The 72,089-nt window shown below is 48.6% G+C and overlaps 1 protein-coding gene across 1 annotated transcript; it reads left to right on the plus strand.

Moving 5' to 3' along the window:
• The first annotated feature begins 36,919 nt into the window (after positions 1-36,919).
• Positions 36,920-49,427, plus strand: LOC142914005 (protein Dr1-like). The gene is made up of 4 exons (XM_076061122.1): positions 36,920-37,085; positions 39,162-39,417; positions 40,877-41,043; positions 43,847-49,427. The coding sequence occupies exons 2-4, from the start codon at positions 39,180-39,182 to the stop codon at positions 44,006-44,008; spliced, it is 567 nt and encodes a 188-aa protein (XP_075917237.1). The 5' UTR covers positions 36,920-37,085; positions 39,162-39,179; the 3' UTR covers positions 44,009-49,427.
• Positions 49,428-72,089: the final 22,662 nt, after the last annotated feature.

Raw genomic sequence — 72,089 nt, forward strand, 5'->3', positions numbered from 1 at the left:
ACAACAACGAGCAGTTTCTTGAAGAAATTAGTTTTCAATCTCTTAAGATCTAGAGAGACACAGAGACACGTTTACAAACACTTTGAGAGACACGAAGGATACAGACAGCTATAGACACGGACAGTGTCAGACACGTACAAAGATACACGCGGAAAGATGCAGGCAGAAATTGACCCGGAGAAAAACCCACACATGCACAAATAGATAACTACAGATACTTACATGCATGTGCATTTAGTGGCTCACACTAACCCGTTTACTCCCTTGTCCCCTTTTATGTTCAGTAATGTGCTTCACGCGAAATAAAAAATCAACATCTGCCCCCGACATGGAAAAGGGATTGGACGCTGCGGAAGAGCAGAAACGACAGAAGCCCGATGTGAAGATGCCTGGGCATCCAACGAAGCCTGCCCGGGAAAATCAAACCAAAAAAGCCGGCGCACACAAATCATCCCGCAATGGACCAAAGAAAGAAAGGCCACGCAAATGAAAGAGCGGGCAGTCCCCCGACTTACGAACGGGTTCCTTATTCCTGAGGCCTGTTCAAAAGTCAAACTGTTTGGGTTCACAAAGAAAGACAGATACACACATGCACGCACACGCACTTTCACACACACACACATATGCTGGAGTTTGCAGGGATTGTGTGGTGCCACGGCCTCGAAGCCACTCTGCAAACTCCGCGACCACACACTGAATACACACACACACAGCGCACACACGTAGTGTCCTGGCGTGGGATTGCTTGGCACAACGGGTTTTAATCCGAAGGGTTCCTATGAGGAAAGTCCCACGGTTTCCCGGTGCCAGGGGATTGGCTGACCCTCGCAGGACAAGTTACATCGCGGTGCCCCTGAGTTGGCTTAATAGTGTATGGGCGCAAAAAGATTACCGGGCCAGCCGCGATGAGTCATTCACGACATCTGGGAAGCCGGGGTGGAAAAAGCGAGAAAGGCAGTGTGTATTCACTACTCATTCGCCACTACGAGGCCGTGTTAGGCAAGTCTTTCTCGTCGTCTTCCCTCCGCCTCTCACAGCGTCCGTGTGACGCCGCGAGTACGGCTACGAGGTACATGGTAGGACGCTTGGGTGAGCAGGAGCGCAGACGGCAGTAGGCCTAGGCTTTTCTCGCAATATACTCCCCCCGGTAGTGCCGACTGGGCAGCTTTAAGGGATTGTGGTTTGCACCAAGAATAAAAAGTTAGCACAGACCGTCGATGGTGTGGTGTCCGCAATTTCTGTGTGGAGCGACTGCGTGTGCAAGCCGAGTCCTCGGTGGCGGTGGGGGAACATGCGGCGAGAGTGAACGCGGGGTGGTGACCGCGGGATCGTCACCATGTCTTGCGCGAGTGAGGTAATTGCTCAGGTGTGAGCGCGCTCGCAGGTAATAGCGCGCTCCACGGCCCCTCTAATAGTGGCAGCTGTGGTGTGCACGGGCGTGTATTTTAGCCCCGTGTGGCTCCGAGGCCAGCAGCACGAGCATCGGGGGCCCCCGTCACTCGCTCAGCGGGGGCCTGGCGGGAGTTGACCGACAAGGTGGAGGAAGGAGCGCAACGGGTGGACGTCGCGCCCCACCTGCCCGGCGAGGGTGGCAGGGTGGACGTCAGGGTGGACGTCGTGCCCCACCTGCCCAGCGAGGGTGGCAGGGTGGACGTCAGGGTGGACGTCGCGCCCCACAATCGCTACCTGTGACCCTGCTTGCCCGCTGTCTTGATTTATGTGTTTAGATGGTAGGGTGCCATTTTTGTTCACGTAGCGAAGCACTCTGTATAGGCATCTGATAGTAAATTATTGGCATTGTTTATTTTTGTGATTTTGCTATGTTAACTCATAACATTTTTACATTGCTCTTTTTGACATTTTTTCCCCCAGTCTTAGTTTGAATTTGACATTGAATTTGTGATGTGACTACTAGCTAATTAAGTGCTAAATTACTGCACGGGACCGTTATCCACTTATGTACTGGTTCCGTTCCTCAGACCCGTACGCATCCGGAACTGTTCGTAAGTTGTAATCATGTACCTACAATATTTAAAGTACATATAGGACAGTTTTACAAAATATGTTAAAGTTCACCAAAAGGTAAGCAATGTGAAACTCAATAATAATACTGAAAAGTAAATTAAACATTAAGTCCTGACGTTGACTTGCTTGTCGGAAGGGGGACCACCTCCCAATTGCACACAGACACAGACACGCACACAAACACAGACGCACACAGACACGCACACAACGACGATCCCACGTATCCCCAAAACAGGCTGTTGTGGCAAGTGCTGCTCGCAAGCACCGCCGATGAAGGCCGGCAAAGCACACGAAGGGAGTGGGTGGTCAGCACCACGCCCGGCCGCCTTTGTCTCCCCCTAGTGGCGGTGTTTACGCAGCCCACCAGGTACAGGAACACCTTGCACTTTCGTCTGGTGAGGGACCAGAACATGGACGAATGTAAAAACAGAGAGCTTTATATTTAGCTTGCACATTTATTTTGGCCGGCGAGAAACGCACATGCATATAACGATGGTAAAACTATAACATGTACGTGCGATACCTAACTAAACAAATAAAAGAAACAAAAATAAACGTAAGAATAAGTAAACAAAACTTAAATAAATAAACACTATCACCACGCTTGGGGCCCATTATGAATATGTTGTGTGGTGAATGACGACTCGGAGGCAGGTTTCCAGGTCAGGGCTTCCGCTGGTTTATTAACACAAGGGAGCAATTACAGCACAAGAGGAAAGTGCCCCTTACACTGGGTCCTTCATAGGGACCCCGGGCTCTATCTGCTGCTAGCCCGGCTATCTCTGGCTATTTAAATTAAAGTGATCAGTCTAACTCTGTACTACAACAAATAAATATGGCGAAACCAAAAAGTATTCGAAATCACCAACATAAAGTTATAAAAACAATGTAGCAGTGATCTTAGGGGCCGTCCATGAATGACGTCACACGATTTTGGGTGATTTTTGACCCCCCCCCCCCAAGTCACACGGTGTTACAAAAAGTCAGACCCCCCCCCTCAAATATGACGTCACAAAGCTCTGCCCCCCCCCCCCCAAACAACTAAAACATATTCTTGGTTCTTTCGGTAAAGTCACGTTGAAGGGAAACAATACAATAATAAAATATATATAAATCAATAAAATTCTCACGACGTTTTGACTGTAACACAATCAGTCATCATCAGGTGTGAAAACCAACGGCAAGAAACATTTGAAAGAAGTGGCGGTTTGTATTTATTTATTTTTAAACGTTAGCACCACGGAGAGCGATTTGACAGTTTGTTTAGAAGGACGAGTCCATCTATGTTCGGAAAAGAGGAGGAGGGAGACGAAAAATTAATGTATGCTGTCTGAAAGCCACCGTAAGCGTGAACAATCAATTAAGACCCGAAATGGTTTATCAAATCCTTCCAATGATTGCTAAGCCAAAATCCATCTTCTCGGTTGAAATTGTCTCTGTGTTTGCATATGTGGATAGCCTCATGAACGAATCTCTCATGGTAGCCCGATGGCTTGCAAAGAACCTCTGTCTTGGAGAAGTCAATGTCATGTGAGCCTACTGAATTATAACAGTGATCTGCCACGGCCGAGGTGTTGGTCCTACCGTGTTTAAGGTCTGCTTTGTGTTCACGAATGCGGTCCGAGACATGTCGTTTGGTTTCTCCAATGTAACTACTACCACAGAGGCAACTTAGTTTGTAGACACCAGGGTACTATGTCCGGAATCACATCTTTCACAGACGGAACTAGATCACGGATTTTATGTAATGTGTTGAAACAGACCTGGATCTTGTGTTTGTTCAAGATTTTGGAGATCCTTTTTGTGATCCCCGCAATGTAGGGTAAAGTGATGGTTTTGAAAGGCTCCTCAAGAGGGTCCTTCTTCATGGTTTGAGTGATAGCTGAGCGGATTGTATAGTCGGAGTAACCATTAGCCTTAAGAGCTCTGGTGTACGTGCTTGAGTTCACTGCCTATGTGTTGCTGGTCGGATATGCATTGGGCTCTATGGTGCAGAGTCTTGATGAGATAATTCTTCTGTGATGGATGGTGGTGGGAATCCGGTTTCAGATAAGCATTCGTATGGGTAGCTTTCCTGTAGACAGAGTGGCTCATTGAACCATCAGGTCTCTTTTTTATTAGGACATCCAAAAAAAAGGTAGCTTGCCATCTATTTCGACTTCCATGGTAAATCTGATGGCTGGGTGTATAGAATTGATGTGGTCGAAGAATTGGTCTAGAGCAGGCCGGCCATGTGGCCAGATGACAAAAGTGTCATCCACGTACCTCTTCCATAAGGTTGGGCGCAGAGTGGCAGTCTGGATGGCGTCAATCTCAAATTTCTCCATGAAAATGTTGACTATAACCGGAGATAGGGGGGAGCCCATTGGGGTGCCCTCAGTTTGTTTGTAGAAACTTCACTTGGAATGGAACTATGTATTGGTTAAGCAGTGTCTCACCAGGGGGGGTACCTCAGTGTTTAGTCCTTGATGAACCAAGTCTTCAATGATTGCAATGGTGTCAGGTACAGGAACCTTGGTGAATAAGGAAACTACGTTAAAACTGACAAGCAGGTCGTCTGGGGACAGGGAAATACCCTTGATTGTCGATACCAGGTGAGTAGAATTTTGTACCGCAGAGGTGGTTTTTCCAGTGAAAGGCCGCAAGATTTCAGACAGAAAACGAGCCAGTTTGTAGGTAGTGGAGTTGATAGTAGAGACGATGGGACGAGGGGTGTATCTACTTTATGCATTTTTGGTAAGCCGTATAATCTTAGTGGCCGGGCAGCAGAAGGTTTCAACGAAAACTGTTTAGTTTGATCAATTAATGCGGTTGAATCAGACATTATTTTGTTGGTTTGTGTGACGAGGCTGTTGGTGGGATCTCTTTTTATTTTTGTATAGCTGCCATCGTCGAGTAATTCTTAAATTTTGTTGTTATATTCTATGTTATCCATGATGACAGTAGCATTGCCCTTGTCGGCTGAGAGGATTACAATGCCATCCCTCTTTTTTCATTATTCACCAAAGTTCCTGTACCTGACACCATGGCAATCATTGAAGACTTGGTTCATCAAGGACTAAACACTGAGGTACCCCCCCCTGGTGAGACACTGCTTAACCAATACATACTTCACTTGGAATGGAACTTTCTACAAACAAACTGAGGGTACCCCAATGGGCTCCCCCCTATCTCCGGTTATAGCCAACATTTTCATGGAGAAATTTGAGACTGACGCCATCCAGACTGCCACTCTGCGCCCAACCTTATGGAAGAGGTACGTGGATGACACTTTTGTCATCTGGCCACATGGCCGGCCTGTTCTAGACCAATTCTTCGACCACATCAATTCCATACACCCAGCCATCAGATTTACCATGGAAGTCGAAAAAGATGGCAAGCTACCTTTTATGGATGTCCTAATAAAAAAGAGACCTGATGGTTCAATGAGCCACTCTGTCTACAGGAAAGCTACCCATACGGATGCTTATCTGAAACCGGATTCCCACCACCATCCATCACAGAAGAATTCTCTCATCAAGATTCTGCACCATAGAGCCCAATGCATATCCGACCAAGAACACATAGGCAGTGAACTCAAGCACATACACCATGAAGAAGAACCCTCTTGAGGAGCCTTTCAAAACCATCACTTTACCCTACATTGCTGGGATCACAAAAAAGATCTCCAAAATTTTGAATAAACACAAGATCCAGGTCCGTTTCAACACATTACATAAAATCCGTGGTCTGGTTCCGTCTGTAAAAGATGTGATTCCGGACATACAATACCCTGGTGTCTACAAACTAAGTTGCCTCTGTGGTAGTAGTTACATTGGAGAAACCAAACGCCATGTCTCGGACCGCATTCGTGAACACAGTGCAGACCTTAAACACGGTAGGACCAACACCTCGGCCGTAGCAGATCATTGTTCTAATTCAGTAGGCTCACATGCCATTGACTTTTCCAAGACAGAGGTTCTTTGTAAGCCATCTGGCTTCCATGAGAGATTCGTTCATGAGGCTATCCACATATACAAGCACAGAGACAATTTCAACCGAGAAGATGGATTCTATCTTAGCAATCATTGGAAAGATTTGATAAACCATTTCAGTTCTTAATTGATTGTTCACGCTTACAGTGGCTTTCAGACAGCATACATTATAAAAAATTTCGTCTCCCCCCTCCTCTTTTCAGAATATAGATGGACTAGTCCTGGGTAAACTGCCAAATCGCTGCGCGTGGCGCTAACGTTTTTTTATAAATAAATAAATGCGCCATTTAAAAATAAATTTATGCAAACCAACACACCTGAAGATGACCGTTTGAGTTATGGTCGAAACGTCGTGAGAATTTTTTATTGTTTTATATATATTTTATTATTTTGTTGTTTCTCTTCAACGTGACTTTACCGAAAAAACTAAGAATATGAATTACTGCAGTCACGAAAGCTTTAAATCAAAATTTAATCGCCTCTACGGGGAGGGTTTTCACATAACTTTAAGATCCTTCAACAAACTCCGGGATAAGAAAGCTCAGCTGATCGAGTCTCTCACCTTCCTGAAGAGATGCCGCGACTCTGGGGTAATACCAATCGCATTTACACTGACCTCTGCTGCTGTAACTTCTTCAAATGCGAAACGAATTCTTTTCAAAACTAGCTTAGCTCTTATCTCAGAAAAAATCAGACTTATACGCACAGAACTAGATCAGTTAGACAAGACACTCTACAAATCACACTTATCATTGACGGCAATAATGTCCACATCGGATTGGGAACATGTAGACAATATGACTGCCTCTTCAGCTGCTACTATGTCGACCAAATGTAAGGAAAGCCTGATTTCCAAATTTAACCTCCTCTTCAACAAAAGACCGGACCCACACACCAAAAAGTTAGACTTTAATAAAGTCGTAATTAATCGCAGTAACAGTTCTATTTCCGATGGTCTGAAATCCGTGTTAGCTAAAGGTCTAAACTTTGCAGTCACACCTAAACACATACCAGTTAATGATATAATTGCCCAAGTAGACGTTGCTCTCAGGGGCCTGGGTCACATCGCTGCAGACGTAGCAAGATCTGAAATCGCTGCAACCCTCAAAAACGCTAAGATGCCAGCTAGCAACCTCAGCAAAGATGAGCGTTTTGAATTATATAAATTAAAAAAGAGGAATTATATTGTAGTCCTCTCAGCTGACAAAGGCAATGCTACTGTCATCATGGATAAAATAGAATACAACAACAAAATTAAAGAATTACTCGACGATGGTAGTTATACAAAAATAAAGAGATCCCACCAACAGCCTCGTCACACAAACCAACAAAATAATGTCTGATTCAACCGCATTAATTGATCAATCTAAACAGTTTTCGTTGAAACCTTCTGCTGCCAGGCCACCAAGATTATACGGCTTACCAAAAATACATAAAGTAGATACACCTCTTCGTCCCATAGTCTCTACTATCAGCTCCCCCACCTACAAACTAGCTCGTTTTTTGTCTGAAATCCTGCGTCCTTTCACTGGAAAGACCACCTCTGCGGTACAAAATTCTACTCACCTGGTATCGACAATCAAGGGTATTTCCCTGTCCCCAGACGACCTGCTTGTCAGTTTTGATGTAGTTTCCTTATTCACCAAGGTTCCTGTACCTGACACCATTGCAATCATTGAAGACTTGGTTCATCAAGGACTAAACACTGAGGTACCCCCCTGGTGAGACACTGTTTAACCAATACATACTTCACTTGGAATGGAACTTTCTACAAACAAACTGAGGGCACCTCAATGGGCTCCCCCCTTTCTCCAGTTATAGCTAACATTTTCATGGAGAAATTTGAGACTGACGCCATCCAGACTGCCACTCTGCGCCCAACCTTATGGAAGAGGTACGTGGATGACACTTTTGTCATCTGGCCACATGGCCGGCCTGCTCTAGACCAATTCTTCGACCACATCAATTCCATACACCCAGCCATCAGATTTACCATGGAAGTCGAAATAGATGGCAAGATACCTTTTTTGGATGTCCTAATTAAAAAGAGACCTGATGGTTCAATGAGCCACTCTGTCTACAGGAAAGCTACCCATACGGATACTTATCTGAAACCGGATTCCCACCACCATCCATCACAGAAGAATTCTCTCATCAAGACTCTGTATCATAGAGCCCAATGCATATCCGACCAGGAACACATACGCAGTGAACTCAAGCACGTACACCAAGCTCTTAGGGCTAATGGTTACTCCGACTATACAATCCGCAAAGCTATCACTCAAACCATGAAGAAGAACCCTCTTGAGGAGCCTTTCAAAACCATCACTTTACCCTACATTGCGGGGATCACAAAAAAGATCTCCAAAATCTTGAATAAACACAAGATCCAGGTCCGTTTCAACACATTACATAAAATCCGTGATCTGGTTCCGTCTGTAAAAGATGTGATTCCGGACATACAGTACCCTGGTGTCTACAAACTAAGTTGCCTCTGTGGTAGTAGTTACATTGGAGAAACCAAACGACATGTCTCGGACCACATTCGTGACACAAAGCAGACCTTAAACACGGTAGGAGCAACACCTCGGCCGTGACAGATCAATGTTATAATGCAGTAGGCTCACATGACATTGACTTCTCCAAGACAGAGGTTCTTTGCAAGCCATCTGGCTACCATGAGAGATTCGTTCATGAGGCTATCCACATATACAAACACAGAGACAATTTCAACCGAGAAGATGGATTCTGGTTTAGCAATCATTGGAAGAATTTGATAAACCATTTCGACTCTTAATTGATTGTTCACGCTTACGGTGGCTTTCAGACAGCATACATTAATTTTTCGTCTCCCCCCTCCTCTTTTCCGAACATAGATGGACTCGTCCTTCTAAACAAACTGTCAAATCGCTCTCCGTGGTGCTAACGTTTAAAAAAATACAAACTGCCACTTCTTTCAAATGTTCTTGCCATTGGTTTTCACACCTGATGATGACTGTTTCTGTTACAGTCGAAACGTCGTGAGAATTTTATTGTTTTATATATATTTTATTGTTTCCCTTCAACGTGACTTTACCGAAAGAACCAAGAATATGAATCACTGCAGTCACGAAAGCTGTAATTCAAAACTAAAACATGCTTAAAATCGCTTAAAACTATTGTCATTGTAATAAAGTATTAAAGCTTTCGTGACTGCATAAAATTACTCATTGGTTTTTTCGGTAAAGTCACGTATGAAGAAATACAATAAAATGTCGTGATTTTTTTAAAATAAAATTTTATTGTATTTCTACATACGTGACTTTACCGAAAAAAACAATGAGTTATTGTCATTGTAGTGCGTATTTAATGTGGCGCTGCACTCTGTTGTTGTAGGAGAAAACATTTATTAAACAGTCTATTTAATTAAGTAGAACGTTTTGTCTATATTTATTTAAAGTTGCGCATTTTTATATGACGCCACATTTCTCACCCCCCCCCCCGTCACACATCGTCACAAATAGTCTTTGGTTTTATTCGGTTAAGTCACGTAGGTAAAAAACAAATTAAAATTAAATAAAAGAAAAAATTAAAACACGACGTTTCGGAGGCAACACAAGCTTCTGTCTTCAGGTGGAAACAGTCACAGCAAAAAATCGCTGAACCTGAAGACGGAAGTTTGTGTTGTGTTTTAATTGTTTCTTTTATTTAATTTGTTTGTTTACCTACGTGACTTAACCGATAAAACCAAAGAGTATGAATTATTGCAGTCACGAAAGCTTCAAATCGAGAATCGTCACAAATGTCTGACCCCCACCCTTCCCCCCCAGAGGTGCGTGACGTCATTTATGGACGGCCCCATTCCAGGCGAGGTAGTTAACATCTCCTAGCCACCCCAGCGCCCACACACCACGGATCTTCCTACGTAAAATAGTCGGGCGATAGGCTAAACGAGACCATCCGTGTAACAATGTAAATAGAAACTTAAACTATAACGAACGAGATGGGAGAGACTGCACGTACCCCCACGACGTCACGCCTGTTTAACTGTCGGCAAATGACGTCATGTTATGCTGCAACGATGACGTAATCGCGCAGATGTTCCCTATCAAGTGGGGCCGGCGCGGGGTGAGTGAAACGCGGGCGACTCACCCCTCACTCACCTCGCGAGCGACTCACCACTCACTCACCTCGCGGGCGACTCACCCCTCACTCACCTCGCGAGCGACTCACCCCTCACCCTCACCTCGCGGGTGACTCACCCCTCACTCACCTCGCGAGCGACTCACCCCTCACCTCGCGGGCAACTCACCCCTCACTCACCTCGCGGGCGACTCACCCCTCACTCACCTCGCGGACGACTCACCCCTCACTCACCTCGCGGGCAACTCACCCCTCACTCACCTCGCGGGCAACTCACCCCTCACTCACCTCGCGGGCGACTCACCCCTCACTCACCTCGCGGGCGACTCACCCCTCACTCACCTCGCGGGCGACTCACCCCTCACCCTCACCTCGCGGGCGACTCACCCCTCACTCACCTCGCGAGCGACTCACCCCTCACTCACCTCGCGAGCGACTCACCACTCACCTCGCGGGCGACTCGTTGGTGAGTAAACCCACAACATTTGCCATTGCAGTACGACGTTTCGCCAGTAATTACCACCAGCCTCATCAGGCGACAGCCAGATACGTGGAGAAATCCTCCTGTTTCGTTCCTAAATATGTGGATAATATTGGTCACGAAAGCCTTCGTGTTAAACGTAACTATAGTGCTATCATGGCACGGATAATTTGGTTGTGTTCCTCATTAGCAAATGTTCAAGCGTGGCAAAGGTCAGAAAGCCCAGAACACAGAGTGCAGGTTTGTGTCTTCAAGTATAAAGCCTGTCACGCTTCTTACTTGAAGCAACTCGTATCAGTTTAAAGTTGTGCAAAGTCAAATGGGCCCTCAGAATTTGTCGTGACAGCAGTGAGTGCCGAAGGAAATGGGTTGGACTGTTCGCATGGTTTGGTGTATGCAGTTTGTGACTATCAAACGCTGTGCTTGAGAACACGGGTTTTTTTGGTCTCCAGCTGGGAACTGTGATTTTAATTCGGGACCTCACCATCGCTCGCTTATCTCTCATACACAGGGCATTGCTTTAGACCCGAAGCCACCTCTCACCCTCCTTTGTGCCGTTTCAAGGAGCCGTGTCACCAGTTTCAAGTGTTATTTTCTTTCACCAGGTTTAGAACTCAAACAAGATACCAGGATGAATCTTAACTTACAAAAGCGACCTATTTGTTTTGGTAATATCCCGTCTCTTCAGTTGAAGTCTACCGTTGCCGTGCGTGTGAGTTTAATTTGGTTTTATTTTTGTCTTCGCAGACCGTGTCGTTTGCCTTCCTTTGGGGGTGGAGGCGACGCAGAGGAACAATATTTTCTTCTGCAGCCCCTGGCCCTCAAGTGACTGGCGCATGAGACTCCTGGCTGTGGTGATGTCACGGGTGAGGTGCTGTGGCCGCCCAATAGGTATTGAGCATGCAGCCAAAGCGGTGGAGCCAGCAGAAAAGGTGACATCATTTAAAATATAACATTTGGTGTTGTTTCAATGTGTGAAAAAAAACGTTCTAAATCTCTCTGCAACCGGCACCAAGTCATGAGACATTTCCTTTTGGGTACTCTGTTAGAAAAACTTGGGGTCCCCTCATCTCCCGCATCTCACTGATGAAGTCCAGTCATCATACGGCTGTGTGCGTAATGTCATAGGTGAAATGCAATACAGTAAAAACCTTGGATTGCGAGTAAATTGGTCTGTGAGCGTTTTGCAAGACGAGCAAAAATTTTAAATAAATATTCATTTGATAAACGAGCGAGTCTTGCAATACGAGTAGTGCACGTGTACGCTTTGTACTGCCGAGCGTCACGTGATCACAACTGATATACGAGTGCTTTGATATACGAGTGCTTTGGATTACAAACACGTTTCCGGAACGAATTATGCTCGCAATCCAAGGTTTTACTGTATTTTAAAATAATTAGAAAAATAAACCCATAAACCTTTTACAAACAGTCAATGCCGTTGCTACCACCACATCTCACAAACCCACTGTCACGGTCAATGCTGTTTATTCTGTATCTCACCATTCTTCCTTCTGCCAGATCCTGCAGCACAGTCAATGCCTGACCCTCCAAGTCTTATTTACAATATTATGCCACCAACTGGGCGTGGGTCTCCCCCTTCATCGCTCACCTCTGGGTGACAACTTCAGTGTCTGTTACAGTAACCTGCCTTCCTCCTCGATCCAGCTCAAGCTGCTCAACGTCACTCGGATTTATTACTTGGTGCACTCTGACCAAAGAGTAGAGAGACTTGTGATCATTTCGTAACATTTTCTGGCCATGCTGCAGGATGTCTTCGGCAATTGCTGAATGCTGTCACTCAGCTGCATTATATCTGAGTCTGTTTAATAAAAAATGAAAATATTCATTTATAATGTAGAAATCCGATGAGCTATGAAGCTCTTTTTTACAGATGTCCAGTAGGGGCGGGTAAAGACGTTACAGCAACAAACAGTTCAAAGACACGTGATAGTAGTTAATAGTACAAGAAAGGCAAATAAATAAACCAAACACAAACAAATAAAACTAAACCATCCCCATCCTACCAGGCAAAGCCCACTGAGGTATTCACTTCTTTTTCATATATCTGTGACAGGATTTGTTGCCACTGTTTTTGATTTGTACGTAAGCACTGTTTATTGTTTGACCTGTTTGCAGAAAGTTCTGTTGCGGCCACTGCTGAGGGTCTTCAGCTGTGGTTGTCCTTGTAAAGTGAGCTGCTCTGCTCAGTCGGCCTTCACAGCTAAAATAATGAGGCCCCAGTCGGATTTCAGTCGGAAAAAAATTGCACAATGAATGGGGCGTGAGCCTGGCGCTCGTGCAGAATTTTTTTTTCCCAGATGTTGCGACGAGATGAAACGTACTGCCATCAAAGGTGGTGGCACCCTTGTGCAACTGCACATTAGAAGAGCAGGTAAACTGCTCCTAGTTTTTGTTTGTTATATTTTGGGGGAGGAAAAACAAGTTAGGTTTGAATTTTTGCGACGTTTACAATTGGGTGGAAACGGCTACATCGAAACAACAATGCATTGCCCTGATATGGGAATGTGGCTGATGAGACATGACATACACACAGCCTGTTTGATGTATGGCATCTCGTTATTATTTTTGGCATTCAATGTGGGATATGGTTTTCGGAAATTCATATTTCAACTGTCCACATTGCTGCTGATTTGTGCTTGATTCCTCCTTGCCGGTCGCTCACAATCAACCGCTCGTCGTGAGCAGCATTCATTGGAGGGGAAGCATAAATGGCCTTACCACTTTTGTCGTCATGACAAACATGCTTATGACCTTGTAAAATGCATTGTGAATCTCCGCAGGCTCTCACCCGAATTATTTCCAATTGCATTCGAACGAAAGTTGCGTGCGTGCGTGTGCGCGCGTGTGTGTGGAGTGTGCAGGTGACGGAAGTGAAATCCAAAGATAAAAACATTGCGGCTGAAATGGAAGGCAACAATCTGACAGTGGAGGAGAAGAAAATTCTGAGAAACCACACAGAGGCCTGTCTGGTGCGTCTCCGTTGTGCTCGCGTGTGATTCTGTTTATGTGCAGGAACAGAGTGGAATCTCTGTCGGTTTGACAGCTACAGGCTTAGTGCGGCCTGGAAGCGTATTATTAAATAAAGAAAAATATTCATGTAATACAATCACAATTATTTTTAAGGGAAACAAATACCAATGAATAACAATTGAATGATTACCAATCGATTATATAATTGCAATACCCCTCTCCGCCTCAAATCACTGCACCTGAATTAATTAAATGATGACGTCACCCTGCTGCTGCTCTATTTAAGACCGGGAGCAAGTGGAAGGCCTTACCATTCTGGCAAATTGCCCGATGATGCTGGATGTCATTACCAGCGAAACGTCGTACTCAAATTTTAAATGATGTTGATTCACTCTTCAACACACCGGTGGGCTAAAATAGTGAATTATTTGTCCTTTGTAAACGTGACACTTTTTTACTGATTGGCCGTGTCGGGTGGTGGAGGGTTACGACACATTTAGAAATAACGCGATCTAACCCAAAAACCTTTATTATGGAATCCCTGTGTATGTGTCTCATCCTGTGTGCGTGCGTCTCCTCCGCATGGGGAATGGTAGTGTAGTAGTTTGCGTGCTGCACTACGAATCCGGCGACCCGAGTTCGATCCGCGCTCACGGCCAACACCAGTGATGATTATCTGAATTGGTCCTGGGCCTCCCCTCGGTCGACTCAGCCTCAAATGAGGACCTGATGGGATGTGTGTAAACACCGCCACTGGGGGAGACAAAGGTGGCCGGGCGTGGTGCTGACCACCCACGCCCTCGTGTACCGCTCCGGGCCTTCATAGGTTCTCGCTAACAGCACTTGCCCCAACAGTGTGTTCAGGCTATACGGGGCATCTTTGTCTTTGGCGTAGGTATGTAGGCACTGCTGCACTACAATATCCTAATGTCTTGTTACATATTCTCCTTACACACATTACCACTTCTGATCATTTGGCATCTGGACCTGGCTTGGGCCTCTCCCAGTCCCAGTTGGTTAAGCACAATGCATCGCGTCAACTCGTACGACCAAACCACCGAGGAATTCGCCCCAATATTGCGAGGCGCTGAGCTGGGCTGGGCATGGATATTGCTTGGATGGGTGACCACCGTGCATACAATAGGTGCTACAGGCTGCTGAGGACTGCATATTTTTTTAAAATATATTTCTTTACCTTTCCTATACACTAATTTTCACTCTCATCGTGTTTTCGTATTTTTTTTTGTAACGTTCTGACCCACCCCGACTGGACATCTGTGAAAAATAGCTTCCATAGCTCATCAGATTCCTCCAGTATGAATACATTCATTGATTCCGACATTTTTGGCAAAGGGCAGTGCAACAAAGTTCATTGTACCGTGCTACACTCCGCTGCCTGCGCTCCCCAACGTCACCGACCCGCACTGTGCAGCGTGGTGAAGCACGGTGAAACAACTCCACTGAACCACACAGGGGTGGACACGGGCCCTCGTCCAGCAGTGTGTTGACAAAAGGACTGTACGTGTACAACGTGTCACTGTCGGTAGTGGAGTGGAGAAGCAAAGCCGACGCACTTCCTCAATAGTGTTGCTAAGCTGCCCCCCCCCCACCTCGTTGTCAAGTGTCTGAGAATCCTTCTCGTGCGCAGGCAGTGGGATGATGCCACAGTCTGTGAGAATGGGCCGCCTGGTTTATTGACATCCGGCCAGAACGCTGCAATCGGGTGGCTTTTAACGCTGGCCCGGAGCAGGTGCTTGGCTTTGCTAATTCAGCACGAAACACGGGAGGGGTGATGACACGGTCGGTGTCGCCCGTTTGTCAGGAGTGGTGCTACAGTTCCATGGTCATAAGGCCCTAGATCAGTGTTGACTCATTTTCAGAGTCAGGGGATGCACTTTCGCCGACAAGTGTGAGGGCCGCCGCACTGCCTGCAAGGGGGGTGTTTTCACATTTGTGTACCTAGGGGTTGTTCGGGGGCGCCTGTGGCACCCCTCACAACCATTTACGACCTTCGGCCAGGAATGTCACGAAAAAAATTGCACACGAACGACAGATTTGCGCAAGCACCCGATGCTTCGTTTTGAAGCTTTAAAATGAAACATCTTTGAATTGTATTATGTTTTGAATTAGATAATTTGATTTCTTCATTATAAGCTTATATCATTTTACATCTGGAATAACTAAATTGAAAACGGCATTTCGTGTGAATTTCCTCTCGTCGTTAAGTAGATGGCCTTGCTGGGGGTTTGGTTCGATGCGGACTTTCACCCGCCCCTCTATAGCCCCGCCAAGCGTTGGTTGGCTGCTTGGTCCCGGTCACGTGAGGCACTTAAACCAATCCGTGCCGCGTTAGTCACAATGACAATCACAGACCTGGGTGTTTATATATTAGGATTGTCGGGTGGCCGCATGTCATGGGCCGCACTCCAGGGCCGCCAATGGCCCGCAATGGCCTCGCAGTGAAGAACACTGCCCTAGATGTTCGATGATCCCTCGCATATCACCCTAAGCGCCTCCCCCCCCCCCCCCCCCCCCATCCATTACCCTGTGACGGGGTAGCGCGTTCACCGCTTGTTGCAGATGTTCACGGTCTGATTCCAATCGGCCGCCCTGGTTATTACTGCCGGTGTTTAACCACCAAAAATACCTGGCGTCTGCTTCACAGTGGGTGTTAAAAGACCCTGTGACAGGATTTGCAAGAGCAGGTCAAGCGTTATGCCGCCGTCACGGTCCAAATTTGCCAAGTTCTAAAAATGGCACCACAAATCACTCAATTGGAATTATACTTAGCATGAACCTTCTAAAAAAGAGAGACTCCTTGAGGCTTACCTTGGGTAAACAAGCATAATAATATCACAATAATACAGCCGCCCCTGTTGCGTTGGTGAAAACACAGCCCTGCACACCGACTTGTGACCCAGCAGTTGCAGGCATAATAGGGTCCTACACGTTTCCTTGGAACTCTTAAGGAAGCGTTCCTCTACACTTTATTCCTAGACGAACAGAAATTGAATGCTGCCACTGTGGTGTAATAGCAGCACGCTGCACTTGCAATCCAGATGTCGTCAGTTCGAACTCCTGTCGCGGCATTTGAAACCATTGTGCAAGTTTTTTTGTGTTAAATGCTCTGCGTCTGTCCACCCAGCAGTGTGAATGGGTAGACGATAGTTTGTCGATCAACACGTCTGATATGGCGGGGGTATAGTGTGGGCACTTCCACCTCTTCTAAGATGTCTGGCCAGCGTGGAAGAGTAGGCCAAACACCCTGTGAAGGGGTTCTCTCGAGCTATCGATGAGCACAGTTGGCTACGTACGGTGCGAAAGAAGTTCGACATACGTAGTGGAAGTCCTGGCAGCATTGGTGTGATAGTGCAATTGCAGGGGCTGCATCTTTATCCATAAACGTGCGTTATGAGCAGAGGTGCCGGGAGTATTGTGCATGGAAATTTCTCCTTGAGAAGTGAGCAGAGCGCTGAGTAGATTTGAGTAGTTTTAACACGGGTAACACCCACAGCCAGCAGTCACTCGACCCTGCTAAGGGGCCCATCCATAAATGACGTCACGCACCTGGGGGGGGGGGGTTTAAGAAATGTGATGTGACATCAAATTGCGCAACTTTAAATAAATATAGACAACACGTTCTACTTAAGTAAATAGACTTATTAATACATTTTCTTAGCTCTTTCGGTAAAGTCACGTTGAAGGGAAACAATAAAATATATATAAAACAATAAAAATTCTCACGATGTTTCCACCATAACGCAAAAGGTCATCACCTGAAGGGAAACAATAAAATAATAAAATATATATAAAACAATAAAAATTCTCACGACGTTTCGACCATAACGCAAACGGTCATCACCTGATGCTGCCATGATTACCGTTTGCGTTATGGTCGAAACGTCGTGAGAATTTTTATTGTTTTATATTTTTATTATTTTATTGTTTCCCTTCAACGTGACTTTACCGAAAGAGCTAAGAATTTGAATTACTGCAGTCACGAAAGCTTTAAATCAAAATTTATTAATAAATGTTTTCTCCTACAACATCAGAGTGCAGCGCCACATTAAATACGCACGACAATAGTTTACAGCGATTTGAAGCATGTTTTATATCTTTTGGGGGGGGGGGCAGAGCTTTGTGACGTCATATTTGAGGGGGGGTCTGACTTTTTGTGACGCCGTGTGACGAAGGGGGGGGGGGAGTCAAAAATCGTCCAAAATCGCGTGACGTCATTTATGGACGGCCCCTAACCCACAAGAGCTATGTGTCCTGTGGCGCTCTGTCAGTAAGGTCTTGCCAGTAAGGCTTCGCCATCCATCTGGCCTCAAGATTGTGATGTTGGGACGACGTAAGGGGGTGATGTTGCTGTATGTGATCGCAGTTGAGTAATTGTTCAGGTAATTTTTCAGCATTGGGGATGTCTTGGCCGACACCTGTTTTTTCGTGTGCCTTTTGTTTTGTTGATTTAAGAGGAAACCAGAGAGCCCGGAGGAAACCTGTGTGGAACAGAGGGAGAACATACAAACTCACACTCACACTCTTCAGAGCGGGGAGAATTAACAGGGAGGGGGGGACATACAAACTCCACACAAAGGCACCCGAAATTGGAATCGAAGTCAGCCCTTTTCTTGCTGTGATGTACAAGTGTCACCACTGCACCACCCCCATCCTGCCGTCCACCATCGATGACTCAATGAACTGTGATATACCGTCGCAGCGCAGTAACTGACACGCGCGGGACCTTGTGGAATGGAAACGCTGCGTGCGTGCGTGCGTGCAGGCAGGCAAGGACACGTACGTGGACCCCGTGTCCGGCTACTCCGTGTTCACGAGCCGCTCTCACTTGCTGCGTGGGAAGTGCTGCGGCTCGGCCTGCAGGCACGTACGTACGCACGCACGCAGCGGCCAGTCGCACAGCACACGCACACGGTCCCACGGCGCGGGTGGGGAACCGTCTGGAACGCTCTTCCAATATGAGGAAGGCACTGGAGCTATGCACTTTCAAATCTAGATTGAAAATGCATGTCTTTAAAACTGATCCCTCTATTTAAGACCGCGAAACACGAGGATTTCTCCACATTTCTGGCTGTCGCCTGGTGAGGCTGGTTGTAATTACCGGTGAAACGTCACAGTACTCGAATTGTAGATGTTGTGGCTATACTCCAACACACCGGTGTGCTGAACTAGTAACTAATTGGCACGTTTTGTTTCCGTGACAAACCTTTACTAATTGGCTGTGTCAGGTGGCGGCGGGTTCAAGGACACGTTTATATTTACACGATCTAACCCAAAAAAACCTCTGAATGGCTCTTGAGAACTGCTTGTTGTGTTTAGTTTGTTGTCCTTCCCCCGCACCGCCGATGAGCACGGTTGGCTACGTACGGTGCGTGAATGACGTTCAACATGCGTCTCCTCTCCGAGGGCCAGAGGCGACTCTCACATACCCCCGGTTGGGCACAGAATCAGAATCTTTATTTATTCATGGGAAAAAATCCGATGAGCTATGAAGCTCTTTTTCACACTGTCCTGTATTCGCGCACACCATTGATTTATCCAATGATCACGGCAGTAGTAGGAACGCGCGCGAAAAGTAACGCACGTGGCGACCGAGTTGCTGTGTCATCACCATTCTATTCGAGCAGTGGTTCTTCACCATTACTGCAGTCTTCTACTTCTTTGGTTCTCGATGGTTAAAACTTTTGTAGTGTTAATAAATGCATGGGGCTTGATGAAACAAAGTAGTTGTACTTACGTGGCCATGCTTTATTTGTGTTTACGATGATTCACCTTCTAAACAAATCTGGCCGTGTCTCGCACCCCCAGGGGGTGCACGCACCCCAGTTGACGAACCACTGTATGCACTGGCGGAGCCAGTGGGGGGGGGGGGCGGTGGGGTGGCACGTGCCCCCCCCCCCAATCATCCGATCGAAATTAGGGATTTCGATCTGATCCTTGGGGTTTATTAGTAATAAATCAGCATTTTGGAACCCCCCACTGCCACTGTGTAACATATGATTACGTGCCAGGGACGCTATGAGATGATAGGACAATAGACTGAGTCCATAAATGGCCTTATGCAGCATCTGTCTCCCTCGTCTCTCCCATTTCTCCACTCCTTTTCCCTCCGTTCCCTCTTATTCCGTCTAATTTCCCGAGCCGATGTATGCTGGTGTTTGAGTACCAACCGTGTCTAAGTGTACGTGTACGATGTACGCGGACACAGGGATGTGGTTACCCTCACGTTGACACTGGCACACGGCCGCACACGCTGAAGCGGCGTCTCCCCTGCCGTCCCAGTGCCCCTTTGAGCAGGTGAATGTCAAGGACCGGCACAAGAAGAGCACCTACAACGGCTACTTCTACACATGACGACTGGAAGATTGCGGATTGCAGTCATCTTCACCAGGGCTACTGGCAGGCGGATGGTCTGGTGTGTGGCGGCTGCTCTGTGGTGCTGCGGTGTCCAGGGGCACACGGTGATAGAAGTGTCCACAGGGGTGATGTCGAAGTTGTCGTGGCCTAATTAGGCGCATGTAGGATGTACAGTGAGGGAAAAAAGTATTTGATCCCCTGCTGATTTTGTACGTTTGCCCACTGACAAAGAAACGATCAGTCTATAATTTTAATGGTAGGTTTATTTGAACAGTGAGAGACAGAATAACAACAAAAAAATCCAGAAAAACGCATGTCAAAAATGTTAGAAATTGATTTGCATTTTAATGAGGGAAATAAGTATTTGACCCCTCTGCAAAACATGACTTAGTACTTGGTGGCAAAACCCTTGTTGGCAATCACAGAGGTCAGACGTTTCTTGTAGTTGACCACCAGGTTTGCACACATCTCAGGAGGGATTTTGTCCCACTCCTCTTTGCAGATCTTCTCCAAGTCATTAAGGTTTCGAGGCTGACGTTTGGTAACTCGAACCTTCAGCTCCCTCCACAGATTTTCCATGGGATTAAGGTCTGGAGACTGGCTATGCCACTCCAGGACCTTAATGTGCTTCTTCATGAGCCACTCCTTTGTTGCCTTGGCCGTGTGTTTTGGGTCATTGTCATGCTGGAATACCCATCCACGACCCATTTTCTATGCCCTGGCTGAGGGAATGATGTTCTCACCCAAGATTTGACAGTACATGGCCCCGTCCATCATCCCTTTGATGCGGTGAAGTTGTCCTGTCCCCTTAGCAGAAAAACACCCCCAAAGCATAATGTTTCCACCTCCATTTTGGTCTCATCTGACCACAACACTTTCACCCAGTTGTCCTCTGAATCATTAAGATATTCATTGGCAAACTTCAGACGGGCATATATATGTGCTTTCTTGAGCAGGGGGACCTTGCGGGCGCTGCAGGATTTCAGTCCTTCACGGCGTAGTGTGTTACCAATTGTTTTCTTGGTGACTATGGTCCCAGCTGCCTTGAGATCATTGACAAGATCCTCCCGTGTGGTTCTGGGCTGATTCCTCACCGTTCTCATGATCATTGCAACTCCACGAGGTGAGATCTTGCATGGAGCCCCAGGCCGAGGGAGATTGACAGTTCTTTTGTGTTTCTTCCATTTGCGAATAATCGCACCGACTGTTGTCACCTTCTCACCAAGCTGCTTGGCAATGGTCGTGTAGCCCATTCCAGCCTTGTGTAGGTCTACAATCTTGTCCCTGACATCCTTGGAGAGCTCTTTGGTCTTGGCCATGGTGGAGAGTTTGGAATCTGATTGATTGATTGCTTCTGTGGACAGGTGCCTTTTATACAGGTAACAAGCTGAGATTAGGAGCACTCCCTTTAAGAGTGTGCTCCTAATCTCAGCTCGTTACCTGTATAAAAGACACCTGGGAGCCAGAAATCTTTCTGATTGAGAGGGGGTCAAATACTTATTTCCCTCATTAAAATGCAAATTAATTTATAACATTTTTGACATGCGTTTTTCTGGATTTTTTTGTTGTTATTCTGTCTCTCACTGTTCAAATAAACCTACAATTAAAATTATAGACTGATAATTTCTTTGTCAGTGGGCAAACGTACAAAATCAGCAGGGGATCAAATACTTTTTTTCCCTCACTACCATCTGGTATTGCGTAAGTTGTCCTAAGGGAGTGACTCAGGTTCAACATGGTTTTGTTTAACCAGGGTGAGAACTCGAGGCCTGGAGCGACTTTCATTTTGCAAGAGTCAGCTGAGTGGCTAAAGTGGCAAAAGCAGAAAAAATTAAAGAGCAGAGTACAACAGTGAAACTACGGCCAACATAACTGCGTAACAGAAGCGATTGAGAGCAGTGCGTATGAAAGCTTGCATTGGTGATGTCTCTCCTCTGGCTGGTGGTGGGAGGTCCACACACAGTGGTGAGGAGTGCGAGTTGTGTGATTCCCTACCTCGTGGAAAGGGTGCAATGTAGATCCTATATAGAACAGAATTATTACGACGGTGTGAGCCTATTATTATAAAATCTGAAAATGTGTGTATTGAGTACGTACGTGTACTGCTTTGGTGATTAAACATTGCTAAACTATTCGTGCGTTTTTGTGATTTAGATAATCGAGGAAAAATGTCAAAACGGCTCTGATGGAAACCAACGTGGTTTGTGTGATGCTGTGTGGGCCTTCATCTCAAGTACCATGTCGAGGTGGGGTTTGGACCTCGCCTGCTGTCCAGTAGTGCACTCAACAACGCTGATGAGGAATGTCCTGCCAGTGGGGCCGCGCCTTGCCCTCCACCGGTGGGTCCTTCACTAATTTTCAGAGGCCACTTTCACCGAAGGAGACATCAGCAGTTAGTTCATAGTTCATTTATTTGGTATAGCCCTGTGAGCCATTCGGCTCTTGAATCGGGTGCAACCGCAACAAACAAAAACATGAACAAGAAAACATCTTAAAGTGATTATGTGACTGTGCAAATAGAAAATCCAGGAAAAAACCATCAAAATATTCCTGAAATAGCACCGTACACCAACGCTGTGTGCAAAAATCCCAGTGGGATGCAAGTCAAATAACAACAACCACAAGACAACTAAGATTAAGGCCATCAGTCTAACTCCGTACTACAGTAAACAAAAACATGGCCAAAACAAAAAAAGTTTTCGCCACATTTGAAACCATTGGGGGTTTGACAGCAGCGCGATGATGATGCTGGGGGGTGTTTTCGCCCTTTGTGTTTTGTCGGAGGGCCGCACGGCAGGGGCAGGACGAAAGGCTACCAGGGGCCGCCAGTGGCCCGCGGGCCTTGCAGTGAAGAACACCGCCCTGCAAGCACAAACCTTCCCATAATGCATTGTGCCGGCAACATTTTAATAATTTAACTTTGAACATAAATGCGTTTATATTCTTAGCTCTTTCGGTAAAGTCATGTTGAAGGGAAACAATAAAATAATAAAATATATATTATATATTCAACGTGACTATCGAAAGAGCTAAGAATATGAATTACTGCAGTCACGAAAGCTTTAAATCAAAAAAATAAATGCGTTTATTCACTCATCCTTTTGTTTATATGAAGGTACTTCCATAATAGTTTTTTTTTGGTGTTAGATCGCGTAAATATATAAATGTGTCGTTACACCCGCCACCACCCGACACGGCCAACGAGTAAGGGTTGTCACGTAAACAGAACGTGGCCAATTCGTCACTAGTACAGCACACCGTTTGTGTGTTGGAGAGCCAAGCCACGACATTTACAACCTGACTACGACGTTTTGCTGTCGCCTGATGGAGCTAGTTGTAATTACTGACGAAACATGATACTCCGATTTTAAATGTGGCTTGGATCTCCAACTCACCGGTGTGCTATACTAGTGACGAATTGGCATGTCCTGTTTACGTGACAACCCTTACTAGTTAGCTGTGTTGTGTGGTGGCGGGTTTTAACGACACATATATTTACGCGATCTAACCCAAAAAAAACTTATGGATATTGGTCGCGAAAGCCTACGTGTTAAAATGAAAGTATTTAATAGATACTATTAGATAACTTCATATACCTATTTAACAAATATAAAAACCTTTTACATCAAGCCCCGTGGTATTACCATGTGCTCTGAAGGGCCATTCCTCGAAATGTCGCCGATTATATTTATTTGGTCGATGGACGAGACGAGTGACAAGAATGGCAGCTCAAGGGAGAGAAGACGCACGGAGCAGGCGACCTTCGTGGAGATGGAGCGGTGAGGTCAGCCGCTTAGAGGGATTGTTGCCATCACGGGGGACCGTGGTGCATGGTGACGACTGTGGGGTGGCCCTCACCCAGAGGTATTGTGATCCGAGGACAACGCAAACCATCCGTGTGGGTGCGCGTGTTAGGGTCGCCGGCCCCCGGGACCTCCCCTGCCTGCGACCCTGTCCGCGAAGTCCCGACGCTCCCAGACTCTCCACTAGTGTGGGAGCTGCCGCCGCCGCACTCCTCCCCGGGCGGAGAAAGGTCGTCGCGCTCCTGTTCCCCCCCCTGTGCCGTCCCCCCCCGAGTCCGGGTCTCCTGCCGGTGGGGCATCACCCTCGACCTCCCTGGGACCCGCTAGCGCTTCGCCGGCACCCAAACGCGACGCTCCCCGCCCGCGCAGTCCCACGCACCAATCACACGTGGGTAACCGGGGGGTTAAAGGTCGGAGGGTAAGCGACGTCGTTCGTGCTCACTCCGACGATTGGGGGGATTGGATTAAACGGGTTTAAAGGGCTATGCGATGGGCATGCGTGCGAGATGGGTATCCGCTCGCAACGTGGGAGTCCCCAGCCGACGGTTGGTAGCGCACACACTCCACGCGGCGCCGCTCCACACACGCTGCGACCGCCGCAAACAGCAAGCTCACCCACGCTTCCACTCTCTTTCCACACCCGCGCAAAAACCACACCAGTCTGTTATGTAACGACCACCGCGGCAGTAAGCGCACCCACGCTTCCGCAAAAACCACACCAGTCCGTTATGTAACCGCCGACGATTTATTCCACCGCGCCGGCGAGCCCTTATTTAACCGAGTCAGTCGGGATCAGCGGGGCAGGACCAATCTATCTCTCGATAGTCGGCACTACACTCTACCTGTCCTCCCCTTTACCCTCTCCTGTTTTGCTCTTAAGCTAAGTCCCAACTCCCTCTCTCTCTCTCTTACTCACGGTTCGTCGTCACTGCCGTCTGGTCCTCGCGGCGCGTCGATACGTCCCACGGACGTTCGCGCGGCTGGACTCGGGAGTTGACGGACCTGGGGTCGACTCGAGTAGCCAGAGAGCCTTTTTCCTTCGCCCTGACCCGCTTTATTCTTTCTACATCAAAGGGGCTACCTGGTGCCGACTCGCGGGCCAATCAGCTCGCTGGGATCACCCGCCAATCGGTAGGCCCATCTGTATCCCAGCATCCCCCGGGCCGTTGCTTTCAGCGACGTCCGCATCTAAATTTACCTGCTCAGCGACCCTCCAGCCAGAGGGCGACCCTGCTTTCCCGCCGCTCGTGGCTCTGCCCTCCTACCTGCCTGCTGACCCGTGTGTGTTGTGTGTGCTGTCTACCCGCGGTGGCTCGGCAGCCCCGTCGTGACCATGTAATTACAACCAAAGTCACGGCGCCGCGGTGGGTGTTAGCGTCGGGGGAGACCGTCCAATTCCCTGGCTGCAGGAAACCGTGAAGATTATCCCTTTACGAGGGCTTCTGGGTGAAAACCTGTCGGCCAGGGTGTTTCCCCACGCGCTCTAATGGTGGGGGGGAGTGCGTGCGTGTGTGTTCCGGTGGGGGGGGGGGGGGGGTGGGGAGGTGGTGGGGTGGAGCAATGTCGGCCTCGCCGCTCGGAGCGGCGAGATCGCAGGTGGGCCACCCGCCGATCGGCTCCGTGGCGGCGGCATCACATAGCCCCCCGAGGTGCCAGTCCCCGTCCCGGGTTGACTGGAGCACCTCGCCTGGGCCGCGCCCACGAGGTAGCGCTGCGGGGTCCGGGGGATCCGCCCGGATCTCGTGGCTGGCCTCGGGGGAGGTGGCTCCGTCCTCGGGGTTTCCTGCAGCGGTCTCCTTCTCCACTCCAGTGGCTCCTCCGATCCCTCGGCACCTGGGGGCTGGGGGACAAACTCCGCGGCAGCGGGGTTTAAGGGGCGGCGTCCCCGCCGTCCTCTGGCGGGGCCGGGACGCCTCGGGGCTGGGGGCACGGCGGGGCCCATGTAGTGCGCGAGGCCCCCGAGCACGGGTGGCGCAGGGGCACCGGGATTTCGCGGTACTCGGGCAGCGAGGTTCTCCCCCGCCGGGGCTGCCCTCCATGGTTTTAAGCGGCGGACGTTAACCACCGTTTCTCGGCCCCTCTCTCCACCCTGGATTAGTACCGTCCAGGGAGAGATCTGCCGTACCACGGTCCAGGGTCCCCGCCAGTAGGTGGTCAGCTTCCCCACCTGTCCGGCCCCGACGCGAGGGGTGTGTAGCCACACCTTGGTACCTGTCAAGAAAAGGGGGGGCTCCACGCGGGGTCGGGTGCTCTGTTCCTGTCGCCGATGCGCGGCCTCCCCTTGCGGGTAGGCCCGGTCCCGGACCCCTCGTAGGGTCTCCATCAGATGTTCCACGGGGCGACTCCCTTCCTCCGTTTGGGGTGGAGGAATGCCGAACAGCAAGTCTGCGGGTAGACGAGACTCACGACCAAACATCATTAGGAACGGGGTTTGTCCCGTCGATGTGTGCACCGTGGTGGCGTAGGCGAACAGGGCGTAGGGGAGGTGTTCGTCCCAATCCCGTTGGTTTGCGGCCGCCATACGCTTGAGCTTTCCGGCCAGAGTCTGATTCATACGTTCAACCATACCGTTCGCCTGGGGGTGGTACGCCGTGGTTCGGTCTTTCTGGATCCCGAACTCCCGGCACAGCGCCTGAAACAACTCGGCCTCGAACTCGCTACCCTGGTCGGTAAGGACTCGCTCCGGGATCCCGTGCTTAAGTACATAGTGCTCCACGAACGCCCGGGCTACTACCAGGGCCGTTTTATCGGGGATGGCCACCGCCACGGGGTAGCGGGTGAAGTATTCCACCGCTACGAGGATATAGCGGTTGCCCCGGTGGGATCGTGGGAATGGCCCCTGGAGATCGATGCCGACCAGCTGGTTAGTCCGACTGACGCGGAACGGCCTTAGGGGTACTTGGTATCGTGCCGGTTTCGGCCCGCACTGCTGACAAGCGCGGCAGCCCTGTACCCAGGCGGCCACATCTTGCGTCAATTTGGGCCAGAGATACTGGCGACGCAGAGTCTCCCGAGTGCGCCGTTCCCCGTCATGGCCCCCGAGCGGGTGGTCGTGTACCAGCCGTAGCAGCTGGGGTCGCACCTGGGCGGGAACACAGATGCACCCCGGCTGGCCGGCCTCGGTTAACTCCCGTACCACCCCGTTCTGCACACACAACCGGGCATACAAACCGCTCCAGGGCCCTGGTAGGGTGCTTTTCCCCTCCCGCAGGGCCGCTTCCACCGCCGCCAGATCCGGATCCCGCTGCTGGGTCTGCCTCAGCTGCTCGTCGCTCAGGCCCGGGAAGGCGCAGCCGACGTCCTCCTGGATCCGTCCGATCGGGGCGGGGTGGTCCACGGGGTCCCGAGTCGTGGGCCCTGCGCTCGCCGGGCGGCCGACTGGGTCCGCGCCTCCACCTGTGGGGGTCTCTGTGGTGCATACCGCACTCTCTCTCGCCGGGGGGGGGTTAGGTTCAGCGGGTTCCCGGGGGTCCGTTGCCTGTCGGCAACGTCCCCCCGTGAAGCACGGGCAGGCCTCCTCCGCCCTCGTCTCGGCACACACCGCGGGTCGCCGTGATAATGCGTCCGCGTTTGTATGCGTCCGCCCCGCCCGGTATTCGATCTGCAGGTTGTACTCCTGCAGCTGCGCCAGCCATCGGGCCATCTGCCCCCGCGGTTCCTTGAAGGTGAGGAGGAACTGCAGAGCATAATGGTCCGTGCGCACTCGACATTTCCTGCCGTATAAATACGGCCGAAACTGTTTACACGCGAAGATCACAGCGTACAATTCCTGACGGGTCACACAGTAGTTCAGCTCGGCCCCGCTCAGGGTCCGGCTGGCGTACGCAATCACCCGTTCCACCCCTTCCTGCACCTGCGACAACACCGCACCCAGCCCGCTGCTGCAGGCGTCGGTGTCCAAAATAAAGTCGGTGGTAAAATCGGGGAAAGCCAGTGTGGGGGTGTGTGTGAGGTGGTCTTTGAGGGTGGTGAAGGCCGTCTGGCAGGCCTCCGTCCACTGATAGGGGTTCTTGGGGGAAGTGAGTTGGGTGAGGGGGCGTGCAATCTCGCTGAATCCCTTTACAAATCGACGGTAATAGGTGGCGAGCCCCAAGAATGACCTTATCTCCGACAGGTTTCTTGGCTGTGGCCAATCCACTATGGCGCGTACCTTGTCCGGATCGGTGCGCACCCCCGCCTCGCTGACGCGATGTCCGAGGTACCCCACCTCGCGCTGTGCGATGTAACACTTACGCGGCTTGAGCTTGAGATGAGCCGCTCGCAGTCGCTGGAACACCTCCCGTAACCTGGACCAGTGCTCAGACAGAGATCTACTGAACACGATCACATCATCCAGGTAAATCAGGCATTGCTCCCACTGCAAGCCCCGCATCACCAACTCCATCAGCCGCTGGAACGTCGCGGGCGCATTGGTGAGCCCGAACGGGAGTACTCGAAACTCGAATAGCCCCATCGGGGTGGTGAATGCGGTTTTTGGCCGATCCTCCTCCGTCATCTCCACCTGCCAGTACCCGGACGCGAGATCGAGGGTGGAAAAATACCGCGCTCCGGCGAGGCTGTCAAAGGTGTCGTCGATGCGCGGTATGGGGAAGGCGTCGCCGAGGGTGACTGCGTTTAGTTTGCGGTAATCGACGCAAAACCGGGTTGACCCGTCCTTTTTTGTTACTAGCACCACCGGGGCAGACCAGGGGCTCGCCGAGGGCTGAATTATGTTATCGCGGAGCATGTCCCTGACCGCCTCTTTGATCTGGGCGCGTTCGGGTGCGCCCACGCGGTACGCGGGGAGTTTTATGGGTCGGGCGGCCCCGGTGTCGATTTGGTGCTTAACGAGATCTGTGCGACCCACGTCTGAATCGTGTTCGCTGAACACGTCGGCGTACTCCCGCAGTAACCCGCGTAGCTGATCGGCCTCTCCCTTGGGTAAATCTGCCCAAGGTACGTGTACCGCGTCAAGAAGGGGGACGACCTCGGCGTGGGGAGTCGGGCCGACTCGCCAGGCCAGGTCTTGTTGGTCCTCGGGGCGACCGGGGTCCTCCGCCCAGAGTGCGAATACCGAGTCGCTGGAGTGGCGCGCGTGTAGGGGGTGCACGGTGGCTACTGTGGTGCGCCGTCGTAGTATTGCTGGGGTGCCGTGGGGGTTAAACACACGCATGAACAATCGGCCCCCATCGGCGTTTACCAACGTGGCTGACCCCACAACCCCGTATCGTTTTGCCAACTCCGGGTGAGGAGTTAGCATTACCTCCCCCGATGGTCGGTGCGCGGGGTCGGTGGAGGGTGTCGCCACAGGTACCAGCATCTCGGCGAGCGGCCCGATGGTGACGGCCGTCGTCAGGGTAGCGGCCACAGGTGTGAAGCGGGGGCGATTCGGCTCCCGTCCCAGGAATGGAATCCGTTCCCCGCTGCCTTCCACGGTGGCGCACCGCTGTCGGGGCTGCACGTTGAGCCCCAGCTTTTCCAGGAGGTCGGTACCTGCGATACACTCGTGGCACAGCACACTCGAGACGTAGAACTCCTGAGTGCACACCTGGTTTCCGAGACGGACCTCGAGGGAGATCCTTCCCAGCAACCCCATCCCGGCTCCGCTCGCTGTGTGCAGCGCGCAATCCGGGGCCGGCAGGCGGCTCACGTCAACCCCGAGCACGCTGCAGTGCGCGGCGCTCACGAGTGAGGCTACGGCCCCCGTGTCCAGTAGGATCCGGGTGCGCTGCCCGTTCACCTGTCCTTCCACCAGTGACGTGGCCCCCGTGATTCCTGCCACCAGCTCCCGTAGCCAGTCGCCCGTCCTCACCGCGTCCTTGGATGTTGTGGCCGTGACCTGTGTGGGTGTCACTTGCTTACCATTATTATTATCGTCGTTTTGTTTCGGGACCTCGGTGATTGCACCCCTAGGTGGTCCACTCTCTAGGGGGCGTTGGCGTTTAACCCTTCGGTATATCTAGCGCGGGCGATCTGTGGGCAGTCTCTCATGAGATGCCCCTGACGGCCGCACATATAACACGCCCGGGGGGGGGTGGCGGCTCCATAGTGGGCACCCTGCCCGCTCCCTCTCCCCCCCGTGCGCCGCTGCCCAGACTCTGCTTCTAGTCGGGCTACCCTCCCAGCTAGCCCTCCCAACTCGGTCTGAATCGTCTCTGCCGTAGTCTGCAGCGTAGTCACATGTGCCCGTACTTGGGTTACGTTGTTGTCGATCCCCCCGATGCCCGCCTGTATCCCCGCTACCCATCCCGTGGTGGTCTCGCGGGATACCGGAGGCCCCCTTTCCCGACCCCCTACCATCCTGGTGAGCTCCTGTTCCTCCTCTTCCTCCTCGGTGGACAGACTTGCGATGGTGCGCTCCCGTCCCAGTCCTCGGAGCTGTGCGCGTTCGCTAGAAATTCTTTCACATTTGCGCGCGCGCTCGACAAGGGCATCAAAGGAGAGGCGCGTACAGTTCACGTCTGGCTGCCACCACGCCGTGCGCATTAAGTATCGCTGGATTTTCTCTGTGGCCAGCTCCTCAATCGCTTCCGTGGTGTGCCTCGGGCGTGCGATCTTTGTTAGCTCACGCACATCCTCGGCATAATCGCGCAGGTCCTCGCCGGGTTGGCGACGGCGTGCCTCTAAGGCCGCTTTTGCCTCCTCCTCATCGCGCGTACCGAAGCGCAGATCAAGTCGGCGCATCAGCTCCTCTAGCTGTGTCTGCGCGCTTGCGGGTAGGGCTTCCACAAAATCGGCTGCCCGCCCATCCAGATTCATATTAAGTTGACGTAGCGTCTGCGCGTCCGTCCACCCATTAATTTCCTTAGCCCCTAGGACGTTGCGGGCAAATGCTCTCCACGAAGGTGTACCCCGGCCAGTGAATATATGCCTTATTTTCGCGTGGGGTAACGCGGGGGTTCGTACCGCTTCTGACACCATAATGTTAGGGTCGCCGGCCCCCGGGACCTCCCCTGCCTGCGACCCTGTCCGCGAAGTCCCGACGCTCCCAGACTCTCCACTAGTGTGGGAGCTGCCGCCGCCGCACTCCTCCCCGGGCGGGGAAAGGTCGTCGCGCTCCTGTTCCCCCCCCTGTGCCGTCCCCCCCCGAGTCCGGGTCTCCTGCCGGTGGGGCATCACCCTCGACCTCCCTGGGACCCGCTAGCGCTTCGCCGGCACCCAAACGCGACGCTCCCCGCCCGCGCAGTCCCACGCACCAATCACACGCGGGTAACCGGGGGGTTAAAGGTCGGAGGGTAAGCGACGTCGTTCGTGCTCACTCCGACGATTGGGGGGATTGGATTAAACGGGTTTAAAGGGCTATGCGATGGGCATGCGTGCGAGATGGGTATCCGCTCGCAACGTGGGAGTCCCCAGCCGACGGTTGGTAGCGCACACACTCCACGCGGCGCCGCTCCACACACGCGGCGACCGCCGCAAACAGCAAGCTCACCCACGCTTCCACTCTCTTTCCACACCCGCGCAAAAACCACACCAGTCTGTTATGTAACGACCACCGCGACAGTAAGCGCACCCACGCTTCCGCAAAAACCACACCAGTCCGTTATGTAACCGCCGACGATTTATTCCACCGCGCCGGCGAGCCCTTATTTAACCGAGTCAGTCGGGATCAGCGGGGCAGGACCAATCTATCTCTCGATAGTCGGCACTACACTCTACCTGTCCTCCCCTTTACCCTCTCCTGTTTTGCTCTTAAGCTAAGTCCCAACTCCCTCTCTCTCTCTCTTACTCACGGTTCGTCGTCACTGCCGTCTGGTCCTCGCGGCGCGTCGATACGTCCCACGGACGTTCGCGCGGCTGGACTCGGGAGTTGACGGACCTGGGGTCGACTCGAGTAGCCAGAGAGCCTTTTTCCTTCGCCCTGACCCGCTTTATTCTTTCTACATCAAAGGGGCTACCTGGTGCCGACTCGCGGGCCAATCAGCTCGCTGGGATCACCCGCCAATCGGTAGGCCCATCTGTATCCCAGCATCCCCCGGGCCGTTGCTTTCAGCGACGTCCGCATCTAAATTTACCTGCTCAGCGACCCTCCAGCCAGAGGGCGACCCTGCTTTCCCGCCGCTCGTGGCTCTGCCCTCCTACCTGCCTGCTGACCCGTGTGTGTTGTGTGTGCTGTCTACCCGCGGTGGCTCGGCAGCCCCGTCGTGACCATGTAATTACAACCAAAGTCACGGCGCCGCGGTGGGTGTTAGCGTCGGGGGAGACCGTCCAATTCCCTGGCTGCAGGAAACCGTGAAGATTATCCCTTTACGAGGGCTTCTGGGTGAAAACCTGTCGGCCAGGGTGTCTCCCCACGCGCTCTAATGGTGGGGGGGAGTGCGTGCGTGTGTGTTCCGGTGGGGGGGGTGGGGAGGTGGTGGGGTGGAGCAATGTCGGCCTCGCCGCTCGGAGCGGCGAGATCGCAGGTGGGCCACCCGCCGATCGGCTCCGTGGCGGCGGCATCACACGCGCTTGAACGACAGAGCATCTGCTCCGCCTCTTGAGTGAAGAGTCTTTGAGAGCGGAATGGGAGTTCAAAAGAAGTCACAGCTTGTTGTGAAAGAGCCCAACGAAGAAGGTCGCTGGGTTTCATCTTCCACGAAGCTGCTCACGGTCCACCCTAAACCGCATCCACTTAACAAACCACGGCAGTAGATGCGGATGCCCTGATGCACAAATGGAAACACGGCTGTTGTCATCCTGAACACACCGTAGTACAACGTGTAACGACGCAATGGCCCGATCCACAAAAATACATCACTGCGATACTCCACTCAGCTGGCTCCTGACGCGGTTGTCTGCTGGCTTGACCACCACCTGAATGTGAAATTGTAGTTGTTGCCCTGCATCGAACATCAGCAGCCATACGACAAGGAGAAGTGAGAGTCTCCAACAACCCTCCACCCCTCACCCCCCACCCCTCACCCCCCCAACCCCCCACCCCCCCACCCCCTCACCCCCCCAACCCCCATCCCTCACCCCCCACCCCCTCACCCCCCCACCCCTCACCCCCCCAACCCCTCACCCCTCACCCCCACCCCCTCACCCCCCCCACCCCTCACCCCCCCCACCGCCCCACCCTCTCACCCCCCAACCCCCATCCCTACCCCCCGCAACTCCGACAACTTGAGACGTCACGTGACGCTACTGTATTTAAAGGGCGATACGACGCCACGTGTGAAACCACGTGCCGGCGTCCAACAGCTGCACTCGCATACCGTGCGTTACGATAGTGAAGTGCACTTACTACACACAACACTCCTGCACACAACACTCTTCCTATACGCGACACTCCTCCTATACCAGTGGTTCTTAACCTGGGTTCGATCGAACCCCAGGGGTTCGGTGAGTCGATCTCAGGGGTTCGGCAGAGCCCCCGCCACGGAGGTCCGGACACACTTGAATTATTGTGTAAATTTGTGATGACACACACGGCCCGCTTGGCCATCACTGGCTGCAGATGATCATGCTACACTGCTTGGCCAATCAGCGCTGCGGGGAATTTAGTGCGTACTCAGTAGTCAACGTGTGACTGTTGTTGTCGTACGTCGTGTGATTTCTTTAATATTTTATCCATACTAACTATGTCGGGCAAAAGAAGAAAGTGGTCGGACGAATATGTACAACATGGATTCTCATGTATCACGGAACGTGATGGGAGTGAGCGTCCTATCTGCATGATTTGCAACGCCAAGTTGAGCAACTCTAGTCTTGCACCGGCAAAACTAAAGGAACACTTCTTGAAGCTGCATGGAGACGGGGAATACAAGAACACAACACTTGCTGAATTCAGGGTGAAGAGAGCCAGATTCGATGAAAGGGCCACTCTGCCTGCTCTTGGATTTGTACCTGTTAACAAACCGATCCTGACAGCATCGTACGAAGTTGCTTACCTGATCGCAAAGCAGGGCAAGCCACACACCATTGGTGAAACACTTGTGAAACCAGCTGCATTAAAGATGGCGAATCTGATACTCGGAACAGCGGCCGAAGGTAAATTATCCCAAATTCCCCTTTCAAATGACACCGTCAGTGACAGAATAGAAGACATGAGTAAAGACATCTTGGCTCAAGTAGTCGCGGATCTGATTTCAAGCCCGGCAAAATTCAGCCTTCAACTCGACGAAACCACAGACGTTTCTGATCTAAGCCAGCTTGCTGTTTTTGTACGCTATGTGAAAGACGACATGATAAAAGAAGAGTTTTTATTTTGTAATCCTCTTACAACAACAACGAAGGCAGCCGATGTGAAGAAGCTTGTGGATGACTTCTTCAGAGACAACAATCTTTCATGGGATATGGTTTCTGCAGTTTGTACGGACGGAGCTCCAGTCATGCTGGGAAGAAAGTCTGGTTTTGGTGCGCTAGTAAAGGCCGATGCACCACACATCATTGTGACGCATTGTATTCTGCACAGGCATGCGTTGGCAACAAAAACCTTACCTCCAAAAATGGCAGAAGTATTAAAAACTGTGGTGGAATGTGTGAACTATGTGCGAAAAAGTGCTCTGAGGTACCGCATCTTCAGTGAGCTGTGTAAAGAAATGGGCTCTGAATTTGAGGTACTTCTGCTCCATTCTAATATTCGGTGGTTATCCCGGGGACAGGTGCTGAATCGTGTTTTTGCCATGCGTGTGGAATTAGCCCTGTTTTTGCAAGAGCACCAACACTGCCATGCAGATTGCTTCAAAAATCCTGAGTTCATTCTCATTTTAGCGTACATGGCTGATATATTCGCAGCTCTCAATCATCTCAATCAGCAGATGCAGGGTGGTGGAGTCAATATCATGGAAGCGGAAGAACACCTGAAGGCTTTTCAAAAAAAGCTACCGTTATGGAAACGACGAACAGAGAACAATAACTTCGCAAACTTCCCGCTTCTGGACGACTGTGCAAGTAAGATCGAAGATGTGTCTGGAATCGGAGATATTTCTGTATCCACGGAACTGAAGCAAACAATTGCCACGCACTTAGATGAGCTTGCAAAGTCTCTCGACGGATATTTCCCTACAAGAGAGTCATATCCAGCATGGGTGAGACAGCCGTTCACGTTTGCTGTTGAAACAGCAGATGTCAATGATGAATTCCTCGACGAAATCATTGAAATTCAGCAGAGCCAGGTTCAACAGCAACTCTTCAGAACAACAACGCTCTCAACGTTTTGGTGTCGACAAATGAACAAGTATCCAGTTATTGCTAAGAAAGCCCTGGATTTTTTAATACCATTTGTTACAACATATCTTTGTGAGCAATCCTTTTCGAGGATGCTGGACATAAAAACGAAGAAAAGGAACAGACTTTGCTGTGAAAATGACATGAGAGTGGCACTTGCCAAGGTGAAGCCACGCATATCTGAACTGATCTCTCAAAGGCAACAGCAGAAGTCACATTGATTTCCAGGTATGTAATTTGTTGTGAGTTTATGCATTGTGTTGGTTTTATTCTTTGAACAAGGTAATGTTCATGCACGGCTCATTTTGTGTACCAGTAAAAAACATATCTACGTCTTGAATTTGAAAAAAATCACATTTTATTTTTCACTAAAGAGGGGTTCGGTGAATGCGCATATGAAACTGGTGGGGTTCGGTACCTCCAACAAGGTTAAGAACCACTGTCCTATACACTACACTGCTCATACACACTACAATGCTCCTACACACGACACTGCTCCTACACACTACACGTGACACTGCTCCTACACACTACACGTGACACTGCTCCTACACACGACACTGCTCCTACACCCTACACACTACACTGCTCCTACACACTACACTGATCCTACACACTACACTGCTCCTACACACTACACACTACACTGCTCCTACACGCGACACTGCTCCTACACACTACACTGCTCCTACACACTACACTGCTCCTACACACTACACTGCTCCTACACACTACACTGCTCCTACACACTACACACTACACTGCTCCTACACGCGACACTGCTCCTACACACTACACTGCTCCTACACGCGACACTGCTCCTACACACTACACTGCTCCTACACACTACACTGCTCCTACACACTACACTGCTCCTACACACTATACTCGACACTGCTCCTACACACGACACTTTTCATACACGCTACACTGATCCTACACGCTACACTGCTCCTACACACGACAACGCTCCTACTACAAGCGACACTGCTCCTACACACGACACTGCTCCTACACACTACACACTACATTGCTCCTACACACTACACGCGACACACGACACTGCTCCTACACGCGACACTGCTACACGCGACACTGCTCCTACTACACACTACCCTGCTCCTACACACTACACTGCTCCTACACACTACACTGCTCCTACACACTACACTGCTCCTACACACTACACTGCTCCTACACACTACACCGCTCCTACACACTACACGCGACACTGCTCCTACACACGACAACGCTCCGCTCCTACTCACGACACTCCTGCACCACGCCCGTCACGGTGTTTGTGCGTTCACGTTGGGCACTCCACCAGCAGTGGATATCTCGAACAAGTCAGCCCACTTGTGCTTTGTGGGTTGGAACTCGTGCCTGCTGAAGTTCCCCACTCCCAGGAGGAAGGCCGTGTGACCGATGGGATGTTGTAGGACTTTTTTATGTGGAGGGGGTACAGATATGCGAGGGACTCGTACTGTGTGTATTTTTGTGTTACCGTCATGTAATCTACAATGACGCGAATTTGTATTGTGATGCACGCTATATGAATCCGGTATATTGGGAGCTTACACTGTGCTTGATGATAATGGTGGTTTTCATTGTGGTTTCGAAAGTTTAGCATTCTGATAATGATCATTAATGTTGCAAGGGTTATGAATTGCAATGTCAGAATCGGATAGACTGCGGGAAATCCGACCAAGTGCTGTGAAGCTCTTTATCACGGATGCCCAGGAATGTGCCTCAATCATTGGGGCACTAAGGACCGTGAGAATTACATCCGTGCTCTCGGGTGTTGAACGAGTGGGGTGGGATGTGGCACTGTTCAAAAGAGACTGAGATGAGAACCTCTCGCCCTTCCGGTCCCAGCAGTCTTCACGCTGCTGTACTCGCTGCACACATCCCGCGGTGGAAGATTTTTTCGTGGTGTTTGTCAACCATATGTGACCCCCCACCCACCCTACGCATGGCACGAGTGAACGGTGACCGCCATGGCATGAACTAGCACGTGGTGGTTGGTGGTGGTGATAATGACGATGCTCGACGGCTGTGTGTGTGTGTAAGCCATCGCGTGAGCAGGCCAAGACCATCGGGCTCACCACAGAATTGTAACAACGAAAGAGATATCGGCAGGGCCTTCCCGTCCGTGACCTTCCCGTCCGTGACCTGACACCGGTACTGTACGGCAATGAGCCTTGCTTGTGGCAGGAGGGGACTTGTGTCCACTCGCCGTGTAGCCTGCACTGTGATTGTTGCCGATATTGTTTGTTCATCGGTTTGAGCACGTGCTCCAGTGTCGACAAAAGTCCCCCCTAAAGAGGTTTATTTGAACGAGCCGGCTGAACCAATCTGCCGTCTCCATCACAATTGAAAGGACATTTTACTAAGGGACTGGCCAGTAAAGGTGGAACGTTCGGCCATCGTTGGTCCAACAGTTCAAACCACGTGCCAAACGTTTTCCCAACGTTCCTTGTTTACTAGTGGGTGTACATTTCGGCCACATTTACAGTTTTATAAGGTAGAACCTATCTGCTATTGTGCGGCGGCAGCAGCACTGACATTTAACATCTTCGTGATTACAAAGCGATCGCAAAATCGGGCAAGATGAGATAAAAAAGATTACGTATGCAACAAATATTCAAAAACATTTCCGATGTACACGTCATCCAAATGTCTCACAAATAGATGATAAAAAATATTGATGGGTTTTACCCTTTGTGGCAAAAAAAAAAAACAGGTGTTAAAATGTTGACAAATACATTCCTTTTGCAAAGAATGAAGTCTGTATTAACCACACGTGTTTTATTTGTATTAACTCCCTCGCCTCGTATGCAAGAAGGTCGTGGGTTAGATGCCGACCCTGACGCCTGTTGTATATTTGGAACGTGCGCGTCTCTCCCCCTGGTCGTGTGGAGTTTTCTCCTGGCTCCTCTGGTTTTCCCCCTAAACGTTTAGAATCAACACACGTTTCGAGTATTTGGCTGCTATACATTTCCACATGATAAGGCACTTCGTTGAGCTATGATTTGTGGCCAGGGTGCTTCTGAAAAAGAGCCATATAGTTCAGTGGGCCTTACCTGGTAAAAAAAAAAGTTTGGATTCTCTGTAAAGCTCTGCTTCGCTCTCCGTGCCTGGAGGAAGGGAAGGCGTCTTTCCTCCCTCCTTGCCTCTTGGTGGGCCTGTATATGTATTTCTGCTGACTTTGTACCTCGTATTTGTTCACTCTATGCTGGTAGGTGCAATCCAGAGGTTGAACACGAAATTTAACACTCTTCTGAAATTCGTTGTCCGCCAGGAAGTGTCTAACTGTGTTGTTGGCCTGACTGGTTGTGCTTCACATAATGTTTCTTTGGTTTGTTGAATTCTCGTCTCTCATCTTCTTGTTGTATTTACTTCCATGATTTGTTCTTGACACCTGATGAAGATCGCTTGTGTTGTGATCGAAACGTCGTAATTGTTTTGTTTTAATATAATTTTATTGTATTTCTACATACGAGACTTTACCGAAAAAAACAATGAGTAAGGCGTCAGCTGTTTGCTGCATGGCCTTTTGAAGAATGCTGACTAATGGCTCGCTATTAGCCTCCTGTCAATGCATCGTCGATCTATGGATTTATATTTTCCATTACGCGTCGAACTCAAGGTTTTCAACAGTAGACTTTGAAATCGGTGAAAGTTGTGCGGAGTTCTTACACTCGAGCTAATTGAGGAGGCGAGAGAGAAGGAATGCTATAAAGTATATCTTTTTTCCTTTAGGCGCTTTTGTCAATTGTTGCTGGATGAAGGCAGTTTGACCATACTTCACCAGGCTGGCCAGTGCAGGTTGAATACGTTCAGTCGATGAATTCGATGCGCATCCTCAGTGGTGTAGTGGTTGGCGCTCGCTGCGTTACGAACCCGGCAACCCGAGTTCGATTGCCACTACTGCCCAACACCGGTGACGAATGTCTGCACCGGTCCCAGGGCCTTAGGTCATCTCGACCTTAAATGAGTACCTGGTGCGGCTAGTAAGCATCGGCACTAGGGAGGCAAAGCCGACCGGGTGTGGTGTTAATCACCCACCCACCCGCCTCGGGCGCCGTGCCAGCCTTCATTGGTACCCGCGCACAGCACTGGGCCCCCAACAGTCTAGTCAAGAGGCCCTACGGGGTGGAGGGGAGGCAGCGATGAACGTTGTTGCCTGTTGAACTTCTTTCGCACCGTACGTAGCCCAGCGTTCTGATCTGTGCGTCGTTGCGGCACTTTTGTAAGATCGGTGAGAAGGAGGCAATGGCGTCTCCGCTGGGGGTCGGGGGTCCGGCGCACGAAGCCGACCAGGTGACGCTGCCCTACGCATCCGTGCAGCGCCTCGTGGGCGAGCTGGTGCCGTGCCTGCGCCTGACGGCGGGCGCACGAGACCTGCTGCGCGTGGCGTGCACGCGCTTCGTGCGCCACGTGTCCAGCGAGGCGAACACGGCGTGCGCGCATGCGCAGCGCAAGACCATCTCCCCTGAGCACGTCATCCAGGGTACACACGTCTCCAGCACTGGAGCACTGTGTGTGTGATTGTAACACTGGAGCACTGTGTGTGTGTGTAACACTGGAGCACTGTGTGTGTGTGACACTGGAGCACTGTGTGTGTGTGAGTGTAACACTGGAGCACTGTGTGTGTGTAACACTGGAGCACTGTGTGTGTGTGTAACACTGGAGCACTGTGTGTGTGTAACACTGGAGCACAGTGTGTGTGTGTAACACTGGAGCACTGTGTGTGTGTGTGTAACACTGGAGCACTGTGTGTGTGTGTGTAACACTGGAGCACTGTGTGTGTGTGTAACACTGGAGCACTGTGTGTGTGTGTAACACTGGAGCACTGTGTGTGTGTATAACACTGGAGCACTGTGTGTGTGTATAACACTGGAGCACTGTGTGTGTAACACTGGAGCACTGTGTGTGTGTGTGTAACACTGGAGCACTGTGTGTGTGTATAACACTGGAGCACTGTGTGTGTGTATAACACTGGAGCACTGTGTGTGTGAGTGTAACACTGGGGCACTGTGTGTGTGTAACACTGGAGCACTGTGTGTGTGAGTGTAACACTGGGGCACTGTGTGTGTGTGTGTAACACTGGAGCACTGTGTGTGTGTGTGTAACACTGGAGCACTGTGTGTGTGTGTAACACTGGAGCACTGTGTGTGTGTGTAACACTGGAGCACTGTGTGTGTGTGTAACACTGGAGCACTGTGTGTGTGTAACACTGGAGCACTGTGTGTGTGTAACACTGGAACACTGTGTGTGTGTGTAACACTGGAGCACTGTGTGTGTGTGTAACACTGGAGCACTGTGTGTGTGTGTGTAACACTGGTGCACTGTGTGTGTGTGTGTAACACTGGAGCACTCTGTGTGTGTGTAACACTGGGGCACTGTGTGTGTGTAACACTGGGGCACTGTGTGTGTGTGTAACACTGGGGCACTGTGTGTGTGTAACACTGGAGCACTCTGTGTGTGTGTGTGTAACACTGGAGCACTGTGTGTGTGTGTAACACTGGAGCACTGTGTGTGTGTATGTAACACTGGAGCACTGTGTGTGTGTGAGTGTAACACTGGAGCACTGTGTGTGTGTAAAACACTGGAGCACTGTGTGTGTGTGTGTAACACTGACTGGGCACTGTGTGTGTGTGTAACACTGGAGCACTTTGTGTGTGTAACACTGGGGAGCGGCAGTGCAGTGGTTAGCGCACTCCGGTACGAATCCCCCGACCCGGATATCTGAACCGGTCCTCATCCTTCCCTAGGTCAACTCGGCCTTAAATCGGCATTGGGGAGGAAAAAAACGGCGGAAATGTTGTTGTCCACTCGACCTCTCGGGTGCCACGCCGGTCTCAATAGCTGCTCGCAAGCAGCGCTTGCCCCGAGCAGTCTGTTGAGGCTGCACGGGGTCGAGTCTCTGTCTTGACGCGAGAGCGGCGTGTGCACGTGCGTCCGTCTAGCACTGGAGCGCCTGGGTCTGGCGGGCAGCATGGGCGAGCTGCGCGCGTGTCACGCCGAGTTCCGTGCGCTGGCGCTGTCTCGCCGCCGCCGCGCCACCCGTCGCCTCGAGGCGCTTGGCGTGCCGGAGCCGGAGCTGCTGCGCCAGCAGCAGGCGCTCATTGAGCAGGCGAGGCGCGAGCTGTTACCCCCCACACCCCCCCTCCCCCCTGGACCCTTTCCCCCGCAACGCGCGTGCAGTCCCATCACCGTCGTTTACGCTCGAGTATTTAGCACGTTGTGCCGAGTGGCACTCGGTCGCGTGCACAATGCGCGTGATGCTACTGTGCGAGGAGGTACACTGATAAAGCTAACGAGAAGCAACCCCCTCTGTTTTATTAGCAGCGTCATGGCGCTCACGTTGGCATGAATGCGGTCGTGTTAGCATGGAGCTGCATGTGCAACACGAGTGTGTGTGCTAACCCTTTCCCGTTCCGAGGCGACTGCAGGTTGCAGGCTGGGATATCCCGTTCACTGATAATTCTCGGAACGCGTAAGCGGTCAGCTTTAATTTTATTTGGAGAGGCGGCGTAGCGCCGTTGTTTTTCAAGACATTGTACTCACCGTAGAGAACTGTAGCGACACGACCGCACTCTACGATCGCTGGCGCCAAACTGTGCCACACGCCCTCCCGCATGGCCTTGTGGAAGCTTCGATACCGATAAAAGTTCTTTCATCTTCGTTTTTCTTCTGGTTACGTACATGATGACGTACTTGTACGCCATCGGAATGGGCAAGCGGCTGGCGCCGTTATCACAGCACCAGGAGCACAGAACTCTCCTTTAGCCGCAAACGCTCATGTTTCAGAATGTTGTGATCAAAACAGCAACCGTCAACGGTGTAAAGGAGTACACGGCAAAGTGGAACCTTGCTCTTTATGAAGCCAACCCACACCACGACGCTTCGAGCAAGCAGAATCGCAAAGGCACATTTAATCCTCGGACCTAAGAGTTCCCAACCCATTCCTCTCTCCTGACCAATGCCACTTGAATCTCCCCAAGGGGTTTTGTTTTAGCGGACCCCAGTTTTACCAATTTAATTTCCCCAGGGTTTTGTACTCTTCACCTTCCCTGGCAAATCAAAAGGTGAGCGGCCTCGCACTACGCAAATCGGGGCAAACGCTCGTTGCAAGCTCGTGTAAACCTGGCGCTTCGCAAGCCCCTGTCCGTGACAGCGGGCGATGGGGAAAATGCTCCACATTCAAATGATCAGTCGTTAACCTGTCGTGGGCTGGAGTGTTCTCATTATTAACCAATTGGGTAAGGTTTGTGTGAGCGATTTATATGGAGCTCATATTTGTCTACTCAAAATTCGCCGTATGCAGTTTGAATTTACTCATATGCGGCTATGCGGTCTGACGTGGTACAACATTGTCTGGACTGAATGTGCTACCCAGCAGGCTATGCGGTCAGACGTGGTACAACATTGTGTGGACTGAATGTGCTACCCAGCAGGCTATGCGGTCTGACGTGGTACAACATTGTGTGGACTGAATGTGCTACCCAGCAGGCTGTGCGGTTGGACGTGGTACAACATTGTGTGGACTGAATGTGCTACCCAGCAGGCTGTGCGGTTGGACGTGGTACAACATTGTGTGGACTGAATGTGCTACCCAGCAGGCTATGCGGTTGGATGTGGGACAACATTGTGTGCTCTATGTACTGTGTGTACCATATTCTACTACTCTGCACGCAGCGGTCATCGTGCGGTTTCGCTTTGTGCGCCGTTTTATTGGAAGGCATTTACCGGATGAAGCGAGGGAAGCCTGCACTCGGGTACTGGGCGATTCTGGCTGGGTGGCGTTGCGTCTTGGCACCCTATTCACAATTAGAACGGCATGAGTTTAAATCTCAGCTGAGGGTAAATTCAGCCAATCATCCCTCTGGGAGTTAATACATTCAGTGATTCTTCGTGTTTTTTCGTGAGAATTCAAGGTGGTTGTTATCCAGCGGGCTGGTCCATACCGTATACCTGGTAAACATGGAACATTAGGCTGACGTTTGGCGATCGTTTGTCCAACAGTTCCAACCACATGCCAATGTTTGCCCAACGTTAATATTTACTGGGTGAATGACATTTTCCCTGCCAGCTCAGGACTGCCAATGAGTTGGATGAGCTGTGTACAGACGTGTTTTGAAGGGTTTTTTTTTTAAATAATCCTTGGAACATTGATTTATAATCCCTGGAACATTGATGCAACAAGTGCATTGACCTTCAAGTTGACCATGCATAATGATAATTGTTTGAGCAAGGTCAGTTAATCCAATGCAGGCCATGGACTTGTGCGTGCCTGAGTGTGCTCATGCCATGGACTCGTGTGTATGTTGAACTTCTTTCGCACCGTACATAGCCAACCGTGCTAATTGGAGGTGCAGGGAACTTGTGTGTGTGTGTGGGGAGCGATAGTGTAGCGGTTAGCGCGCTGCGCTATGAACCTGGCGACCCGGGTTCGATTCCCGCTCACGGCCAACACCAGTGACCATTATCTGAACCGGTCCCGGGCCTCCCCTAGGTCGACTCAGCCTCAAATGAGTACCTGGTGCGGTGTGTAAACATCGCCACTGGGGAGACAAAGGCGGCCGGGCGTGGTGTTGGCCACCCACCCCCTCGTGTGCCGTGCCGGCCTTCATAGGTGCTCGCTAACAGCACTTGCCCCTACAGTCTGTTAAGGCTAAATGGGGGATCTTTATCTTTGTGTGCACGCAAACCACGGACACGTGCGTGCCTGCGTGTGTGCAAGCTACGGACTCCTGCCTGTCTGCCTGTCTGCGTGTGTGAGTGTCTTTGTGTGTTTGCGTGCGTGTTCGTGCGTGTGTCTGCGTGTGTGTGTGTCTTTGTCTCTGTGTCTCTGTGTGTGCGTGTTCGTATGTGTGTTTGCGTGTGTGCCAGTGTCTTTGTTGTGTGTCTATCTGTGTGTGTGTGTGTGCACGCAGGTCCGGCAAGAGCAGACAGAGGTGGCTCAGCGCGACTGGCTGCAGATCCAGCGCGCCGCCGAGCAGGCCCAGCGCAGCTCCACCGCAGACAGCCCCGGCGAGTCCTCGGGGACCGAATACGTCATCGACGAGGACGACGATGATGACATCACAGACGACTAGACTGCGATGCCATCATTGTGCGCGAGGGAACTGGGCGGAAGACGCGCAGCGGCTGCGTGATGCCGAGTCGTTTTTGTTAATTTGGTTAGTGATAGCTTTCGAAAGTCTGACCAGGACGTGACGGTCCGCACGGTGGTGGTTTTCTCGTGCAGCGCAGCTCGACGCGATCGTTTGCAAATTACCCGTAGGGAATTTAACCGTCGGATAATTGCAAAGCAGCCCATCGGTGTGAGGCAAGTGTGTGACGTTCACTCAATACACGCAAGTGTCTCTCGTGAAGCAAGACTCGGCGAAACAATAGCGTGCAGTCGAGCAAGTACAGACGACACGGGTGCCTAGATATTGAGCACCGGTAGGATGGTCTAAACATGACAAACAGTAAAAGCTTAACACTCATTCGTGACGATCGATGAAATCGCACGTAGGGGGAGGGTAAATTGTCACATGCTTACCGTTTACTAGGTGATTAGTCACGAACCGTTCGCTGAACAAGCACTAAGAGACTGGCGCACGCATGCCTGTAGACACATGGGGGTGTGTACGTATGTATGTAAAAAAGTAATAAATGAAAACCCACAAATTAACAGAAATCTATGGGGTAAAAAAACCCCCACGTGTTTCTTGTGCAGGCATCTCGCTTGAGTGACCCGATGGAGTGGTGCCACCCCAAATGCGTTGGCTTCCCTCTGCATTACATCTAAGTGACGTGCAAGTCAACGTTTGTGAAATATCCACAAAGGCCAAGTTGAGATTCCAATGGCAGTCCCCCGTTCAGTGAGTTTCCCCTCTCTCCGATACATCAATCGGAGCGTTCACGCAGCTTCTGGCAGCGGTCCTGGAAGTTTTCAGCAGGAGCGTTCCTACTGCATTGTTGCCTTTACTTTCACGCCTTCTGTCTTCACCGTCGCTTGTTCGGGGAGAGCGTGTTGCTCAATGCGTCTTCTGCCTAGGCCGCTTGTGTAAATTCAAGCCGAGAACGGTCGTGGGGCGTGCGTTTTTAGTCCGGCAGTGCGGAGGCAGCGACGGTTGGTGGATCGCGCGTGTTGAGAAACTCTGTGACGTTCGTTACGTTCAAGATGAGACTTAAAAACAAGACTATTGTTGAGCAGGGTCCTATGTTGGGATGTTTGGCCAATTCCATGCAAGGCCGTTTGGCAGGAAACCAGAGCACTTGGAGAATGTGCATGCATGCGCGTTGAGAACACTCGGAGCTCAACCCAAATTGACTCCTCGATACATTGCCGTGTTTCCATCACTAAACTACTGCAGGTGTTCCAGCAAAAGAGACGGGGGAAAGTTTTGCATTCAAAGGCAAACATTTGTCATTAAAATGTTAGTGTTGGACAAGCGCTATTATCAAGCACATGCTGACACTGTCATTTACGTTTTTGAACGAGCGGAATGATGAAGCCGACCAGTAGCTCGGGCTTGCTACCATTTCCTATTGAATCGGAACATTGCTAGGACCTTTTTGCTTGATAAATTGTCTGCTTTGAATGTCCACACACAGGCAACAAGAACAACTGCCATTTGCTACGAAGTGGCGGTGACGTCACCACAGCACCTGTGCCAGCCTATATGCACTTTAAGGCTACGTGAAGTGTCAAACGCCTGCTGGCAGGTCATGGAGAGATCCAGGTGCCATGGGTTGACTGGCCGATGCACAATCTGTGCCCCCTACAATGCCAAATTGCTGTGTTTTAGCCGCCTGGCGCTCCACTCATTGTTGTGAGCGTCACTCCTCTGCCCTCCTTTGTTGCCGGAGGGCGGTTGCCTCCAACTGCCCCGTAGCATCCTTCACGATTCTCCTCCACAGAGGCCAATCTTAACACTGCTGGTACCAGTTATTGGAAAGTCCATATCCTCTTGCACCACATAATTCCATCTCTTTTCGAGCCCGTGCTGTGTCTGTTTAGCCCCCTTTATCCAACCAAACAAAAGCTGTATGGGCATGTGTGCTCCATGACCCAGCCAACGCAGCCTTGACTCCTGGAAGAGCTCACCGATGGGACTGTCCAGATCTTTAGAGGATTTGTGAACTCACAAATCCAGCCTGGTTAAACCCAGGTTGATCGTAAGCATGGCAGCCTGAATGTTTCTAACTGGCGAAGATTAGAGGGTCTACATTTCGCAAGCATAGAGAAGGGAGGACATGACTGTGGCCGACAGAACCTGAAGCTTTGCATGACCGGGTAGCTTCCATACAGCGTTACATTGCCGATGAAAAGGTAATGCCGCTCGGCTGATTCGGAGCGACACCTCTGCTGTCAAACTGGAGCTGGTTTTTGCACACTGCCCAGGTATGGTGGAGTGTTTGATGACACAATACCCAGTCAGGTGCTTAGTTTTGGAGCGGCTGATGGTAAGGCCTCGCCTCTGGATAGCACGTTCCAGATTCAGCGGCAGCGTCTCCAACTCCTCGGTGAAAAGCAATGACTAGATCATCAGCATACATAATATGGTTGACCAATAGGGAACCATCTCTCGACCGCACCGGAGCATCGATCAGCATCCCTTTGTATCTGTACCAGATGGAAATTACTCCGGTACATCCATGGAAAGCTTAAACTACGTGGTCGAAAAAGGTGTTTAAATAATGTAGGGGCCAGAGGATAATAATGTCGCACCCCAAGGTGAACAGGGAATGGCTCTGACTTCAGGCCTCGTCGTTTTACCCGGGCCCGCTCACCATCATGAAGGTCCTTAATGATTGTGAGCCGAGTGTCAGGGACTCCGAAAGCATGAAGAACAACCCAGAGCCGAGAGGCCTCTTGATGGTATTATAGTGCCTTGACCAGGTCAATAAAGCCAGAATGAGTTGGAAGTATCCATGGTTTACCCCGCCATGCGCCAGAAGTCGGCAGTGTCGTGAGCGAGCCATAGCCAAGCCTTGTACTATTATTGTAAGTGTGGGATTACTCTCCAACACACAACCGGTGTGCTGAATTAGTAACGAATTGCCATGTTTTGTTTACGTGACTAACCTTACTAATTGGTTGTGTCGGGTGGGTTTGACGACGTAATTATATGATCTAACCCAAACAAAAACCTGTATTGTGTACGCTTGCTGTTGGTTGTGGCTAGTGTTGTTATTGTAGTGGTGTCGGTTTGTTGGTGGTAATTGTGGTTGATGTTAGTGGTGGCTGTTGGTGGTAATACTTTAATATTGATCATGGTGGTGGTTGACGTTAGTGGGCAGCGGTAATGTAGCAGTTAGTGTGCCGCGCTACAAACCCGGCGACCCGAGTTCTATTCCCGTTCACGGCCAACACCGGTGATGATAATCTAGACCGGCCTCCCCTAGGTCGACTCAGCCTCAAATTAAGACAAAGGCGATCGGGCGTGGTTGTTGGCCACCGACCCCTTCGTGTACCGTGCCGGCCTTCATTGGTGCTCGCTAACAGCACTTGCCCAAACAGTCTGTAAAAGCCATACGGGGGATCTTTGTCTTTGGTTGACGTTATAGGTCGTGGTGTTAGTTGTTGGTGGTGATGGTTGTTGTTGATGGTAGTAGTGGTTGTTAGTCGTCATTGTAAGTGCCTTGGGTTTAGCTGGTGGCTGGTGGTGATTATTGTTCGTTCTGGAATTGGGCTTGTTGTTGTCGTGGTGTTTTGTGCTAGTCGTGTGCTGGTGGTGGTAGTTTGTTGTCGGGGGTATTGTTGGTTGTTTGTTTTAGTGGTGTCTGTTGGTGTGGTAGTAGCGGTGGTTTATTTCTGTTGATTGTTGGTGGCTTCGTTCGTGTGGTGGTGGTTGTAAATGGTGGTTGCTGTTGGTTGTGGAGTTCTTTTTGAGGTAATTGTTGTTGGTTGTGTAGTTGTCGTTGAGGTGATTGTTGTTGGTTGTGGAGTTGTTGAGGTGATTGTTGGTTGTGGAGTTGTTGAGATGATTTGCTTGTCAGCTTCGATGTAGTCTCTGTTCACCAAGGTACCTGTACCTGACAGGATAGCAATCATTGAAGACTTGGTCCAACAGGGACTGAATCCTGATGTACCAACTTTGGTGAGGCGCTGTCTTACCAACACTTACTTCATCTGGAATGGTACATTCTACAAACGAAATGAAGGCACCCTTATGGGCTCTCCCTTATCACCAGTGGTAGCGAATGTCTTCATGGAGAAATTTGAAACAGATGCCATCCTGACATCCACCCTACGTCCTTCCCTGTGGAAGAGATACGTAGATGACACTTTCGTCATCTGGCCACATGGCCAGTCAGCACTGAACCAGTTTTTCAACCACATAAATTCCATACACCCATCTATCAAATTCACCATGGAAGTGGAAAATGATGGCAAGCTACCATTCCTGGATGTTTTGATCGAGAAGAGGCCAGATGGCTCTTTGGGACATTCCGTCTACAGGAAAGCCACCCACACGGATTCCTATTGAAAGTCTGACTCCCTCATCAAAACCACACCATAGGGCCCGCTGCATCTCCGACCAGCGCCACCTAGCCAGTGAACTGGAGCACGTACACCAAGCCCTCAAGATGAATGGATACTCAGACCGCACAATCCCCAAAGCTGTAGTCCCAACCACGGGGAGACAACCATCTGAGGACCCAATCAAAACCATCACCTTGCCATACATGGCATGTGTTACCAAAAAGATTTCCAAAATCTTTAACAAACATAAGATCCAGGTCCGATTCAATACAGTACACAAAATCCGTGATTTTATCCCATCTGTAAAGGATGTCATCCAGACATGCAATACCCTGGTGTCTACAAGCTAAGTTGTGTCTGCGGCAGCAGTTACATTGGGGAAACGAAACGACATGTCTCGGACCGTGTTCGCGAACACAAGGCAGTTTTAAAACACGGCAGAACCAATACCTCTGCAGTGGCTGATCATTGTTATAACGCTGTGGGCTCGCACGATAGTTTTTTTCCGAGACCAAGGTACTCTGCAAACCTTCGGGCTACCATCAAAGATTTGTTCATGAAGCCATCCAAATGTATAAACACAGACAATTTCAACCGAGAAGATGGGTATAAGGGGCCGTCCATAAATTACGTTAAGCGATTTTGGACGATTTTTGACCCCCCCGCCCCCTCTTCACACGGCGTCACAAAAAGTCAGACACCCCCTCAAATATGACGTCACAAAGCTCTGCCCCCCCCCCCCCAAAAAAAAAAACCTGCTTCAAATCAAATTTGATTTAAAGCTTTCGTGACTGCAGTAATTCATATCCTTAGCGCTTTCGGTAAAGTCACGTTGAAGGGAAACAACAAAACAATAAAATATATTGTTCTATATATATTTTTTGTTTTGTTGTTTTCCTTCAACGTGACTTTACCGAAAGAGCTAAGCATATGCTTCAAATCACTTTAAACTATTGTCATTGTAGTACGTATTTAATGTGGTGCTGCACTGATGTTGTAGGATACAATTTTTAATGAAAAGTGTATTTAATTAAGCAGAACGTACTCTTTGGTTCTATTCGGTAAAGTCACGTAGATAAAAAATAAAACAACAAAAATCACGACGTTTCGGCCACAACACAAGCGGCCTTCATCAGGTGAAGGGATCAGGCTGTCTCGAGGACAGCGCTGGAGTGAAACACAGCCACGCTCAGACCGCGGACCTTTAAGCTGTGTGCGAGGAAACAAGGTGCCATGACAAAGGAATTAGCATAAAAAAATAGCATTTGATTGGCCGACTTAGCATAGAGGTGGTGTACGTGCGGGTGGACTTGCCGTTTGGCGCGGGGGGGGGGGGGGAGTTTACTTATTGATGGTGTGAAAAAGGATTTTTTAAGAGCTGCGAAAGTTTGGGGTACCATTACTTGAAAAATATACTGTACCATTGAAAATTATAATCTTAGCTCTTTCGGTACAGGGCTCCAGGCTCAGGTACAGAAACTCAAGACTCAGGTACAGAGACTCCAGATTCAGGTACAGAGACTCAAGATTCAGGTACAGAGACTCCAGACTCAGGTACAGAGACTCCAGACTCAGGTACAGAGACTCAAGACTCAGGTACAGAGACTCCAGGCTCAGGTACAGAGACTCCAGACTCAGGTACAGAGACTCCAGGCTCAGGTGCAGGGTTCCAGACTCAGGTACAGAGACTCCAGACTCAGGTACAGAGACTCCAGGCATAGGTAGAGGGCTCTGTGAAGGTTGTAGACTGTAGAGTCTTAAATTACAAGCATACAGCTCCGTACCCCTGCGTTCACCTTGTAAGAAATGAGTGGAAGAGATACCCCCTAAGAACCCCCTCATCAGGCACTCTCAAGACTGCATCTCCCTACAGAGTTTCCTGGGTTTTCCAAGTGAACAAATTCAAATATTCATAATAAAGGTTTTTGGGTTAGATCGCGTTTATTTATAAATGTGTCGTAACCCTCCACCACCCGACACGGCCAATCAGCAAAACGTCGTACTCAAACTGTAAATGTGGATTAACTCTTCAACACACCGGTGGGCTGAAGTAGTGAATTATGTCTTTTGTCAACGTGACACTTTTTTTTTGCTGATTGGCCGTGTCGGGTGGTGGAGGGTTACGACACATTTATAAATAAACGCGATCTAACCCAAAAACCTTTATTATGAATAATATTGGTCGCGAAAGCCTACGTGTTAAACCAAATTCAAATATATTCACGCGCACACACGTACAAAAAAACAGGGACATTATTTACAAAATATACTTTGTAAAATAGTAAGGTTGAACAAATTAACAAAGTATGGACATCTGAAATGTGAGTTTTTTAGAGGTTGGTTGATATCACGTATTCTGTCAAATGTGTAGCATTTGTTTTGGAATATTGTACCATTACAGTTTAAACAATGTTTTCGTGATATAAGACCAATTTGATCAGAATATTTATTTCGACTGGAGGAATCCGATGGGCTGGCGGAGGCAGAGCGACTGGTTGTTTTAAAGGGCAGGGCCTAGGGCATGGGTTGGCAAATGTGGTTCTTTAAGGCCTGCTGTTTCGTGACGTTTATTAAGGACCCACCGTCTCGTATTCACCACACAGTGCATTTCGGCTCTTGAAATATTGATTTTTTTGTTATCGAATTCTAAAACAAGTGGCTCTGCTTGTTACTTTTTTGGTTTGCCGGCACCTGACCTGGGGGAAGGGAGGAGGTTGTTTTCAGAATGCTCATGAAGGACACAACAACTGTGACTCCATAGAATAGCTTTGAATTAACAGCATAACGGGTCTTTCAGACTTGCTTCAACATGATTCGTTTGTTCATGCCGACATTACCGAGTGATGCGTTGTATACTGTGCTGTGTTTGCACAGAGGCCCCAACTTGTTGAAATGAAAACGGCTAGGTTGGCACAGTGGGGAGGCACGGGTGACGATTCATCTGTCAGTGATCTCAATCAGTCAAAGCTATGGCACCTGGGTCTGTCCCGTGACCTGTCAGTGAGCCTTCGACACTTCACGTGGCCTCAAAGTGCAGCTAGCCTGGCACAAGCGCCGTGGTGACCTCACCTGCACTTAGTGGCGAATGGCTGCTGTTTTTCCTGTTTACGTGTTTACACGTGTGTGCGTTGACATGTGTGTGTGTTTCCACGTGGGGCGAGGGGTAAGTGTAGCGGTTAGCACGCTGCGCTTTGATTCCCGCTCACGGCCAACACCAGTGACGATTACTTGAACCGGTCCTGGGACTCACCTCGGTCGACGCAGCCTCAAATGAGTACCTGGTGCGGTGTGTAAACATCGCCACTGGGGAGACAAAGGCGGCCGGGCGTAGTGTTTTCCACTCACCCCCCCTCCCCTCGTGTGCCGTGCCGGCCTTCATAGGTGCTCGCTAATAGCACTTGCCCCTACAATCTGTTAAGGCTACACGGGGGATCTTTCATCCTTATATTCTTGATTCTTTCTGTAAAGTCACGTAGAAGGGAAACAATAAAATAATAAAAATATAAAAAAAAATCTCACGACGTGTGAAGGTTTTCACACCTGATGATGATTGCTTGTGTTGCAGTCGAAACGTCGTGAGATTTTTTTATATTTTTATTATTTTATTGTTTCCCTTCTACGTGACTTTACCGAAAGAACCAAGAATATGAATCCCTGCAGTCACGAAAGCATTAAATAAAAAATATATTTGATCTTCGTTTCCACGTTGTGTGCGCGTGTTTACGCGTCGTGGTTACACGGTGCGGAGTTCACGCGCGCACAGATCGCTTCGAAGCAAATTCCGCTGTCAGAGAGGCATCGTCTTCTTTGCGTGTAACGTTACAACATAACTCAGCAGGCAATACGCCAACCTTGTCCATACATCGCTCCCTCCATCTACCGGTTTGAAGTGTGTTTGACACATCCCATCAGCCACACGGACCTTCTGGGGGAGCGCATACTTTCAGCAGAGTTCATTCAATGCGCGTACACAATCAGTGCCGCCGCAGTTTTGAACCGCCAGGCGGCGGTGGGTGCGGTCGTTGCGTTGTGTAATAAATCATTTAAGTTTTATTATTATTACACGCTGTTTATTAACGCTGTCTATTGTTGTATCCTCAAATCTTGTAACTCAATTTTTACCCACTTCCCAATGTGGTATCGACTGCAAACTTGGTATGCTTATGTCATACTGATGACAATACTGTATTCTATCATTAAAATAAAATATATATTTTTACAAATTATTTTTTATGTTATTTTTTTGCTTGGGTCTAATTGTCCACGCTAAACTGATGTTGGCTGTAAAGCACCACGGTCCCCTTACGTTGTGGCGAGCTTCGATTCCACTCCCTGGAGTCGTGGAGTTCTTTCAACACTAGTACGGTACATTTTATTAAAGCGTGTTTTTAAAAAAAGGTTTTTTTTTTAAACATTACTTTTACAGTGTGGAACGCATCTGTAAAAAGGAGACGTTACTAATGTATTTTGTTTATCACTAACGGCAGACAGCCACAACAGCGCAGTGGCAGGACCCCGGGGAATCTATCGGATTACTCGATTTTGTTTCGGTTAAAAAAAAAAACAATAAGTTAATTATTTCTTAGGCGATCCCCAAGTGTGTGTTCACGTATATTCCTATAATTCAGGTGAGCCATCACACAAGCTGTCCATGTCAGCATGAGAGTGGCACGTGCGATTGATCACAAAGACCAATGAATGATGAGACATTCTGCGTTCAACGTTTGGGAAACTCTCGCCTTGTTACAACAACAACGATGATGATGATGACAAATTGTCCTGTGGCCTCATGTGCGGCGTTGCATGTGTTCCGCCGCACTCACCTGGTCTGTCAAAGACAAAGTTCCCCGTGTAGCCTTAACACACTTTAGAGGCAAGTGCTACAAGCGAGCACCGATGAAGGCCGGCACGGCACACGAGGGGGTGGGTGTGGCAAGCACCACGCCCGGACGCCTTTGTCTCTCCAGCGACGATGTTTACACACTGCACCAGGAACTCGTTTGAGACTGAGTCGACAGTAACCACAACAACAACTATCAATGACCATCAACAACAACCACCTCAACAGCAACCACCACCAGCAGCACGCGATCAGCAACCACCATCAGCACAAACTACCACAACAGCACTAACAACCACCAGCTATAAACCAAAGCCGCTTTTAATCACCAACAACTGTAATCATTACCAACAACCACTACCAATGTCAACAACCACCACTAACCACAACCATCAATGGTCGCCAACAACAATTACATCTATAACCATCACCACCAACAGATAGCAACCACCGCTACCTATAACGTCAACCACTACCACGAACAATAACAAAACACCAACAACCACCAATAAAACAACTATCAACACAACAACCACCACCATCCACCACCAATAAAACAACCACCATCAACACAACAACCACCACCATATACCACCAATAAAACAACCAACACTTTCAGCCACCACCAATAAAACAACCACATCCAACACAATGACAACCACCAGTCAACACCAACAACCACTACCAATAAAACAACCACCACAAACCGATAACAGTATCTTTCATCAACTACCACCGACTACAGCAACAACCGCCAATACGACCAACATCACGCATGCACCATCATCGCACGCCTATATAGGGCACCGGTGGGGGTCTCTAAGGAATTCAAATCACAGCCGAGCACGAGGTGCACGCGGCAGCGTCGCTGGTTGGATGGCTCGCACGAGCACACGGAACACGAGCCACGTGACCCGGAACTGGGAGATCGAGCCACGTGACCCGGAAGTAGAACGGGCCACGTGACTCTGTTACGTCACTGCGTCGTCACGACAACCAACTCGCGCGCTCACGACGACGGATCTCCAGGCTGTGTCCAGGCAGGCCTCAACTCTGGTCCCGTTCGTGGTTGACGTTCGAATTGATTGGAGAGGCAAAACTTAATTGGTGTTAGAACACAACGGGAGGGATACAACAACATTACCTCGTCACCACTGTTGGAGAGAAGTCCCGTTTTGGAAAGAAAAAGCGGTAAGCGACCCTACTTGTACTACTACTACTACACTGGGCTTGTAGTGAGTGACTCGGGGAAAGAGCCTCCTTGATATTACAGACATAATCATAGCACGTAGAGTAATCATAGCACATAGAATAATCATAATAGACTAATCATAGCACCTAGAGTAATCATAGCACATAGAATAATCATAGTAGAGTAATCATAGCATGTAGAGTAATCTATAGCACGCAGCGTAATCATAGTGTATGAATAATAGCACGTAGAGTAATCATAACACGTACAATAATCATAGCACATTAAATCATTATAGGGCGCAAAGTAATCATAGCACATCATAACACGTAGAATAATCATAGCACGTAGAGTATTCATAGCACATAGCGTAATCATAGCACGTAGAATAATCATCGCTGGTTGGGTGGCGCACAGAGAACGGGGGTCACGTGACCCGCGCTTAGGACGACGATCTCGAGGCAGGGCTCACTCTGGTCCCGTTCGTGGTTGACATGCGAACTGATTGGAGAGACAAGCGCGTTGTGACAACGATATACTGTAATTTGAAGGTGCAACGATTATAAGAGGCGTGGCTGCTTTGTCTTGGGTGAGCTGCCTTTGAACAACTGCCAAAGCACCTTATTCGGAGTGTTAAGTCCAGCCAAGCACAATCATGATAGAATGTGGGAAATACAAATGCAAAGTTAAGGGAAAATTATTGCGATAGTCAATAAGATCGTGAAAATTATCGCATCGTATCGTGAAAAATGCTATCCTGGCAACCTTATAATTCATAACTAAAGTCAGAATCTTTCTTTTTACTGGAGGAATCCGATGAGCTATGAAGCTCTTTTCCACAGATGTTCAGCAGGGGCAAAGTACAGGTAAAGCAAACAATCACCCAAATCATATAAATGAAACTAAACCATCCCCATCCTACCAGGCAAAGCCCACGAAGCTATTAACTTATTTTTCAGAAGCGCCATGGCTAGCACAAATGATAGCTCAACAAAGTGGCTCGTCATTTGGACATCGATAGCGGTGGCAACGGGCAGAGAGGCTGGGGAATGTGGAATGTGCGGCACGCCTCACGCCTGCACAGAGGAGTTCAGGGCCATGAGCATGGAAGCACTCTATCTGCTTCTGCTGCTGTTACTGCTGCTGTTACTCCTGCTGCTCTTGCTGCTGCTCCACCTGCTGCTGCTCCTGCTGCTGCTCCGCCTCCTGCTCTTGCTGCTGCTCCACCTGCTGCTGCTGCTCCTGCTCCTGGTGCTGTTCATGCTGCTGCTGCCCCTGCTTCTGCTGTTCCTGCTGCTGCTCATGCTGCTGCTGTTACTGCTGCTGCTGCTTCTGCTGATGCTGTACCTGCTGATGCCGTTCCTGCTGCTGCTTCTGCTGCTACTTCTGCTGTTGCTGCTCCTGCTGCACGGTTTGGCTGCTGCAAGGCCTCTCATTAGGGAGTCGTTCTCCTCACTGAGACATTTCCATTCTAGATTTGAAGCTTTCGTGACTGCAAGGATTCATACTCTTTGGTTTTATTCGGTAAAGTCACGTAGGTAAAACAAATTAAAATAAAATGAAGCTTGCGCTGCCTCCGAAACGTCGTGTTTTTATTGTTTATTTTATTTTAATTTGTTTTACCTACGTGACTTTACCGAATAAAACCAAAGAGTACATTTCCATTCCTCGCCTTGCTGCCAGTGACGGATTTGGTTTAATGGGGGCGTGCACGCTGCTATTGTTTTGAGTGCCCACCCGCTTTCTAAGATTCATCTCCTTCCCTATACTGGTTTAATACCACCACCACCACGGTCCGTTGCCCAATGCCAACGCTCCACTGTTATTTATAACTGGTCGTATTGGTTCTAGTCTTTTTACGTGAACTACGAATCGTAGCGCGAAAACGTAAACACGCCACGTAACTGCATTTGGTGATGTTTTGGCTTTGATGACCAAATTTAGCAATCTTGTTTACTGTAACGCAATCGTTTTACATATTTTATGACCATAAAGTTCTACAGACACTCCTCTACTGAGGAAAATTCGACTTAGAGATACGAACAAACCTGTCTGTGCGTCCAGTTTGCCTGTTCGGACCGAAAGTCGTAAGTTAAACCGCCGCGCAATAGATGTCATTGGTGGCATCGGCAGAACTTGAAGAACCAGTGGCATCTATGTTTATAGGAGATTATACAACTTTTAGAGCTATTCTCTTATTTAGTGTACATGTCATACAAAATGTTCGGAACCGACAGGAGTAAGTTGGACTTACGAACAAATCAACTTACGAACACACCTCTGGATTCTGACTCGTTCGTAAGTAGAGGAGCCCCTGTATTTCCAAAATGGCCCACGTTAATGGGTGCCTGCTTCACTGGCACAACGAGTAAAGGTCGAGTCGCTAAACGTGACCCCTTCTCTCGCTCCCCAGGCCATGGCTCCCCAGCGCTCCTCGTGCCTCGTGACCGCAGTGCTGCCAACGCTGCTGCTACTGCTGCTCGTCGCCCGCCCGTGCGAGCCGTGCTTCAAGTGCACGGAAGCCATCGCGGTGCCCCTGAAAGCGCTGCTGAACAGGATGGAGATCGACAGGCCCTTCATTCGCACGAAGACGTACAAGGGCGTGCAGAATATCATCTCCAAGCTGCTGGGAGAACATTCCAAGCGCTTGATCTGTGAGTCACCCTTTTTACTTTCATTTCATTTTTTTACTCTTTATATTTACCAACTGAGGACCACTGAGCTATATAGTTATTTTTCAGAAGCAACCTGGCTAGCACAAGTGATAGTTCAACACAGTGCCTTATCACGGGGAAATTTATGGCAGCCAAATATTCTAAGCGCGTGATGTTGATTCTAAATGTGGAGGGAAAAACCGGAGGATCCGGAGAAAAATCCACGCGACCACGGGGAGAGCGTCACGTATGCTCCAAATATACAGGTGTCAGGGTTCGGGATTGAACTGACAACCTCCTGCATACCAGGCGAGGGAGTTAACATCTCCTAGCCCCCGCAACGCGCTCGTTTCCTCACCGAGGTGCAGTACGAGGGCAGCCTGTGTCTCGGCACGTCACATCAACTGACAGGCCGAGAGGCATGCGGTGCAAAGAGTAAATATATCATCAGTTTAACACGTAGGAGGCTTTTGTGACCAATATCATCCATAGTAGAGGTTATTGGGTTAGATCGTGTGAATATAAATGTGTCGTTAAACTCGCCACCACCTGACAGCCAATTATCAAGGTTTGTCAATGTTGTGGGTTTACTCTCCAACACACCGGTGTGCTATACTAGTCACGAATTGGCCACGTTCTGTTTACGTGACAAACCTTTACTAATTGGCTGTATCGGGTGGTGGCGGGTTGAACGACGTATTTATATTTACGTGATATACCCCAAAACCTCTATTATGAGTATATATATACACACAAGTGTCTGAGATGTGTCTGCAATAGAGCTGTAAGACACGTATCTGAGAGATGATGGAAATGTATGCTCGAGATAGTGGATGTGTTAAAAATGTAATTTAGTCCAGATCTGTTTAGTGCAATGCATGTGTTAGACAGAAGAGGAATGTAAGATGTATTCAAATGAGCTGGACGTGAAACAGAATAGAGATGAGAGGTATTCAGAAGACATTGGAGGATGAAGATGCGTTTCAGAATATATGCAATGCCCACCGCAACAATCAGGGACGACTCAAAGACTTATCTTTCAACTCGACGCGGCTTTCGTGACAACTCCACAACGATTCGTGAATGAGTGGCGTGCATCACCACCATCACTGTGGAGCCTAACACTGAACATTAAACTCCGCACACACCGCCCAGTCACTGCCACCAACTCTCCTCTCCATCCACGTGGCCTCTCGGCCGTGTGGCTGTCCCCCTGCCCTCCCCCTTCGCCCCAAGAGGCCTCCCCTGTAAACGCCGCCCGCCGCTCGGGCGGCTCATGCAGGAGGTCGGGGGTTCGATCCCGACTCTAACGTCTGCTGTATATTTGGAGTTTGCGTCTCTCTCTCTCGCTCCCTGTGGCCGCGTGGATTTTTCTCTTTTTACCTCCACATTGAGAAACGTGCTTCCGAGTATTTGGCTGAGAGAAGTGTCCACGCGATAAGTACACTCCGTTGAGCTATCACTTGTGGCCAGGTCGAGTGACCTCGTCCCTCCCCTGCTATGTCCTGCATACAGAATCGGAATATTTATTTATACTGGAGGAATCCGATGAGCTATGAAGCTCTTTTTCACAGATGCACAGTCACCGTGCCCCTACTCCTGCCCTCTGCTGGCTCCACACCCCGGTCTCTTAGGTGTTCCATGCGCCGACTCGCTTGGGTGATTACATTTATATATTATGAGAAAATTTGGAGAGATGTTAATTTCGAAGAGAAGAGAGATACAGTCATCAAGAGAGTTATAAGATTATTTACATTTGTAGCGAGGTATGGAAGAACGATAGGAATTAGAGGCAGTGCCGTATTTTCCCGCATCTCACCCGCGGGGTATACCACTTTTTACAAACAAAACAAGACCCTGCGGGGTATATGGAGGTTTGGGCTATCTGAAATTTGTTTTACACAAAACGTTATTTTTGCGGGTTATATGCGTATGTGGGCTATATGCGGGAAAATACGATCATTAGAGAAATATAAGACGTAGGTGAGAGGCATTCAATATAAATGCACAGAGGTATAATTACGATGCATTCGTCCTTTGTCTCTTTGCATTTGATTGTCTCATCCGGCGTACATCATGCGTCTCTATCTCTGTGCCTGTATGTACACTTATCTGCGTGTATCCATGTCTCTCTCTCTCTGTGTCTCTATGAGCCCATCTGTTTGTGTGTCTCTCTATAACTGTCTCTCTGTGAGAGTCTGTGTGTGTGTCTGTATCTCCATGTCTCACTCTCTCTCTCTGTGTCTCTATGAGCCCATCTGTTTGTGTGTCTCTCTATAACTGTCTCTCTGTGAGTGTCTGTGTGTGTGTGTCTGTATCTCCATGTCTCTCTCTCTGTGTCTTTATGAGCTCATCTGTTTGTGTGTCTTTATAACTGTCTCTCTGTCAGTCGCTGTGAGTGTCTGTCTCTCCATGTCTTTCTGTAACTGTCTCTCTGTGAGTCTCTTGTCTTTCTGTCTCCGTGTCTCTCTGTGTCTCTATGAGCCCGTCATTCTGTTTCTCTATAACTGTCTCTCTGTGAGTTCGCGCTCTTTGTCGGCGCGTCTGTGTTGTTCACCGTCTTGTGGATTTGGAAAAGGCTGGCCGTGTTAACTGGAACGCTCTGTGTCCGTGCGTGCGTGTTGTTCACCGTCTTGTAGATTTGTACGAGCAGGTGGAGCAAACCATGGGCTCCAAGTTTGTGGAGATGAACAACAGAATTGGAGACGGTACGTGCGTTCGGACTCGAGGGGCATGTCAGCGGGCTGACTCGCACGCTCTCGGCAGAAGTCGTTTCAGCAGCCTAGCTCAAGAGAACGCAAACAAACCGATACTTTGCTCCACAGTTTTCCAGGATTTTTGGAGAGAAAACAAATCCAACACCTGAATATGTTGTCTAACAAATGAGCAGCGTGATGCCACGGTGTAATGGTTTGTACACTATATAACTTGCAATCTCATGGTCCCCTGTTAACTCCCTCGCCTGGTATGAAGGAGGATGTGGGTTCGATCCTGACCCTAACGACTGTATATAATGGTCGCGAAAGCCTACGTGTATATTTGGAGTTCGCATGTCTCTCTCTCTCTCCCCGTAGTCGCATGGATTTTTCTCCGGGTCCTCCGGTTTTTCCCTCCATATTTAGAGACATGCGTTGAGAGTATTTGGCTGCTATACATTTCCACTTGGTAAGCTGCTTCGTTGAGCTATCATTTGTGGCCAGGTCGCTTTTGAAAAATAGTTATTTAGCTCAGTGGGCCTTACCTGGTAAAAAATAGTAAAATAAAAAATATCGTTCTCCGTCATGGCAGTTGAAACATCCGTGCATGTTTCTGAAATATATACCTTGCAATTTGCATTTTCATATTCATGAGCATATAAATTCAACCAGGCTGTTGTTAGCCAAACGCAGCACCGCAAAAATCCATCGTTGTACTGATCTCCTATGCTCCAATGTCCAGCCCCCACCACTGACTCCAACCCACAACGACCAGCATGGTGAAATAACCGCCATGACGAGTACGGCATAGGGAAACCCTCATCCATCAGTGGATTGAGACAAAAAAAGCGATCTACGTGTAGCAATGCAAGAGCATATGAAGACAGTGCACCGAACAAAGGGGTATAATGTGTGTGTGCTAGTGGGTGTATTGACCATTGGCACAGCAGGGAGTACAGCTGGTGCATCTACCAGTCGTCTCAGTCAGCCAGCCCATGGCACCTGGGTCTGTCCCGAGACCTCTTGTCGGCGAGCCTTCGACACTTCACGTGGCCTCAGTGCACCTGGCCTGGCACAGGCGCCCTGGTGACGTCACCGTCACTTAGTGACGAATGGCGGGTGTTGCTATCGGTGTTGCCCATTGTGTGGGGAGCGGTAGCGTAGCGGATAGCGCACTGCGCTACGAACCCGGCGACCAGAGTTTGATTCTAGCTCACAGCCAACACCAGTGGCGGTTATCTGAACTGGTCCTGGGTCTCCCCTAGGTCGACTCAGCCTCAGATGAGTCGACCTTGGGTGTGTAAACATCGCCACTGGGAAGACAAAGGTGGTCGGGCGTGGTGCCGGCGACACACCATTTGATGTGCCGTGCCGGTCTTCATAGGTGCTACTCGCTAACAGCGCTTGCCCGAACAGTCTGTTAAGGCTATGCGGGGGATCTTTGTTGCCCATTGTCAGATTGATTTGAATATCCAAAAACGGCCCTAGCTATATGTTGGATGATCTTACTCTTTTTTTGACACTTTTAGTTGATAAATACGTAAGTGGAAATGAAATGTTTGTGTCATTTACGGGCCTGTAAAAGAAACCTGCATCGTGTGACGTCACTTTTGTAAGCACAAAGGTACTACGTAATTACCTCAAATCAATGATCTGAAAGTAAAAGAAAGATCGTCAATTTGGTTTACAAATCCTAACATCGACAACGTTGAACTCTGAAATATACAGGCCTACTGTATTTGTGTGAGAGAAGAGACGGTCAGCCGTGAGTGTTGCTACTCACGCTAAAGACTGAAAATTGCACGCATGTAGTGGGTGTTGTGACGGTTAACTTGAACGAAAAGTTTGACTACATGAAAGTAATCAGGGCCTAGATTCCTACGAATTAAAACAGCATTCAAAGTAATGACGCCGAACATCGTGGATAGCAAATCGGTTGATTTAATACAAATACAGTAATCCCATTAATACATTTGAATACCTCCCCACCCTCCATGACAATGTGGAACGATTCAATGACACAATTGGTGGCGAGATGTTAACTACCTCGCCGGGTATACAGGAGGTGGAGGGTTCGATCCCGACCCGAATGCTTTTATATTTGGAGTTTGCATGTCTCTTCCTGCGGTCGTGTGGATTTTCTCCAGGTCCTCCAGTTTTCCCCTTCACATTTAGTATCAACATCACGCGTTTAGAGTATTCGGCTGCTATAAATGTCCACGTGAGATGCCACTTAATTGGGCCATCACTTGTGGTCAGGTCGCTTCTGAAAAAGAGCGACATAGCTCGGTGGGCTTTACCTGGTGAAATAAAACATAGTTTTAGTATTCTTAGTTTTTTCGGTAAAGTCACGTTGAAGAGAAACAACAAAATAACAAAATATATATAAAACAATAAAAAATTCTCACGACGTTTCGACCATAACTCAAACGGTCATCATCAGGTGTGTCGGTTTGCATAAATTTATTTTGAAAACGGCATATTTATTTATATATATAAAAATAACGTTTGCGTCACGCGCAACGATGGCAGTTTGCCAGGACTAGTCCATCTATTTTTTGAAAAGAGGAGGGGGGAGACGAAATTTGTTTTTATGTATGCTGTCTGAAAGGCACTGTAAGCGTGAACAATCAATCAAGAACTGAAATGATTTATCAAATCTTTCCAATGATTGCTAAGATAGAATCCATCTTCTCGGTTGAAATTGTCTCTGTGTTTGTATATGTGGATAGCCTCATGAACGAATCTCTCATGGAAGCCAGATGGCTTACAAAGAACCTCCGTCTTGGAAAAGTCAATGGCATGTGAGCCTACTGAATTAGAACAATGATCTGCTACGGCCGAGGTGTTGGTCCTACCGTGTTTAAGGTCTGCTTTATGTTCACGAATGCGGTCCGAGATATGGCGTTTGGTTTCTCCAATGTAACTACTACCACAGAGGCAACTTAGTTTGTAGACACCAGGGTATTGTATGTCCGGAATCACATCTTTTACAGACGGAACCAGATCACGGATTTTATGTAATGTGTTGAAACGGACCTGGATCTTGTGTTTATTCAAGATTTTGGAGATCTTTTTTGTGATCCCAGCAATGTAGGGTAAAGTGATGGTTTTGAAAGGCTCCTCAAGAGGGTTCTTCTTCATGGTTTGAGTGATAGCTTTGCGGATTGTATAGTCGGAGTAACCATTAGCCCTAAGAGCTTGGTGTACGTGCTTGAGTTCACTGCTTATGTGTTCCTGGTCGGATATGCATTGGGCTCTATGATACAGAGTCTTGATGAGAGAATTCTTCTGTGATGGATGGTGGTGGGAATCCGGTTTCAGATAAGCATCCGTATGGGTAGCTTTCCTGTAGACAGAGTGGCTCATTGAACCATCAGGTCTCTTTTTAATTAGTTTTAGTAGTTTAGTTTAGCATTACAGCAAGACCTGAGTTTGATTCCCAACATGTGCACCTCTCTGCGTGCAGTTTGTTCTACGCCTGTTCTGCATGGGTTTCTGCCCAGGTCCCTAATGTCCTCCCATAGCAACAACAAAACAATACAGTATTACTGGTATTGGCCAAACACCCGAATGCTGATCAGTTATCTGCAAAATAAACAATTTGGATTTCTCAAAGCAAGATCACCCTCTTCCGCAAAGATGTGGCATAACTCTCCGAAAAAGTCTTGACATTGTTGAGGGTTTCCTGGCCCAACGAGAATAATGATTATCAAATATTTATTAAATATTTATTTGATAATTGCAGTAATGTTTGTGGCAACTCGTGGTTTCAAGAGTCACGTGAACCCGTGACTCAATGTAAATCAAAAGGGATACACCATGGGCTCATACACGAGTGATTCGTTGCACGTATCGTGAGCTTAAGACTCAACGGTTAATCATTCCACCCCTGGTATCTAAACACGTGATGTCTGTTGGTCGCACCTTCAATGCTGTCTCGGTTTGTTTATGATGTGCGCTTCGTACAACTCCGTATCAGCATAAACACAAACACTGCCGTTTTTTTACGTGCTTGATCACTCCTGCCTTGTTAACTATGTATTGGTTTTGTCATTCACAGTTTCCGGTCAGCTGAGTGAAAAACACTATGCCAGTAAGTGTGGGGAAAAACAATGTGCCTGACTGTGGGAAATTTAGTTTTGATTTGTTTTGAGAGATCCGACTGGTTGCTTTTTGCTATGCTTGGGAATATTTCATCTCTCAGTGCGCCGTAGACTCTTGTAATATTTTCACAAAAACTATTTCAAAAGATAACCCCCAAAAGAAAACTAACCACCCAGCTGTTATCAATACCAAAACTCAGAATTATATCATTCTGGAGCAAAACTGGAAAATAAATATATATTAAATTTTTACTTAATAAAGGTACAATATTTTGGGTAGACATTTCAATATGTCTACCCAAAATATTGTGTGTGCCTCAAAAAGCACAATAGTGGTATAATTGGTTATGAAATTCTCGTAATCCAAGAAATTAGCCTGCCGATGGTGGCCATACATTGCTGTATTCCAGCACTGTGGAGGCAGCGAGGGTTGGTGGACCGCACACAGATGTTACAGAACTCCCTGACTGTGGGCGTCGAGGTGCTGCTATACCCTGGCTTGCCAGGAGAAGGCGCGACAAGAAAAACATGGACTCCACCTTTTCCATCTGTACATTGCATGTGTTGTTAAGCCAACACCATCTGACACAGACAATTAGTAAGGTTTGTCACGTAAACAAAACGTGCCACTTAGTTACTACTTCAGCACACCGGTGTGTTGGAGAGTAAAGGCACAACATTTACAATTTGAGTACGACGTTTCACTTGTAATTACAACCAGCTTAATCGGGCGATTAATATTTACGTGATTTAACCCCAAAAAAACACGTTTATTATTAATAATTTTCATTAATGCAACAGGATTTGTATGATGAGCCAAATAATGCTGGCAGATCTACAGGATGGCCCAATAGTTAATTTCCCGAAATATAAATACGGAATTAATTTCTCACTTAACTAATTTAGACCACCTTGTACAATAATGTTCATTATTTACCTAAGAAATCCTGACTGAGTCTCAAAACTCCTTGAGGATGTTTTGGCGATGTGAATTTTTTCACAAATGAGAGTTTGGGATTCATGTGAGAGGACACCAGGGAACTCTACAGCCTGTGATCAGGAGCGAGAAACACACACCTGCCTGGTTCGGAAGGTGTTCTGCAAAATATTTTGAAGGGATGATTGAATGATGTAACAAAATCAATGATTTACAGGGCCAGATTAAGGTTCTTGTAGGCCCTGGGCACTTCTGTTTCGTAGGCCTTCAGTGACAACTTTCTACAGTTGCTACTGCTGCTGCCCCATGTTACTGCTACCGCCGCTGTCACTCCGCTTGTTTCACACGGTACTTCGTCCAGGTGCTGTACAGACGTCATTACTGATACACGTATTATTTAGGATGTGCCCTAAATTGATGGGAGCGTGCTGCGCGCCACAGATAACATTGACGTGACTTTGCTTCTTTGTACACTGTGCCTATCCTTGCTATACAAATATATCTATTCAAGAAGATTTCCTGGTTACATTTTATTTCTTATCATACATACAAACAAAAAACGTGGTAAAAATGTGTCTTCGTAAGCCCTTTAGTTTTTGTAGGCCCTTAAGTATGTGTAGGCACTGGGCACAGTGCCTACTGTACCCACTGTACCGATTGGATAATATGGCCCTGATGATTTATCGTCGAGACACGAATAAGCAAATTGTAACAGGTTGCATGTAACTATAAAGACATTGCTGGCATCCTTTTAATGGCTTGCAATATTTATGACGTTTTGGAAACTGTCGTGATGAATGCAAATGTGGGCCACCTTCACAGAAGTGTGACCAGTTCCTGGAGCTGAAAGCTGTCATCTGTAAAAAAATAAATGCAAGTACAATGGACAGACATGTACAGGGGCAATCATGAAGCAATATTTTAAAAGTCTTTGCACTATACAGTAATACCTTGGATTGCGAGCATGATTCGTTCCGGAAACGTGCTCGTAATCCAAAGCACTCGTATATCAAAGCGAATTTCCCCATAGGAAATAATGGAAACTCCGATGATTCGTTCCACAACCCTAAAAATATCCACGTAAAAATTATTAATGCAAAATACCTTTTTATATTTTTCTTATTTAAATTTAATATAAAGTAATCAAATGTATTAATTTAATTTAATCGTGGCTGGTGTGAGGGAGACGAGAGAGAGGAGGAGGAGGGTTATTGTGTAGGACGACTTTCACTGTCACTAACAGAATCACTGGCATCTGTTGGCTCACTGGAATCTTTTTATTTTTGTGCGACTTTAACAAGGAACCTATCCAATGACACTTGCTTTTGCCTCCTTTTGAGGATTTCATGGGGGACATTGTTGCAGTACAGTTACTAAAGAACAGTCACTACACTTGGACAAAAATAACAAAAATGCTTTACGCACACACACGTGGTCACAACACTATACTGTAGTAAACACTATAGTACTGTAGTAAACAGGATACACGTGGTCACAACTATAGTACTGTAGTAAACAGTATACACGTGGTCACAACACTATAGTACTGTAGTAAACAGTATACACGTGGTCACAACACTATAGTACTGTAATACACAGTATACACGTGGTCACAACAATATAGTACTGTAGTAAACAGTATAAACGTGGTCACAACAATATATAGTACTGTAGTAAACAGTATACACGTGGTCACAACACTATAGTACTGTAGTAAACATTATACACGTGATCACAACACTATAGTACTGTAGTAAACATTACACACGTGGTCACAACACTATAGTACTGTAGTAAACAGTATACACGTGGTCACAACACTATAGTACTGTAGTAAACAGTATACACGTGGTCACAACACTATAGTACTATAGTAAGCAGTATACACGTGGTCACAACACTATAGTACTGTAGTAAACAGTATACACGTGGTCACAACACTATAGTACTGTAGTAAACAGTATACACGTGGTCACAACACTATAGTACTGTAGTAAACATTATACACGTGGTCACAACACTATAGTACTATAGTAAACAGTATACGCTCGCACGCATGTTGACTATACGAGTGAGACACGCCGACTGAGACCGAGCATGGGAGATGATTACCCACAATCCCGCACCGAGACAGAGAGAAGAACCATCGGCTCAGTTGTGATCACGTGACGCTCGGCAGACAAAGCGTACACGTACACGTACACTACTCGTATTGCAAGACCTCGTTTATCAAATTAATATTTATTTAAAGTTTTTGCTCGTCTTGCAAAACACTCGAAGACCAAGTGACTCTCAATCCAAGGTTTTACTGTATTTACAAATTGTTCACTCGTTTTTTTCTCTCTCTCTCACATGGCAGTCTACTGGAGAGAACTCGTCAAGTTATGGAAGGATTTTCAGGAAGCTTTGAAGAGTAAGTCCTGCCCATTGCACCCTCACACCCAGCGAGATGCAAACATCAATCGTTGTCTTCCTCCTCCTCCCTCCTGCTCACATGAGCAATGTTGAGAATACCGGTGTCTAACACGTTACCGTGGTGGGGACGAGACTAACCATAGTACGGCATTGTTGATGCTTCACGAACCTGCATCAAGCTAACACCTGTCCCCTCCCACTTGCTCTTATGCGCGGTACAGATTTGTAACTTTAACTCTTAATGTGTCCATCCATAAGAGGTTTTTGTTTGGTATAGGATCACTATTATTAATACAGCAGTATAATTAGCTGTCGCCTGATGAGGCTAGTTGTAATTACCGGCGAAACGTCGTACTCGAATTGTAGATGTTGTGGGTTTACTCTTCAACACACCGGTTATTGCTGAACTAGTAACTGACACGTTTGTTTACGTGGCAAACCTTACTAATTAGCTGTGTTGGGTGGTGATGGTGGTGGGAGTAACGACACATTTATATTCACACGATCTAACCCAGAAAACCTCTTATGTATATTGGTCGCGAAAGCCCACATATTAAACTTAATGTATCCATGCTCGCTTCCTTGTGACCCTAATGCAAGTTTGTCAAATCTTTCTTCCTCTGTCCACCGAGCGGTAGGCATGGGGACACACCATAATCAGTCGATCAGCACGTCCAATACGGTGTGGCAAAGTGTGGATATTCCTGTCTCTGGCCACCATGGAAGAGTAGGCCAAATACTCTGTAGACGGAATCTCTGTACCTCGAGTGGAGTCCCTTTAGCCAGCAGTGGCATGAGCAGGACACTTTCACCCTTACCTGGTTACACTCCCTGCTGTGTGTGGTGGTGATGTATGGGATTTGTGACTGTGTTGTTAAGCAACTAATGCGAATATAATTTAACTAACCGTTACGTTTTGCCCTTTCCTTTTTGTTTTTCAGCTTCGAAGGAACCGTCATGCCCTGTCTGTGGTAAGATTGTGTACACCTGTATATATGTTGAGGCGTAAATGACGACTCGGAGGCAGATCTTCATGTAGGGGCTTGCGCCAGTTGTTTTATTAAGGACTTTTCTTCATTCACGACTCCGTGTACTGCACGCTCACTTATCGCTCCCCCAGGGGAAGGGTACTGGGGATTCCCTAGCATCCGCAGGCTACGCTAGCCTGGTGCCAATTTCCCCCTACCCTGGGTCCCAACTTCCAACTTCACACGTTCCTGGCTCCCCGCAACGACCACGAACACGTCACGGGTCCCAACCTAAATATCCCAGGGGGACATGTCACCGTCCCGCCCCCTGTCCATGACGTCACCATACGTGTACCGGAGGGCGTGCGTGACATGACGTCACTAACTACTACTCTACATATATGTAGGCGATTCTGTAAGACGGTATGGGTGCCGTGACTGCGTCTTTATCACCTTATCACATGAGACAGTATGCATACGTGTGTGCGCATGTGTGTGTGTGTGTCAGGGGAGCGGTAGCTTAGCGGTTAGCGCACTGCGCTGCGAACCTGGCGACCCGAGTTCGATTCTCGCTCACGGCCAACACCAGTGATGATGATCTGAACCAGTCCTTGGCCTCCTCTAGGTCGACTCCCCCTTGTGTGCCGTGCCGGCCTTCATAGGTGCTCGAACTTTGTATTTGTGTATGTGCGTGCGCGCATGTGTGCATGTGCCCGTGTGCGTGGACAATTTATGAGGCCAAAAAGGTCCGAGCGTTATTCCGGAAATGTGAGCGAGCGCTACCGACTGTCGGCTTCAGCATCACGCTCGTTCAAGCACGTCAACGACGACGTCACCATGCGCTTGATAATGGCGCTTGCCCAACATTCTAACATTGTCATGACAAATGTTTGCCTTTGAATGCAACACTTTCCCCCCGGCTTTTATCCGGAAAACCTGCACCAACTTCACATGTACAGGCTAAACCTGCTGACAATTGACCAAATACAGTTGATCTTCGATTATCTGGCAGCTTCCCACATTAGCCGATTTGGCAAAACCCCTCCAGAGGAACCGTTTGGCGTGACAAAAAAGGTAGCTATGCTTGATTTCATTGTGAAATATCATATACGGTACATTATACACTACATACATACAACTTAAACAATGAAAATGCTTCATGTGTATTCTCCAGTCTTCGAGATTAGAGTGGTAAGTACGGTACAGTAAATAGTCACTTTTTTTAATTAGGATTTTTACTTTAGAGTAGGATATTTATGCAAATGTTATGTAGTAAACAAATTTAAAACGCAAAAGCACATGCACAACACCGAAAAACACAGCGTGCAAAAAATAAGCAATTTTAAATAGTGATTTGATTATCCGGCGTTTTTGAAAACCCAGCGCCCCCTGCCCCCCGAAGCCACCGGATAATCGATGATCTACTGTAATATTCTAACTGAATAATATAATGAAGGATTACCTGAAAGTAAAGCCCAATTTTAACGAAGTCGTGGCGTGACGGCAGCACAGCAACGTATCGAGGAGTCAACTCGTGTTGAGCTCTTGAGTGTTCTCAACTCACGTGCAGGCACAGTCTCCAAGTGCGCTTGTTTCCTGCCAAACAGTCTTGCGTGGAATTGGCCAAACATCTAAATGTAGGGCCCTGCTCAACAACAGTTTTGTTTTTAGTCTTATCCTGAACGTAACAGACTGCTTGGAGTCAGTCTAGTTCGTTGTCCTTCTTCCTGCACCTCCCGATTAGCACGGTTGGCTATGTACGGTGCGAAAGCAGTTCAACATGCGTACAAATTGGTTTCAAATTTTTATCTCTATTTGAGAAAAAAAAGCTCATGAAGTCAATCAAAAAGGTGATAAATGGAACTTCGTAGCGTTTACATTTGCCCCTACTGAAAATGCACGTGACATCTGGTTCCATCACGTGAACTTTCGTGACCCCAATCTTCCCTGCAATCTGCAGACATCAACAGCCTTTTAACTCCGTCCATGTGTTTTTTTTGTCCGCAGAACCCACGTATGTATCTGCCCTGCGCTGCGAATCCTGCCAGAAAGAGAATAAGGAAGTCTGCCTGTCTTATTGTGAACGTACGTCATCCTGGAGTTATAACGTCAGGAATGCCTCACTGCGTGCAATTTATATCACTCCTAAAATATGACTCTCGTAAAATCTGTCGCGTTGTCTTTGCAATCCAAGTACGATGAATCGAAGTATTAATTTTATTCATTAACATCGATGCATCGTTCCATGCATGTGCAATGCCTTGAGATGCTCAATTTGCATAACTAGGCAGGGGTAGAGCAACAAGCAGAAACATTGTAGGAACACATTCTTGGTTCATATTCTTGGTTCTTTCGGTAAAGTCACGTTGAAGGGAAACAATAAAATAGTAAATATATAAATCAAAAATATTCTTGGTTCTTTCGGTAAAGTCACGTAGAAGGGGGAAAAATAAATATTTATTTATTTTATTTTTCCCTTCTACGTGACTTTACCGAAAGAACCAAGAATATGAATCCCTGCAGTCACGAAAGCTTCAAATCAAAATTGTAGGAACAATGAATTTCGCTCGCACTGTGGTGACGTCAGCGCAGTAACATTTAAAACAAAAAAGTGTCACCATGTCATTACTAAGTCTCCATATCAAGCCGAGTAAAAAAGACAATACACTTTACGGGCACTTCGTTGTCTTCTGAATTGTTTTCCTGGTGCACTCTGGGCATTATTGTCAGGAGGCAGAGAAACCCTTCAAAAATGTCACAGCAGAGCAACCTCACGAGTGTGAGAATGGCCAAAAAAGATTTGCTCACAACTTCTGCATGGAGCCCTTCAAGCAGCGCTGTCCAGAGTGCTGCTGCCGGCTCGTATCACCCGACGCTTCTGCCTTCTTAAACATTGCTGATGTTTGTGTTTAGTTTGTTGTCCTTCCCCCCCCCGCCCGCCGCACCTCCGATTAGCACGGTGGCTACGTTACGGTGTGAAAGAAGTTCAACGTAGATACAGCCATTGCACATTGCTGCCAGGGATACGTCTAAATTCACTCTGCTAGGTTTTTACAAAAAGCAATGATGTAAAAATGTTCGAGGATTTTTTAAAAAGTGTCTAAACGTCACTAACTCACCTGCGCGTGTATGCATGTATGTGTTACAGGAAGTGGGGAGCGGTAGTGTAGCGGTTAGCGCGCTGCGCTATGAACCCGGCGACCCGAGTTCTATTCCCGCTCACGGCCAAAACCTGTGACGATTATCTGAACCGGTCCCGGGCCTCCTCTAGATCGACTCAGCCTCAAATAAGTACCTGGTGCGGTGTGTAAACATTGCCACTAGGGAGACGAAGGCGGTCGGGCGTGGTGCTGGCCACCCACCCCCTCGTGTACCGTTACCGGCCTTCATAGGTGCTCGCTAATAGCACTTGCCCCGACAGTCTGTTATGGCTACACGGGGGACCTTTATCTTTGTCTTTGTGTTACAGGAACTATTTTGGAAAAGCAACGGCGAGCACCTTTGGAGGTTCTGGACGACGTCGATCCCGACGTCATCCCAGAGCCAGACTACGACCCTGAGTTTGAGCCCACGAAGACCAGCGTGATTGCACTGATCGTGATCGTGCCAGCCATGCTATGCTTAATCGTCTTCTGCATCGGTGAGCCTTTAGCTTGTTCCTTCAGATAGCAGAGCCGTTTTTAACAACAAGTAGAGTCCTCTGCAGATCATCGTGGGAGATGTGTGTATGTTGAATTTCTTTCACACATTTCCGTAGCCAACAGTGCTAATCGGAGGGGCAGAGTTAAGGACAGCAAACTAAACACAACAACGAGCAGTTTCTTGAAGAAATTAGTTTTCAATCTCTTAAGATCTAGAGAGACACAGAGACACGTTTACAAACACTTT

Source organism: Petromyzon marinus, chromosome 5 (genome assembly GCF_048934315.1).
Source record: "Petromyzon marinus isolate PM22_M1 ecotype Great Lakes invasive population chromosome 5, UKy_Petmar_22M1.pri1.0, whole genome shotgun sequence".
Classification (NCBI taxonomy): Eukaryota; Metazoa; Chordata; class Hyperoartia; order Petromyzontiformes; family Petromyzontidae; genus Petromyzon; species Petromyzon marinus.

Bases quoted from the DNA above. Each gene is read 5' to 3' on its own strand.
- LOC142914005 (XM_076061122.1), top strand. From the start codon at position 39,180: ATGGCGTCTCCGCTGGGGGTCGGGGGTCCGGCGCACGAAGCCGACCAG. The intron at 39,418-40,876 runs GTACACACGTCT...GCGTCCGTCTAG, and splicing joins CCCTGAGCACGTCATCCAGG to CACTGGAGCGCCTGGGTCTG. The intron at 41,044-43,846 runs GCGAGGCGCGAG...GTGTGCACGCAG, and splicing joins AGCAGGCGCTCATTGAGCAG to GTCCGGCAAGAGCAGACAGA.